Source organism: Manihot esculenta, chromosome 9, assembly GCF_001659605.2.
Source record: "Manihot esculenta cultivar AM560-2 chromosome 9, M.esculenta_v8, whole genome shotgun sequence".
Taxonomy (NCBI): domain Eukaryota; kingdom Viridiplantae; phylum Streptophyta; class Magnoliopsida; order Malpighiales; family Euphorbiaceae; genus Manihot; species Manihot esculenta.
This window is the reverse complement of record NC_035169.2, coordinates 5,081,427-5,153,515: the sequence shown is the minus strand read 5'-3', so window position 1 is coordinate 5,153,515 and position 72,089 is coordinate 5,081,427. Positions and strand designations below refer to the sequence as shown.

At 34.1% G+C, this 72,089-nt stretch overlaps 5 protein-coding genes across 15 annotated transcripts; all 5 read right to left on the bottom strand.

The window, feature by feature from the left end:
* Nucleotides 1-8,111: 8,111 nt before the first annotated feature.
* Nucleotides 8,112-11,679, bottom strand: LOC110607581 (putative disease resistance protein RGA1). 7 transcript variants are annotated; one of them, XM_043959465.1, is made up of 4 exons: nucleotides 11,260-11,485; nucleotides 9,132-11,119; nucleotides 8,634-8,712; nucleotides 8,112-8,313 (listed from the first exon to the last, which is right to left on the bottom strand). In XM_043959465.1, the coding sequence occupies exons 1-3, from the start codon at nucleotides 11,340-11,342 to the stop codon at nucleotides 8,681-8,683; spliced, it is 2,103 nt and encodes a 700-aa protein (XP_043815400.1). In that variant the 5' UTR covers nucleotides 11,343-11,485; the 3' UTR covers nucleotides 8,112-8,313; nucleotides 8,634-8,680. The 7 variants fall into 7 exon arrangements, 5 of the variants coding, with proteins under 5 accessions (XP_043815400.1, XP_043815397.1, XP_043815396.1 ...); XR_006351863.1 differs by having other exon boundaries at nucleotides 9,184-11,678; XR_006351864.1 differs by having other exon boundaries at nucleotides 8,634-8,709; nucleotides 9,184-11,678.
* Nucleotides 11,680-18,228: 6,549 nt separating this feature from the next.
* On the bottom strand, nucleotides 18,229-21,635 carry LOC110607579 (putative disease resistance protein RGA1). Of its 2 annotated transcripts, none has more exons than XM_021746722.2 (3): nucleotides 19,046-21,635; nucleotides 18,585-18,663; nucleotides 18,229-18,489 (listed from the first exon to the last, which is right to left on the bottom strand). In XM_021746722.2, the coding sequence occupies exons 1-2, from the start codon at nucleotides 21,471-21,473 to the stop codon at nucleotides 18,632-18,634; spliced, it is 2,460 nt and encodes an 819-aa protein (XP_021602414.1). In that variant the 5' UTR covers nucleotides 21,474-21,635; the 3' UTR covers nucleotides 18,229-18,489; nucleotides 18,585-18,631. The 2 variants fall into 2 exon arrangements, with proteins under 2 accessions (XP_021602414.1, XP_021602415.1); XM_021746723.2 differs by having other exon boundaries at nucleotides 18,585-18,660.
* Nucleotides 21,636-38,284: 16,649 nt separating this feature from the next.
* Nucleotides 38,285-41,745, bottom strand: LOC110607580 (putative disease resistance protein RGA1). 4 transcript variants are annotated; one of them, XR_002486747.2, is made up of 4 exons: nucleotides 39,173-41,745; nucleotides 38,765-38,834; nucleotides 38,584-38,639; nucleotides 38,285-38,471 (listed from the first exon to the last, which is right to left on the bottom strand). XR_002486747.2 is itself a non-coding variant. In XM_021746725.2 (3 exons), exons 1-2 carry the CDS (start codon nucleotides 41,598-41,600, stop codon nucleotides 38,803-38,805), a joined length of 2,457 nt encoding a protein of 818 aa, XP_021602417.1. In that variant the 5' UTR covers nucleotides 41,601-41,745; the 3' UTR covers nucleotides 38,285-38,471; nucleotides 38,765-38,802. The 4 variants fall into 4 exon arrangements, 2 of the variants coding, with proteins under 2 accessions (XP_021602417.1, XP_021602416.1); XR_002486748.2 differs by having other exon boundaries at nucleotides 38,765-38,831; XM_021746725.2 differs by lacking the exon at nucleotides 38,584-38,639 and having other exon boundaries at nucleotides 38,765-38,831.
* A 9,781-nt stretch (nucleotides 41,746-51,526) lies between these two features.
* On the bottom strand, nucleotides 51,527-53,430 carry LOC110607583 (disease resistance protein TAO1-like). The gene is made up of 2 exons (XM_021746729.2): nucleotides 52,923-53,430; nucleotides 51,527-52,529 (listed from the first exon to the last, which is right to left on the bottom strand). The coding sequence occupies exons 1-2, from the start codon at nucleotides 53,428-53,430 to the stop codon at nucleotides 52,498-52,500; spliced, it is 540 nt and encodes a 179-aa protein (XP_021602421.1). The 3' UTR covers nucleotides 51,527-52,497.
* Nucleotides 53,431-53,511: 81 nt separating this feature from the next.
* On the bottom strand, nucleotides 53,512-55,353 carry LOC110607584 (putative disease resistance protein RGA3). The gene is made up of 2 exons (XM_021746730.1): nucleotides 54,363-55,353; nucleotides 53,512-54,296 (listed from the first exon to the last, which is right to left on the bottom strand). The coding sequence occupies exons 1-2, from the start codon at nucleotides 55,351-55,353 to the stop codon at nucleotides 53,512-53,514; spliced, it is 1,776 nt and encodes a 591-aa protein (XP_021602422.1).
* Between the last annotated feature and the right edge of the window lie 16,736 nt (nucleotides 55,354-72,089).

Below are 72,089 nucleotides of genomic sequence, written 5' to 3'. Positions count from 1 at the left end.
CGTCTCCATTCGTGCCACAGGTACAAATACTTCATTGTAATCTACTCTGTGTTGTTGGGCATAGCCTTTCACGACGAGTCTGGCCTTGTATTTATTCACTTCTCCATTTTCATAAAATTTTGTCTTATAGACCCATTTAACCCCAATTGTTTTTGCTCCCTTCGGTAAATCTATTAATTCCCACGTATCATTCCTTTTAATTGCTGCCATTTCTGCATCCATAGCTTGTTTCCAATTCTCATTTTGTACAACATCATCAAAATGGATTGGGTCAATGCTATTGGAACTTGTAAACATGACCATATCAGGTTCTCCTTTAGAAAGTCCTTCACCCGTTTCATAATCTCTCATCCAGACTGGTGGGACCCTTGTTCTTGCTTGATCTGAATCAGAGAGAAGATCTGCTTCATTAGGATCAGATTCACTTCCTTCTGCAGTGCTGAAAATAGTATCAGCTTATGTGTCATCATTGAGCTCCTCTTCATCAACACCCCATTCCAAATCACGTACAGCAATTTCTTCATTTTTCTTATTCCATTCCCAGCTTTTGTCTTCTTCAAACACAACATCACGGCTTACAATGATCTTATTTGAAGTAGGATCATAAAGGCGGTAAGCCTTTGATTCTTCACTTACACCCAACAAAACGCAAGGCAAACTCTTGCTGTCCAGCTTAGTTCTTTTATTATCTGCAACATGAACATGTGAAATGCAACCAAAAACTCTAAAATACTCAATTGAAGGTTTCACCCCACTCCATGCTTCCTCGAGTGTTTGATCTTTCACTGCTAAGGTTGGACTCCGGTTTAAAACATGTGCTGCCCAATTAACAGCTTCAGGCCAAAAGGTCTTTGGAATATCCTTTCCTGAAAGCATACTGCGAACCATGTTCATGATGGTCCTATTCTTTCGTTCAGCGACTCCGTTTTGTTGCGGCAAGTATGCAGCTGTCAATTGTCTATTTATACCATTTACATCACAAAAATTAGTGAAATCTTGTGATGTAAATTCCCCACCACAGTCAGTGCGCAAGCCTTGAAGAAACTAATTTGTTTCTTTTTCAACCTTAGCTTTAAATTTCTTAAAAACATCAAGAGCTTCTGACTTTTCAATCAAAAAATACACCCATAATTTTCTGCTGAAATCATCAATAAAAGTGAGCAAATACCTCTTGTTGCTGTTGGAAATTGGGTGATTGGCCCACAAATATCAGCATGGACTAGCTGTAGAATTCGGGAAGCTCTCCAATTGCTCCTTTTCGGAAATGGATCTCTGTGTTGCTTGCTGATCAAGCACAATTTAGCCACATTTTTATTATCCCTTTTATTGCTTATTTACACATTTTCTAGCTTAATTTATGGTTTTTATCTTGTTTTTACAGAAAAGGAAGAATCTGGAAAATGGGAGAAAAAGTGCAGAAAATTTGCAAAAGGATGATTTGCCCAGTGATTTGCCCAAAAATCTGCTCCAATCACTGCCCAGATCAAGCTAAAACAGATACCCAGAGGCAACAGACAGCAGTGACATGGGCAAGCGATTTGACCAAGACAATCGAGGATCACTGGCCAAATCACTCGCAGAGGCATAGAGGACTGACTCACAGAGAAGCGATTTGCCCAGTGATTTGCCCAAGAAACTGGTCAAATCGCCGGGCAAATCACTTTGACAGCAGAAAATTACAGCAGAGCGGGAAAATGGACAGCAAACAGAAATCCGAATTTTCAGAAGTCCAAATCCAATCCAATCACTTCCAGCACTTATCCAAGAGCCACGAAAGAGCTTCTCATCCAAGGAAATCCAATTGCAATTAAATTCAACATCAAAAGAGGAGTCCAACACCAAATCAAAGAGGGATTTCAAAACCCTAGATGGATAAAATTCTGCAACTATAAAAGGAGAGCCTCCAAGCCAGCAAAGGCATCTCCTGATCAGCCTCATCCAGCATCTCTCCCTCGCCAGAAACTCTGCAGTTGTTCTTCTTTATTTTCTTTTCATCTTTTTGTGTATTTAGTCCACCATGAGTGGCTAAGTTCCTTGTTTCTAGTTGAAGTTGTGAATATTCAGAATTGTGATGAATTGGGAGGTTTAATACTCCATTGTTGAACTCTTGTTTGTTTCAATATTTATGCAATCTGATCTCTTCTATAAATATTACTTGCTTTTAGAATCAATAAGGGCCCATTGCTTTTAATTTGCTTAAGTAATATTGTTTGAATGATTTAGGTCCGTAATTGCTTAGGTTGTTCAAATACACATTTAATCAGGTTGCATAATCTAAACTTGACCACGCGGTTGGCAAGGATAGAATTGGGTTTCTCTAAGTCTTAATGCAATCAACAGTTGTTCGATGCTATAATGCCCCAAGGACGTTCCTTGGCAACTTGTTGATTAGTGTTTGATTAGCGAACGTTTCCTAATCAAACTAGAACTAAGGAGGAATTTGGATTGTGAGAAGCGTCTTCCACAACCAAAACTAATTTATTGAAATCAAATAGGAGTCTTTAATAATCAATGATCAATTCTGAACAAACTGAATTAGACTCACACTTCAGCTAGAATCTCTTTCTCATTGAAATTTCTTTTCAAGTAAATTATTGTTCTCTTTTGCTTTTAGATTTTAACTCATCAAACTCAAACCCCCCTCTTTTAATTATTTGTTATTTACTCATCTTGGTTATTATTAGGAAGATCTTTAGTGTCAATTCCCTGTGGTTCGACCCTATTGCCACTATCTACAAGTTTATTGTTGATTGTTTAATAGGTTTATTTTTGACGGCTTCGACAACCGCTTATCAAAAATTGGCACCGTTGCCGGGGAGTTGATTTAAACTAACGTATTTTCCTTTTATGACCAGGGCTGATTTACAAGCATGGCTACGGTAAGTATGTCTTTTCTCTCTTCTCAAATTTCTGAACTAACCTCTATGGTGAGAAATTATGGTCAAGCTCGACAAGTTCAACAACTTCAACAAGCACATGCATTTGAAGGATTCTATGGCCAGCCAAGACATAATCCCTACCTTGACACATACAATACAAGTTGGGGAGACAATATGAGCTATGGCTATTCAAGGACAGACCACTACCATGACTACCAAAGAGATCTGCAATACAATCCATGTTGGGGGGACAATCCGAACTATGGCTATGCCAGGGCTGACTACTACCAAAACTATCAAGCCCAAGCAACACCTCAAATCTCCCATATGGAACTTGAAGAGATGGTGAGAAAATTAGAAATTTCTGGGAAAATTCTCCAACAGCAAGTGGATCAAGCGGTCAACTCAGTGGACGCATACATATTAAGAAGAGAGGAAGAGCTTCAAGATCTATGGGACGATGACGAAGAAACAGACCGAGCTGTAGAGTCTGCTGCACAAATCACCACTACACTTGTTGCTGAACCAGCTGAATCAGAAATATACACTGCAGGAACAGCACCTGCTGTCCAAAAATCAGCAACCTCAGAAATTGCCCCAACTGAACCAGCAGATTTTTCTGCACCTGCAGATTTTGTTGCTGCACCAGCAAATTCATCCACTGCCACGCCTGCCACTGCTGGACAGCTTAGTTCCTTGTTAAAGAAGTTTCCCTATTGCCACTAGACAATCTTTGTATAGCCTTAAAGGAGTTTTGAGCTGTGGTAAGCCATGAACCATGTCTTTTTGTTAAAGAAGATTCAAGCTTTGAAAGCTTAGGTGCCCATATCGATGATGCCAAAGTTGTGTTGTATCCTCTGTAATTGTGTTGCAACAAGCAGGGTCTATAGGTTGAGAGACTGCATTCAAAAGAAACATTCGATTGGAGCACATTGTTGTGTCCATAATTAGGCCTTTTTCAGAGTGATAAACCTTGCATTTGTTATGTTGAAATAGAATGGCAAGACCCTTCTCTTGTAGTTTTCCAATGCTCAGCAGATTATTTTTCAGTTCAGGAACAAAAAACACACTTGTGATGATTTGTGCTATTCCATGCATTACTAACCGTATGTTACCCTTGCCTTTGACAAGCAAGCTGGAATTGTTGCCAAGTTTCACAGAATCTCTGAAATTTGCATCAAAATCAAAGAAATATTCTTTCTTCCCACACATGTGATTACTGCATCCGAAGTCAAGAAACCATATATCTTCATTGTTGGCAATACTTGTAGGTGTATATGCCATCAACAACAATTCTTCTTGTCCCTCGGCAAAATTAGCTTCCTTCTGCAAACATTCCCATTGAAAATGTCCAAGCTTGTGACACCGGAAGCATTCTACTGTTGACTTGTCAAAATTTTGCAGGCCTCGTCCTCTTCCGCGACCACCTAGTCTACTACCGCGACCTCGTCCTCCATATTAATCTCCATGAGAAATTTTTAAGGCATGTTCCTCTTCAATTTGCGTGCTCATACGCTGTTCATGTACAAGCAAGCTACTTTGCAGCTCATCAATGGTTAATTTGCTTGTATCATTGGACTCTTCAATGGAACAAACAACATAATTAAATTTAGGAGTCATGGACCTTAAAATTTTCTCAACCACAGCAACATCTCCCTTGTCTTTGCCATTTGCTTTCATTTTATTAGCAATGGAAAGAGTTCGAGCAATGTATTCATTTACTGTTTCTCCACTTTTCATTTGGAGAACTTCAAACTCTTTGCGAAAAGCTTGCAACTGTGCTCGCTTAACCCGAGTTGTACCTTGATATTTCTGCTTTATTGAGTCCCATATGTCATTTGCTGTATCCTTTTCCAGAATTGTTTCCAGAACAGAACGATCAAGTGCTTGAAACAGAAAATTCTTTGCCTTCAAATCTTTCAACTTTTGATCATCGATGGACTTCTTTTGTACATCTGTCAGAGTCTCTCCTTCTGCTGCTGTAGGGACTCCATTCTCCACCAAACTCTAGTACTCCTTTGAGCGCAGAAAATTCTCCATGAGCATTGACCAGTGATCATAATGCCCATCAAATTTTGGAATGGCTGGTTGGACAAAAGAAGAGGATTCCGTCATGTTGAAAGAAAAAATAAAATCTCAGAAGATTACTAATTCTAACTTCTCAAGGAGGCTCTGATACCAAATGTTAAAGAACAAAGAAAAGAAATATAGAAAACAGATGAGAGAAAAAGATATATTATTGAATTGCAGTAGCTGGCTTTATATAGCCTTACAAAAACAGCAACAGCCAGGGGCGGAGGGAGGGTACGGCAAGGGGGGGCACGTGCCGTACCGGCGACCGGAATAATTTAGATGGGTATTCTGAAATTTTACCAAGTGAAAAATTTAAAACTTAATAAAATATTCTTATAGAATATAAAATTAAATCAATTTTAAATCTTTATCAAATTCAAATATTAATATTTTGATATGATTTGGTAATTAATATTAATGGCGTCAAATCTACAAAAAGTAATCTATCCAAATCTAATGAATACTAAAAGCTTTCCCCCAATAACTACGCAAATAAATAAAGAAATAAAAAGGGGACTTTGATAAAAATAAAACTAAAGGAGATATTAAAAGAGTAAAGAAATCAATAACAAGTAAAAAATTAAATAATTAACTTGAGAGAAAATAATATAAATAAATTTTAGTTAAAAATTAGATTTATTTTATTTGTGAGAATTAATCATTGAAATAAAAATAAACTTTTATTAATTTCAATAAATTGATTCTAATTATGAAAAACTCTCCTTATAATCAATCTCTATTTATATGTATATTAATTAGAAAACATTCACTGATTAATTATAACCAATAAATAATTTAAAAAATATCTATTTAATTTAATTTATTAATTATATTAAAAATTAGAGAGACCTAATAAATCTAATCACGTGATTTATTTAAATTAAATTATATAATTTCTTAATGGGTAAAAATTAACATGTTTAATAAGTATTTCTCAAATTCTTTAATATGCAAAAAGTAATTAAATATATTATGCATCATAGTTATAAAATATATTTTACAATAAAAAATATAATAATAATAATAAATAATCATATATTATCTCTTGTACATTTAGCAGCAAGATGTGATTGATGACTGACGGAGAATGATTTTAAAAAAATTTAAAAAAATGGCAGCAAAAAGGAGTTTTTCTAGACAGCTTGGCAAAAAATACCTCATTTGACAAATATTTTTGAATCTCACTCCTTTATTATTATTTTTTTTTCAACACAATTTAGATAAAAATCCTTTTAAGTTAAGGCTTTGATGAGAATGCACAATGCTAATAGGAAGATGTCTACGGGCTTTTGAGCTATCGTTGCTTCTTGAACTATAATGGTGAGGATTAATACCAATCAGTAAGATAAGAAAGATAGAGGCTGCAACTATGAATTGATTCGGGAGAATATTTTCTATGAAATATATTTTTTATAGAAAATATTTTCTGCAGAAATTATTTTATATAGATGATATTTTTTAAATAAAAATTATTTTTTAAAAAATAATAAAAACTAAAAGAAAATACACAATCAATGCAGTGTTATAGCATATGACAATATATTAATAAAAAAACATATAGATGGAGACAATAAATTATTTAAAGAAAACAAACAGAAGCGATTCACAATGGAACGCTTCCTCTTATAACCTGCAAAAGGAAAAAAATTATTTAAAGAAAACAAATCACTACTTCCACCCAAAAAGAATAAACAAAAAGAAAAGGATTAACAATTTCTTCCGTTGAAATTAAAAGGTATTCTCTCTTCTTTTACCGTATTCAAATAATTAATTACAGATTCTATGGGTGGAAAGAAATTTTGATGAGTTACAAAAACTCACAATTTTTTTTTCATTTAATTTTTTGATTTTACTGTATTTTGATATAAATATTTAATTTAAATTTAAATTTTATTTTGGACAGTTTATAAATAGAAATTGAGAAAAGAAAAAAAAAATGCTGAATTAAAAGATTTTTTATACTGAGAGCTGCAACCTTGACCAAACCTGTAATCCAAGGCTAGATTTTGCCACCTAAGTAAGGATAAAATCAGCTTCAAAGATGAATCAAACTCAATCTGATTAGGATAGAGATAAGATAAAAATAATATATTTTATTTTAAATTATTAAGTTTTATCTTTTTTGTACCTATATAAAGGTTCATAACATTAAACCGATAATTATATTCTACCTCTTGCTCTCATTTCCTCTCTTGCTGCCCCCCACTCTCTTCTCCATTTTTTCTCTTCTTCTCCTTTTGCTTAATTTTTATAATTTTATTATGGCCATGAGTGACTACACAATTTATTTTCAGTTGAAAGTTAAGTTAAATTGAGATTTGTTCAAGTTGTGAGGTTATGCACTCTAACTATATTCATTTTATTTTTATTTTTTGTCAATTTTTGATTTCAAGGAACATCACCTCTATTGTTGTTTTCTTGAGAATTCAAGAGGCCTATCGAATCTCTTGGAAAAACAACTTATAGCTAATTAATCTAATTAAGTCTGTAATTGTTTAATTGTGTTAATAAAAAGTACTAATTAACTTATTAGTTTATATTAAGAAATTGACAGATTTGATTTAAATAAAACGCGTATTTTTATTGATCAAGTTTGGATTCTTCTCTCTTAACGCAGTTTACTAATTAAATCTACACGCGTATTGGGGTTGTTAGTTAACTAGGAATTAATTTAAGCGCGAAACGAATTAATTTATTCATAAGGAAGAATTGGTGGGATTCGCGTATTTGACCACTATTCTAACCAATGATCATCTGCAAAACACCTCAATTTGATTACCTTCAGCTGAAAATTTTAATTAAAACAAAAAACTATGTTCTTCTCACTTTTTCATATTAAACTATTTATCTATTTTAATTTGGTCATTTAAATTAAACAAAATTGAGGTCTCTGTGGGATTGATACTCACTCACCCTATCTACAAGTTCTTACCAGTTAAGAAAAAGAAAGTAAATTTTAAATTGACGAATTCTGATACTCGTCAAATTTGAAACTAAAATTTTCGATTTTAAAAATATAAAAAATGTATCTATAAAATTTCAAAGTCTAATTTACCCAATAATAAAGTAACGGTCTATTGTCTATAGAAATCCATAATCAAGTGCAACATACAGTAATATATAATTGAGGGAGCAAAGCTCAACCTCTAAATCCACTCGTAAATACAATAATAATTTTATAATATTTGAGAATCTTAAATCAATTCTTAAACTGTCATCCCAACAATATTTTACAATTAAAAGAAAATACAGAATTCTAGGAGATGATAATATATTAATTAAAAAAACAGAGATTAAGATAACAAATCATTCAAGAAATATAAGTAGAAGCCATACACACTGAATCGTCTTTTTCTATCACCTGCGAAAAAAAAAAAACTTAAAGAAAAGGGATAGCAATGCAAAGCTTTGTACTATTTCCCTTCAAAAGATTTGTTATATATAGTTTTCCTTCCATACAAGAAATGAAAATATTTCTAAGTTGGCTTAGTGTTGATTTTGCTCCTGAGTCTCCATTTTTTTGCATTATTTATTGGAAAAAATCTTGATCAAAGAATTGTAATATTTTCAGTGAATGAAAAAAAAAAAAAAGAAGAAGAAGTTGCAGTATATCAATGCATATATACAAGTGTAAATATTTATGCTGATTGAATTTTTAAATATTTTAGGAGAAAACCTCACCAGTAAATGTTCTAATTTCATAAATGTCCAAATGCAAGCTGAAATGCTCAACTCAGGGATGTGCTTCGACCAGCCTCTTCTGACCAGAGATATAAGAGAAATATCAAATTACCATAAGAGCAAATAATAACTAATTAGGATAATCATTTTTCCTTGAAAAAAAAAACATAATTTAAATTGCTATATGATAAAATTATAACATTACCCTTAAATTTTTTTTAAGATAATTTAAATTATAACATTATTTGACTATATTTATAATACAATCAAATATTGTAAATAAAAGAAAAAGAAAGTGAATTAACGAAGTTTCCGTGACAAAAATAAAATAAAAAAAAAAGTGGCAGACTTTATAAATTAAATCATTCATAAAAGTGAATTTAAAAACACTTTTTGAACGTAAGGAAACAGAATATTTATCCACTTGGATTAAAAATAAAATATAACACAAACAGTTAGAAGAAATTTTGACTCATAGTTCTATATATTAACACTCACCTGCTTTTTGTAAAGGATTATTGTTTAACTTCGGACATCGAATGATTCGAACCTCTGGATGTGACGCCATGTTCTGTAGGCAATTTGGCAATTCTTTGAGGTTGTTGCATTCTTGAACTTTCAACACTTTTAAACTATTGGTAGATCTTCGAATAAGCCACTCTGGAAAGTCCACAATTTTTGGCAACCGTCTTAACTCTAATCTTTGGAGGCTGAATTGCGTTTCTTCTCCTTCCTTCATTCTCAAATCCAGGTTTTCACAATCATCAATACAAATAGTATCTAATGTTGCTAGGCATTTTATACTTTGTGGCAAAGAGATCAAACTTTCACAACCAAAGATGACCAATCTTCGAAGCTTTTTCAGACCTTGCATGTCTTCAAACAAATATTCCAGATTTCCACATTCAGTAATAAAAAGAAATCGAAGAGACTTCAAACAACCTATTCCACCCGTTGGAAAATACTTTTGCTCTGTAGTAATCCAAAGAAATCTGAGGTTAATCATGCTCCTTATATCTTTGGGCAACTCTTGAAGATTCCAACATCGACAGAGAAGTAGAGTCTGCAAGCTTTGTAACTTACATATTGAATTAGGAAGTCTTTTGATGTTAAAGTGCCTCCATAAACTAAGATATTTCAAATGCTTCAAATTGCCTATACTTGCTGGCAGCTCCTCAAAGCTTGAATAACTCAAATCCAAGACTCTCAAGTACTGAAATCTTGAGCAACATGTCTTAATGAACATTTCACTGCTTATTCTCTCTCTTCTTTCATTTATAAAGCAAATGGTCCGCATGCATTCCAAGTTTTGTAAGGATTTAGGAACATCTTTCGGAAGTGATTCAGGATGGGGAAAAGATACATGTCGTACACTCTTGGCAATCTGTTGAGTGCTGTCAAGAAACATTGAGCATTCATTTTGTGTAATGGATAATGCTAGATCATGTATTAGATCATGCATTTTACACTTAACATTACCAAACTCTTCAGAAAAATCTTGGAAGAAACACCTAGAACACAACTCTTTAAAGTAGCGAAAGCCAACATCTTCTAACTCTTGATTCTCATTGGAAGATTGAACAAGTCCATTTGCCATCCACAAATAAACCAATTCAATATCATCCAATTGATAATCCTTGGGAAAAATTGAACAATATGCAAAGCATCTTTTTAAGTAAGATGGCAAGTGTTCATAGCTCAATCTTAAAGCAGGCAAAATATCATTTTCCTTCTGCTTTAATTCCCATATCTTACTATCTCTTATAAATTCCCACTCACGTTCATCAGTTACAGAGTAAAGCAACGACCCTAAAGTTATGACTGCTAGCGGAACTCCTTTGCATTTTCTCACTATTTCTTCCCCAATTGTTGTCAAATTTGGATTTTGTTGTACTTCATATTCTTTAAATGCACATTTGAAGAACAATGACAAACAATCTCGATGTGGAAGAAGACTCAAATTTTGGGGAGAGACTGTGCCCATGATTTCAGCAACACGACTGCTACGAGTGGTGACTACAATTTTACTTCCATTAGCACCTCCCATTAACAAAGTTTTGAGTTCAAGCCATTTTCTAGGGTCCTCACTCCACACATCATCTAGGATGAATAAATATTTCCTTCCATTCAAAGCCTCTCGCAAGGATCTTTGCAGCTGCTCTATACCCATATCCATAAATTTTTTCCCGGGATCTGCACAAGTAAGAATTTTAATAATCACCTTGTCTAATTCAAAGACATCTGAAACACAAACCCATAATGTCAACTCAAAATGATTAGCTACCCTTGGATCATTATACACCAACTTAGCAAGTGTGGTCTTCCCAAGACCTCCAATTCCAACAATTGGAATAATGGAGACATTTTCACCGTCAGAAGATTGCACCAACGTCTCCATGATTGTATCTCTAGCTTGATCCCTCCCAATGACATCAGAAGCATATACAAAGGAGTGGGTCATCTCCCTCTCCCTATGAATGACAGGCCTATCAAAAATTCGCTCAGTAAGACTAAATTTGGACTTAAGAGCTGCGATTTCATCTACCCTCTCTCTAATCTGCTTGAGTTTATGTCCCATTCTAAATCGGAACGCAAGTGGATTAGAGCTAGAAAGGAATCGGCGTACCTTTCGAGTGGTGTTCCCAGACTTGACCACTTTCCTTCGCAAAGCTTCACATTTAAACTCATCCACCACATCTTCTGCATCATATAGGACTTGTTTGAGATTCTCCAGCCAAATCTCTATCCGTGGATTCTGCGACAACTGCTGCTCTGCATCCGAAAGCACGGCTTTGATGACCTTCAAGTTCTCCTTAATCTTCTCAAGATCGCTTTCAAGTCCCCATGCCAAGAAGAATTCTTCCAGAGTAAGAGAGCCCAACTTCCCAAGAACACTTTCTGCAATGCTGAGGAGAAAAGAGTCCGCCATTGATTTTTGTAGTTTGGATTAGGAAGAGAAGAAATGATGAAATGATTAGTCCAATGAGAAAGCAAAGCTAAGAAATTGGTAGATTCTCCATGTGAGTGGACTTGTTCAAGTACTGTGGAAGGAGAAATTATTGAGCCATTGAGACTCTTTTTCCAATGTAGGCCCAATTACTTCTCAGTTCTGTTAAGTATTATTTTAATTCTGATTTGGAAAAAACAAATACAGAGATATTGTTACAGCTTAGCCCGATGGTAAGTGCATCCGGTTAAACCTGATAGATCTCCCCCATTTCAAAAAAAAAAAAAAAAATTGTTACATATTAATTTTACCTAATAAATAAATAAATAATATTTAAGAATTTTTATTAAATGTCTATGAAGAGGAGTGGTTTTTATGTAATATTTTTAAAGATAGAGGATTTTATGATCATAAATTAAAGATGAAAAACTAAATGTAACAAAACTTCTAAGTTGAAGAATTGTAGATATAAATTATTTAATTTATTAATTTTTTTATTTTGACAGCGAGATAATTCAATTAACATTAAGTTAATTCAACTTAATTTTATTTAAAAAACTCCTTCAACTTTAATTTAAATATCATTCAACTCCCTCTAACATGTTATTGCAGGTCTTTAAGTTAATTCAATTAACATATAATTTCTCTCTCCTTACATCTCATGTAAGTTCATGTTTCTAATTAAAATTTTAAATATTTACAATTTTAAATACTTACACTAACCATATCATATAAAATTCCCTTTTTTTTATTATGTTTTAGCTATTAAATGGAAAAATATAAACTTTTTAATTTTTTTAAATAGAATTAGAATTTTTTTACTCTTATAATTCGTTTACTTTTTTATAAATTAAATATTCAATATTAACTAAATTAAAATAATTCATATATTTGTAAATATTATTATGAATATTATTAATTTTAACTTTAATTATATTTTGTTAAATGTTAATTTTATTTTCTTATTATAATTATTCTAAGCTGCCATTATTAAACATAATTTAAATATTTTGTCTAGTTAAACTATTTATTTATTTATTGTTGAAATTTAAAAAGAAAATAAATAATATAAATAATGAATAATAAAAAATAACTAGTACAGTTTCCCAGTTATTAGAAAAGAGGATATTATTAAAATTTAAATATTTTTTAGTATATTTAAATAATTAATTATGGACATTTAATTTAGATATTAAATTTAAGACTAAGAAATTAAAAATGAAAATAAGAGCCAAGAAGCAATATTATTTTTTCAGATTTATTAGATGTAAAATGTTAAAATTTTATATTTAATTATGATAACAGTTAAATTTTTAATTTTAAATAATAAGATATTAGCTTTTAAATTTATTATAATATAATTAATTTTTAAAATAATTTATTCAATTAAATATAAAATTTAAATTTTTTTATTTAAATAAAAATATAAACAGTGACGAATTTAGAAATTTTATTTAAGAGGTTCGATTTTAATAAAAAATATAAAATATATAAAATAAATATATATTACAAAATTTATAAAAAAATTAATAATAAATTATAATTTATCTATTTTTTATTAATTAAAATATATTAATAACACTCTTATTTTCAATATTTATAAATATATCTTTCAATATAAATAAAAAATAAATGGATAAATAACTTATCTCTTATTCTATTATGAAATCAAATTTTAATAATATTTATTATAAAAAAAAAAAAAACTATTTCTACTATAGTGGTAATATGCAAACTCATAAAAGAATAATTCTGTTAAAGTATCATAACTATTTAATATAATATTTATTATAAAATTTGTTTATTAAATTATCTAATCCATTAGTTATGGAAATAATATTTTTATTTTATTTTTTTAAATTTAAATAATCTAACCTATTACCTATGGAAATAATATTTGATTTATATTTAAATATTTTTAAATTTAAATTATTTAATTTATTATCCATTAAATTTATATTTTTAAAATTAAATTATTTTTTAAATTTAAATAGTCTATGAAACTCTTAATTAATAAAACATTATTCATAAAATACTTTTATTTATAAAAATTTAAAATTAATTTCTCCAAATTTAAATAGTTTAACAAATAATTTCAATTATATAAATAGATTAGAAATTAAATGAAATAATTACTTCTTAATAATTAAAATAGCGTATAGAATTAAATTATGCAATGATAAATTTACATATTGGAGTTGAAATTTTAAAAATGAAAAATAAATTTTTTGATTAAAAAAAATAGAAAATGAGAGGAATAAAATAAAATAGACAATTAAAATTAAATGAATTAAACAGTAAGTGAATGAGAATTTATTTAATAAAAAAATAAAAAATTAATTTTATAAAATATAAAATATTTTAATTAAATAATTTTAAAATAAAGACTAATTAATAAATTTTTTAAATATGACTTAATAATAATTTTTTCTACTATATATAAAACTATATAAATATAAAATTTAAAAATTTCCAGAGATCTATGGTTCCGAGGCCTCTCCCTAAATCTTATAAACAAAAAGTCATAGGTAAATTTTAAGTACTTTAATAATTATTTTTTAAAATAAATTAAATATTGCTGTCGAAAAATTTGCATGGTAAAATAAATTAATAAATAAAAATAAAAATTTGAGTGTTTAAATATTTAAATTTTAGTATAATTAATGAATCGATTTTTATATTTTAAAATCGAACACTTAAATATTTTAATAATGAGTTTTATATTTTTATATTTTTATATTTTTATATTTTTAAAATTGATTTTTATATTCTATTAACTGTTGATTAATTGTTTTCAGGGTTAGATTATGGGAGCCTTAATTGGTACGAGCGTTTGAGAATACATGAATTGATATGAGCCTGAATTAAAAAAAAATTAACAGCTTAAATGGGTAATTGAAAATTACCCTTGTGCATCAAAATATACCAATTGGGTGTCATTTAAAAATCCATTTTTGCTGCAATCTATATTGTTATACTGTTATGATTCTGATAACATGTGTATGCAACTTTTTGATTGGTCCTTCATGCATCATCTAGTAGCCAATGTGCTTTTCATGTTACCCTTGCATATTTTTTAGGTCACAAGAATGGATTAAAGATTGGCTAGTTGTATTGCTGCTGTTGATAATGGAATTTCTCTGTACAATATGATTGCGCAATTAATTTGGTATAAAGAAGAGGGACTTGCTTGTGGATTTTACCTAGTATATAGTGGCTGTCACCAATTCTTTTGGCAATCTCATCACTTGGTGTTAAAGGATTTTACCTTACTTGAATTATTTCCATGGCTGTGTTGAGATTTGGGTGCCTTTCTTTGCCATTTCTTTTAATTTGCTGATAAAATTTTGGTATTGCTAATTAAGTTAAATAAATATTTTTATTGCCATATATACCATTTTAAGCAAAACATAACTACAAACACATAAATAAATCTATAAGCTACAATCACATCCATCAGCTCACTCTGATGTTCAAGAGGTTAATGCTAGGTTTAGAGTTGCTAAGCTTTGAAATCAAAAAGTAGCAAACAATTATAGAGAAATGATGTTCAATTTTAAGTAAAAAAGAGAAAGACCTATTTTCATCACTGAGGTCAGTTTTACAATTAAAATCTACAATCTACAATCTGTTGCAAGTCTAACCTCCATAGTGCAACATGCAATAAAATATAATTGAGGGAGCTAAGCTCAACCTCCAAATCAATACATAAATACAACAATAATTGTATAATATTTCGGGGAGTTCAGGTCGATCCTTAGTTAGACAGTCATCCGAAAAACATTTTACAATTAAAAGGAAATTCAGAATTAAAATAGACTCCAGACTCCTAGGAGATGACAATAATTAAATTAGGATATAATCGATTTTGTTATTTGGAGAAAAAAATAATAAATATAATTCAAATTGCTGAATGATAAAATTATGATATTACCCTTAACATTTGTGTTTTTTTTTTTTGTAAAAAAAATTATATTAAAACAAAAATGTGAAATTCATCTCAAATGTGCTTCCTCTTTTCATTTTCAAACATTTTAAAACTAAGAAATTGAAAAATCTGATTTTCATTTCTAAGTTTTTTATTTTCTTTCATTTAAATAAAAGTAAAGAAAAATATATATAAAGGAAAAATTTTAAAATACAATCACATAATGACCAATTAAATATTAACTCTCACCTGATTTATGTAAAGGAATATTGTTTAGCTCCGGACAATCTATGATTCGAACCTCTGGATGTGATGCCATGTTCTGTAGGCAATTTGCCAATTCTCCGAGGCTGTTGCATTGTTCAACTTCCAACACTTCTAAACTATTGGTAGATCCTCGAATAAGACATTCTGGAAAGTCCAAAATTTTTGGCAACCATCTTAACTCTAATCTTTGGAGGCTGAATTGCATTTCTTCTCCTTCCTCCATTCTCAAATCCAGGTTTTCACAACCATCAATACAAAGAGTATTTAATGTTAGGCATTTTATACTTTGTGGCAAAGAGATCAATCTTCTACAATCAACATAAGAGCGTAAGAGCGTCCTTATACGACATAAAAGCGCTTTTTCAAACGATCAATTGCTTATTTAGACAACGTAAGATCGCCCTTAGATGATGTAAAGACGCCCTTAGATAATATAAGAGCGTCCTTAGGTGGTGTAAGAGCGTCCTTCAGGCAATCAATTGCGCCCTTTAAGCGATCTGCACACCTTCATCAATAACTGATACCCATGTAGTTTCTCATGATAGCAGCACCAGATTTCATCAATGTCAAACTATCAATGAGATAGAAACATAAGTCAGGTAATATTTATTTAATCATATAAGTTCATATGTTGAAATACTTATATTTTAGTTATATATTGGTAACTTTAGTCTTCTCATCTGGATTAAAATGCACCCATAAAATATCATTATCCAAAACAAATAGCAAAGAAACTAAGGCCTTCAAGGTTAAAACATAAGACGCAAGTTCGTCAAGGGAAAAAGCAATGCAATCACCAAAGTGATTTGTCACCAAATTCCCATGAGGCAACAAGTATCGAACCTAAAGATTAGATCATTGTAGGAGGGACTACTGATTAAATTAATATTAAAATATATTAAATACGGGTCTCAATAATCCAAATCAAGTCAATTACTCAGATACTTTATAACACTTAATAAAGTGATAGAATCCTAATCATAATAGGACATTACCCATATCATAATATTATCTTTATCTGAAAAGATTTCATATCCTATCTTATTTTGAATTTCATATTACATCCAAATTCTATCTAATATACATTATATATCGAGTTGACAACCTCCATAATCATGTAAGTTATTCTCTCCAACAGTCAATTTCATAATTTACTTATCACATGTACTGATTTAAGTATCGAAAAGGTTGTCGAGGTAATCTATTTGATATTGTCTTCTATCTTGCAGGTTCATACCAAAGAATTATGGTGTGAACAATATCAATTATATTAACTTTGCTGAAGCGGTATATGTCCTGTACATTAATTTATTTAGATGCGCATTATGAAATTTTACCAAGCCAAAAAAGTGAAACTTAATAAAATATTCTTATAAAATATAAAATTAAATCAATTTTAAATCTTTATCAAATTCAAATATTAATATTCTGATATGATTTAGTAATTAATGTTGATGGGTCAAATGCACAAAAGATAATCCATCCAAATCTAATAAGAAATAATTGTATATAGAGTAAATAGCATCTTATCAACAACCTTAAAACCTTTCCATTAATAATTACGTAAAGAAATAAAAAAAAAAAGACTTTGATAAAAATAAAACTAAAGGAGATATCAAAAGAGTGAAGAAAGTAATAACAAGTAAAAAAATCAAATAATTAACTGGAGAAAAAATCAATATAAATAAATTTCACTTAAAGATGGGATCTATTTTAATTGTTAGAATAGATCATTGAAGTAAAAATAAATTCTTATTAATTTCAATAAATTGATTCCAGTTATAAAAAACACTCCTCACAATCAATATTTACTTACGTGTAAATTAATTAGAAAATATTTACTAATTAATTCTAGCCAATAAATAACTTAAAGAACGTCTGTTGAATTTAATTTATTAATTATATTAAAAATTAGGAAGACTTAGCAAATCCAACCGTGTGATTTGTTTAAGTTAAATTATGCAATTTCATAGTGAGTTATGCTAATTGATACTATGGAAACCAACAAATCTAAAACCAAAAAACAAAAAATAACTCTAAGGCTAATTCCAAGCCAAATAATAACTTATAGAAACCCTTTGCTGAACAATAGCAATGAATAGTATTGAAGGAATACTATCGGTGAGCAATACGATGAATGGTATCTGAAATCCCAAAGAATCATACAAACAGAAGCTTAAGAATAACAAGTGTGAATAGTGGCAGAATGGTAATCAAAGCAAAATCACCTCCATAAGTTACCCAAATTGAAAACCAACCATAGAACTGAAGAGAGGATCAATGTGTGACACTAGCGAGAAGAAGTAGAGCAGCCCTTCACCGTGGGTGAGTGGGAGACGTCAAAAACTTTCTCCAGTGCATGAGGCACACTCACCAGTTAGACGTCAAAAACTTCGAAATCTAATTTACCAATTGATGAAGCAACTGTCTATCGTCTATAGAAATCCACAATCAAATGCAACATACAATAATGTATAATTGAGGGAGCAAAGCTCAACCTCTAAATCCATACGTAAATACAACAATAATTCTATAATATTTGGGAATCTTAGGTCAATCCTTAAACAATCATACCAACAATCTTTTACAATTAAAAGAAAATACAAAATTCTAGAAGATGACAATATATTTATTAAAAAATACAGATTAAGACAACAAATCATTCAAGGAATATAAGTAGAAGCCATGCACGCTGAAATGTCTTTTTCTATCACCTGCAAAAAAAAAAGTTTCAGTATATCAATGCATATATACAAGTATAAATATTTATGCTGATTGAATTTTTAAATATTTTAGGAGGAAACCTCACCAGTAAATGTTCTAATTTAAAAAATGTCCAAATGCAAGCTGAAATGCTCAACTCAGTGATGTACTTGGACCAGCCTCTTCTGACCAGAGATATAAGAGAAATATCAAATTACCATAAGTGCACATAGAACCATAAGAGCAGATAATAGCTAATTAGGATAATCATTTTTCCTTGGAAAAAAAAAATTTAAATTGCTATATGATAAAATTATAACATTACCCTTAAATATTTTTTTTTTTTGAAGATAATCTAAATTATAACATTATTTGACTATATTTATAATACAATCAAATATTCTAAATAAAAAAAAAAGAAAGTGAATTAATGAAGCTTCCGTGACAAAAATAAAATAAAAAAAAAAGTGGCAGACTTTATAAATTAAATCACTTGGATTAAAAATAAAGTATAACACAAACAGTTAGAAGAAATTTTGAATCATACTTCTATATATTAACTCTCACCTCCTTTTTGTAAAGGATTATTATTTAGCTTCGGACAATCTATGATTTGAACCTCTGGATGTGACGCCATGTTCTGTAGGCAATTTGGCAATTCTCTGAGGTTGTTGCAGCGTTCAACTTCCAACACTTTTAAACTATTGGTAGATCCTCGAATAAGCCATTCTGGAAAGTCCACAATTTTTGGCAACCATCTTAACGCTAATCTTACGAGGCTGAATTGCGTTTCTTCTCCTTCCTCCATTCTCAAATCCAGGTTTCTACAATCATCAATACAAAGAGTATCTAATGTTGTTAGGCATTTTATACTTTGTGGCAAAGAGATCAAACTTTCACAACCAAAGATGACCAGTCTTCGAAGTTTTTTGAGACCTTGCATGTCTTCAAACAAATATTTCAGACTGTGACATTCAGTGATGTAAAGAAATCGAAGAGACTTCAAGCAACCTATTCCACCCGTTGGAAAATACATTTGACGCGTAGTTATCCAAAGATACCTGAGGTTAATCATGCACCTTATATCTTCGGGCAACTCTTGAAGATTCCAACATTCATAGAGAAGTAGAGTCTGCAAGCTTTGTAACTTACATATTGAATTAGGGAGTCTTTTGATGTTAGAGTTACTCCATAAACTAAGATATTTCAAATGCTTCAAATTGCCTATACTTGCTGGCAGCTCCTCAAAGCTTGAATAACTCAAATCCAAGACTCTCAAGTACTGAAATCTTGAGCAACATGTCTTAATGAACATTTCACTGCTTATTCCCTCTCTTCTTTCATTTATAAAGCAAATGGTCCGCATGCATTCCAAGTTTTGTAAGGATTTAGGAACATCTTTCGGAAGTGATTCAGGATGGGGAAAAGATACATGTCGAACACTCTTGGCAATCTGTTGAGTGCTGTCGAGAAACATTGAACATTCATTTTGTGTAATGGATAATGCTAGATCATGTATTAGATCATGCATTTTACACGTAGCACGACCATAGTCAGAAAAATCTTGGAAGAAACACCTAGAACACAACTCTTTAAAGTAGCGAAAGCCAACATCTTCTAACTCTTGATTCTCATTGGAAGATTGAACAAGTCCATTTGCCATCCACAAATAAACCAATTCAGTATCGAGCAATTGATAATCCTTGGGAAAAATTGAACAATATGCAAAGCATCTTTTTAAGTAAGATGGCAAATGTTCATAGCTCAATCTTAAAGCAGGCAAAATATCATTTTCCTTCTGCTTTAATTCCCATATCTCACTATCTCTTATAAATTCCCACTCACGTTCATCAGTTACAGAGTAAAGTAACGACCCTAAAGTTATGACTGCTAGCGGAACTCCTTTGCATTTTCTCACTATTTCTTCCCCAATTGTTGTCAAATTTGGATTTTGTTTTACTTCATATTCTTTAAATGCACATTTAAAGAACAAAGACAAACAATCTCGATGTGGAAGAAGACTCAAATTTTGGGGAGAGACTGTACCCATGATTTCAGCAACACGATTGCTACGAGTGGTGACTACAATTTTACTTCCATTAGCACCTCCCATTAACAAAGTTTTCAGTTCAAGCCATTTTCTAGGGTCCTCACTCCACACATCATCTAGGATGAGTAAATATTTCCTTCCATTCAAAGCCTCTCGCAAGGATCTTTGCAGCTGCTCTATACCCATATCCAAATATTTCTTATCAGGAGATGCAGAGTTAAGAATTTTAATAATCACCTTATCTAATTCAAAGACATCTGAAACACAGACCCATAATTTCAACTCAAAAAGAGTAGCTACCCTTTGATCATTATACACCAATTTAGCAAGTGTGGTCTTCCCAAGACCTCCAATTCCAACAATTGGAATAATGGAGACATTTTCACCGTCAGAAGATTGCACCAACGTCTCCATGATTGTATCTCTAGCTTGATCCCTCCCAATGACATCAGAAGCATCTACAAAGGAGTGGGTCATCTCCCTCTCCCTATGAATGACAGGCCTATCAAAAATTCGCTCAGTAAGACCAAACTTGGACTTAAGAGCTGCGATTTCATCTACCCTCTCTCTAATCTGCTTGAGTTTATGTCCCATTCTAAATCGGAACGCAAGTGGATTAGAGCTAGAAAAGAATCGGCGTACCTTTCGAGTGGTGTTCCCAGACTTGACCACTTTCCTTCGCAAAGCTTCACATTTAAACTCTTCCACCACATCTTCTGCATCATATAGGACTTGTTTGAGATTCTCCAGCCAAATCTCTATCCGTGGATTCAGCGACAACTGCTGCTCTGCATCCAAAAGCACGGCTTTGATGACCTTCAAGTTCTCCTTAATCTTCTCAAGATCGCTTTCAAGTCCCCACGCCAAGAAGAATTCTTCGAGAGCAAGAGAGCCCAACTTCCCAAGAACACTTTCTGCAATGCTGAGGAGAAAAGAGTCGGCCATTGATTTTTCTAATTTGGATTAGGAAGAGAAGAAATGGTGAAATGATCATTTCCAATGGCTTCTTTTAATGGAGATCTATGTGAGAACCTCACTTTAGGAAAAAGATTCTTTTCCGCTGGACTCGCTTTAATAAAGATTCTTTTCTCCTTCTCCGCTATAATTTGATGAGCTTGTCCAATAATTTAAATGCCAAAAGAATAATACAAACTTATCAAGACTTAGGTCTTGTTTGTTTTGGAGGAAATTAGCCCAACTTCCCAAGAAATAGATTAATTTGAACCAAACAAGATCTTAATTTATACGGCATCCAAGACATAAATGATTGGATTCTTCAATAAAAAAAAATTAATATACTGCAACTTCTTTTTTCATTGAATGTAAATATTTCTCTTCTTTGATCAAAATTTGTCCAATAAATAATTATGGGAAGCACAATCTTCATTGCTTGGCAGCATTTGGGTTGACGCAGTGGTCCTTTGTTGCGTTGTAGTATGAATCCATGGAGATTTGGGTCCCTGTTTTGATCAGTGTTTTGCTGGTTTGTTGCACTGGTTCTTGTCTTAGATCTTACAATCTTAGCCAACTTCAAAATTGAAGGAGAAATTAAATTACTTAAGGATGAATTTAAGTTTTTTTGATAAAAATCAGAGGTTAATTTATGCATTCATCAATTGGGATTGCTGCAAGCTATGCACTACAATCCCTTTCTTTTCGGATGAGACTTTAGAAAATTATGTTTTGTTTTATATTCTAATTTCCATGTAATGGTCTTTACTTTCTCAAAAATTATTGACATCAGCTGTATTTTTCTTTTAAAATGGAAATTGAAATTTGAGAGAGAAGAACATCACACACTTAAATTTACTCGAATGCATTTATCTTTAAATTAAATCTGTAAATGTGATAATAATTATTGTTATGTTAATATATAACCCAATAGTATATTGACATTTAACATATATAACCCAATAGTATATTGACATTTAACAACACTAAAGTTGTGGTTAGAAACGATTAACTTTCGTAGACCCTATGATTCGTAGACCCTATGATTTTTTATTCTTTTGAAAACTTTTCACTTTTCTTCTTTTTATTAAATTAAGCGGGATTCACTATTTATTTCTCTTTTAAAATTTTAATATTTTTTTAAATTATTAAATTAAAAGCAAAAATCACGTTTACCCTAATTTTATTTTATTTTTTTTAATATAGAGGAGAGCATTCATTTAAAAAAATAATTAGTCTTAAATTTTAGTTTTATCAAAAGACAACAAGCCAATAATATTGGCATGCAAAACATTTAGAATATTAACGCCATTGAAAAGTTCTTGTGCCAAACGAGTTAATCAATTCGCAGCCTTATCAGTTTCTCTGACAATGTATTAATTAGATTATATAATAATAAAATATAATTCGATCAAATTAAAAGTAAAATAAATTAAAATAATTATAATTATTTAAAAAATATTATTAAATTAAATTATATAATTTTAGTTATTATGTAGTTTTATTTTAATTTATGTAATTTTATTATAAAATAAATAAATAAAACTAAATATATTTCTAACACAGTAGAGAAATAATAAAAATTCAAAATTTATTTCTTGTAAAAATATTACAATAAAATTTTTGGAAGCTCTATTATAAATTTTTATCTTTTTTTTTAAGAGTTTTGAAAATTATAATAGATAAACTATATTATATTTATTTATTTAGTTTCTTCATATGTTTTAGATAGAAATTTTATATAATATTGTGAATATTTGATATTATTTTGAAATTAAAATATAAGGTTTGTTAGATTCTAAAAATTTTAACTAATATCATTTGATTAAGGTGAAATTCAGAAAATAAAATGTTAAAAATAAAAAAAATTTATTAAATTCTCAAAAATTGAAAAGTATCTCAAACAGTTAAAAAAAAAATGCTTAATGCAAAAATTTATGAAAAAATTTAAAAAATAATTAAAATGTAAAATTGATTTCCATAGAATTTTGGTCTTGACCTTTACGACAAACTTGTGGATCTTGTCACACTTTTAAAAGTCGTCCGTCTCGAAATTCACTTTTCAAAAGATTTGTAGGAGTGTTCTTACCGAAAAATATACTGGATTTGTGATAATTTATCTTTTGACCTGAAGCAGCACTATATTTTGCAAGGATTGAGAGAATATTGTGTGCTTCCATTCTAGATGCCTTGCCAAATAAGAGGATGTCATCAGCAAACAAAATATTTGTAATAGCAGGAGAGAACCGAGAGAGCTTCATTCCTTGTAAACACCTTCTTTTTTTGCTTTATTTATAAGATAGGAGAGAGCTTGAGATATCAGAATAAACAGATATGGAGACAAAGAATCTCCTTGACGAAGGCCTCACGATGGATGAAAGGGGGGAGAAGGATTACCATTCACCAGGATTGAGAAATTGACCGTTGTTATGCATTGCATAATAAGATTATCCAAGCAACATAAAATCCCATTTGACAAAAACCCCAAAATTTTCTAACTCGGAGCATTGTTCACTTATCTACTTTTGTTTCTTGCGAGAATGGCAAAAGACAGGGAAGAAGGCTGTCTTGTAGTGAATACTGCTGGCCAAAAGAGCCGCAACAAACAAGGATTGTCGAGGCATCCAAGAATGTGAGACACGATCGTCTCTTGCTTATTATTGAAGATGAAGTTGAGTCGGAGCCCCAAGATCCCACTGCTTGGCTGTAAGATGAAATCTTTCAAGGTATACCCTCCCCCCCACCCCCCCAAGTTGCTATTTTTGGATTTTCGAAGTAGGTTGAGAAATTGTCTGGATCAACTACTCTGTTACCATTGCCAAACAATTAAGAACCATTAACTAGCAGACATAGTGGCAAAAAGATTCTCACTATCCAGAGATCAAGATTGTTATGATCTGGAATAAAATAATGACCTGATGATTTGAGCTATTCCTTGAACCGTGAAGCTGTGGAAGTTAACAAGATGATCTAAGAGCTTCATGGCATACTGAAACAGCCACAGGCACGTCTTGCTAAGCAAAGGGTAAGGGAGTTGCCGTAAAAAATGCCAAGCTTCAGGAGACTTTTGAAGTGCACGACAAAATAAGTGGCAACATTCCACTAGCAACTTCTGAAAGAACAGGCGAAAAAAGAGGCACTAGAGCCAAGGAGACAACTCTAAAAGTGCAGGTAGCTGGCCTAACCCAAGAGAGAAAAAAAAGCTATAGCAAAAGGTGGAAGCTTGGGAGGAGCGTCTGGCAGACACTTATTTTGAGCTGCACTCTGCCATCATCTGGCGTCTGAAAGCAAATGCCCCTTAAGAACTTTGTCGGGATAAACAACATTCTTCTCGATGAAGTGAAAATGAGATCTTGTGGGAGACGATGTATCCAAGGATGGAGTTGTGACACCCCCAAAATCAGTGGCGGATCCAAGATTTAATTTCATGGGGGCAATTTTTTAAAATTTATTTACTTAAACTACTCACGCGGATATTAATTTTTATAAATGTATTTTTAATATTTTTAATAGTATTTAATTTTTATAAAATTATTTAATGTTTATTTAATTTTTATAAATATATTTTTAATATTTTATTTATTATTAAAATAAAAAATATAATAAAATTTTTATTGTAATATTAATAATAAAATATATTAAAAATAGTAAGATATTAAACCACAATAAATATAATAAAATTGTATTTATTATATTAGAAAATAATAGAAAATTAAAAGATTATATATTAATAGTTATTAAAAAATAATATATTTATTACACATACATTAATTTTTATTTTATATAAAAATAAAATTAAAAATATATAAAAAATCATAAATATAGTTTTACCATATATCATTAAATATTTAATTTATTTTAAAATTCAATTATATATATAAATGAAAATAAATTTATTAATGATAAAAATATAATTAAAAAGACGAGTTATAAGTTTAAATATATATTTTTTTCAATTTTTATAATTAGAAATATATATTTTAAAAAAGTAAAATAACTAATTGCATTAATAAAATTTTATCAAATAAAGATGATATCATTCCAAATAAAAACTATTATGCTTAATAGATTCTCTATCATTTCAAATAGAGAGACGATTATACCTAATAGATTTTTTAATTAAAATATATGAGCAGTTACAGTAGTATTACGACGAATCCATCTAACATAAATATCAGTTCTAGAGTTTAATAAAAATTTATAATTATTTAAAATCAAATCCCTACATAAAATAATTTGACAAAAACACTCCTCAATGTAAAATATTATTAACTTTTAGATTTAAATTTTTTTAAATTATAAATTAATATTTTACACTCACACATTTAGCTTAATGGTAAATGTTCTACTCCTCCGATCTCCAATTTTTCATTAAAAAAAAATAATATATTATATTAAAGATATTATAAAAAAATTTATAAAAATATATATATTATATTATTTATATAAAAAAAATTTATAAAAATATATATATTATATAAAAATATACGGGGGACAGGGGAGGCAACTGCCTCCCATTTAATTTATAATAAAAAGATTTTTATATTTTCATGTCATTAGTAAAAAAAATTCTTTGGACTTAAATATCAACGTATATTGTATTAATTTTTTTTTAATTTTTATTTTATTATTTTATTATTAAATATAAGATAATAAAATTTAATAAACATGAAAATTAATTTATAAAAAATACAAATACTGATTTATAAATAATTATAATATTTAGGATAAATTTATAAAAATATAAGATGAATTATAATTAAAATAATTATTTTATTAATAAATTATAATTAAAAAATCATTTTATTAATAAAACAAAATTTTATAATTAAATTTAAAAATATATAAACTAGCTAAATTATATATTTTATTAAAATGTAATTTAATTTAATTAAAGATATTTTTAATTGATCTTGAAAAAACTCATAAACATATATTAATAGCATTATAAAGAAAAGTTTCACTTACGGTGAATCTATATAATTTTACTTAAATACACTTATCATCATATTATCGTGCAATTAAAAATTATTAATAGCTAAGATATAATGAAAGTAAAATATATATAATTTTTACTATTTATTTGTGAAATGGCGAATAAAAATATATATATTATATTATTTATTTATTATTAAAATATATATGTAATTAATGGGTTATTATGATATATTTTATTATTAATTGAAATATTCAAAATATTGAATTTCTTGATGGGAAAAAAAATTTAAAAATAAAATTAATTGAAAATGTAGCAATAAGAGTTTACCAAATAAATAAAATAGTATATAAAAGAGTATTAGCTATCAATTGAGTGACAAGGTTAAATCCAACGTACTCTAAATTGATAATAATTAGGTGTTGAAGTGTTTACGAGAAAGTTTATTATGGTGGGAATTGAAAAAAAAAAAAAAGAAAATATTTAAATTAAAAATGGCATTAAAGTTCATTCAAGCTACCACAATAATTGATGTCGAGCTAAATTCTACAAGCCAAAATCCCATGCAGCTGCCCACTTTCATTCTCGAACTTCGCTTCCACTCCAATTACTGAATATTGCTCAGAAACCTTGAAGGAGACTTGATCGAAATTGAAGCCTACCCAATTGCTCCAACCTCCTTTTTCCTCCACCAAATTCATCCCCATCACCTATTTGCACAGCCACTCTGCCAAAACCATCTTGATTTTCTTTTCTCTTCCGTCATTCTTGAGGACCCACTACGAGAGTCCTTGGCTGATCGCATTGCTTCCTTCCTTTTTCGTAGCCAACAAGCAACCTTCCTTGGGGTTTTATGTGGCCGCTGACTTGGAATTTACCCATGTAGACTTGATTGAAGAGCGCCAAACAGTGGTTTGCAGAGGTGCATCGAGTTCCGCATTAAACAAGTTGAAGCAGCAGAGGTTTTTTGCGAAGAAGGGCGATGATGATGGTCGATTATCGGACGACTGTGTGATCTGTTTAGAGGGATTATCTAATAAATAACTTTGAATAGCTATTAACAAATTTATAAAATAGTAATAATTTATTCTTCTTATATATAATTAACCATTGTTAATTGAAACTATAGTAATAAATTTATTTATTTATATAAATATATATATGTATTTATCATTTTAGTTATAAATATATTAATTATTTTATAATTTTTAATTATATGAGTGAATTACGTAATAGTATTATTTTCAGCAAATTAAGGCGGCAAGAGAATAACTTATTTATTTAAAAAATATTTTTCATAAAAAATATTTCCTTATAAAAAATATTTTTCGTTAATATTTTTTAATGAAATAATTTATTTTTTATTATTTAATTTTAATTTAAAAAATAAAATTTATTAATAAATTTATATAAAAAAGTCTTTATTTTTCTTAAAATAATTTATTTTTTTATGAAAAATTATTTTCCGTTAAATAAATTTTCTTAGTGTCTAAACATTAGAGAATATAAAAACTATTTTTTTAATAAATATTTTTTTAAAACAAACCTAACTTAAATATAAGCCGAAGTTATTATAAATACAGAGGACTTTTTAAAACATTGTATTTGGAAAAAGAAAATTAATAAATTAGAATTTACAATAATAGAATTTGATATACTACGAATTTATGCACACAATAAATATAGTAAGAGAAAGGGAAGCTATTTGTGGTGGAGGTACATCCTTCTTTCCCATTAGGGAAGAGTACCCTATAATTCACTATTACAAAATGCATTTAAGGCTATGGCTAAAAATATAGGCCTGTTTGAGTGCTTAAGAATTGTTGAATCTGTTTCGAGTTTATTTATGGTTGGATTTAAACCGTAAACTAAATTAAAATTGAACCAATCAAATCTAAAATCAAATTAGTCAGTTGATTTCGATTCTTGAATTGGATTTCGATTCTTGAATTGGATTTCGATTCTTGAACTGAATTAAATCTAAAATCTTGTATAGTAGGTAAGGAAGAACCCATATGAATACTAAAAGAATGATAGGGATTGGAAATATAGGATAATGATATAGCTTTCACTCAATGGTTAGCTAGCTCATATGGAATAGGTCAGTAGCGAGAAGTTGCCTAACCTTGCTATTGGTTTTCAACCTTTATACCTCATTGGTTTTCAACTACCTTGATTTATTTGTTAATTATCTCCTGTGGTTTCATACTTGAACAAATCACATAAAAAATTTTCAGATGGTGATGTGGGTTTTTATTCTCCAACCCTTGAAATTTTGGTAACATATAAATCATACATATTTGTAATCTAGAGGTGCATTCAACACTGGGTATGTGATGCAAAGTGGTTGCTCCTCGGTAGCAACTGCAATCATCATTTCTCTTTTGTTGGGCTCAACTGGGTGTTTGGGTGGTCTTGGGGATGTGGGGTCTTCGGCGTTCCCATGCATAGGTGATCAGGCAGGCAGTTGAGAGGCTCTCGAATTACTCTATTTTTGCAACTTGGTTGCTTTTCTTAACCGTTTTGCAGTTTTTTTAATTTGTACATTGATGATCACTGGATTTCTTCACCCCGGTTTAAAAGGCCAGGCCCATGAAAACAGTCCATGATCCAAAGGCTTCAAAATTCCCTTCGAGAGCCAGGCCCAGCCCACTCAGTCACAGGACCGGACTCCGCCTAGACTCCTCAATCAAGCCGGCCCAAACCTCTCGGCCCAGTAATCAGGCCCTCACCAGGCTCAACTTCAGCCCTACCATTCAACCCAGCCCGGAAAGGGGAAAATGACCAAGATGCCCCGCTGGTAGGTCCTTCCGCATGCGTATCAGAGGAGAATCATACGTATCAGAGGAGAATTAATGGCCGTTACGCATGGAGCAGGCGCCTGACACATCCGTACATACGGAGCTAGGCGACAGAAGACAGCTAGCATTGTGACAGAGAGACAAATATATATATCACGGTAGAGGCTACGCAAAGGGGGACACTCTCTTCTTCCTTTTCCTTCCTGGACACCATTTTTATTCTTTCTGTAACCCTTGCCTAAATATACTACTCTGAGCCATAAAATCTGACTTGAGCGTCGGAGGGCCTCTGCCGGGGCACCCCCGGTAGACCCCTGACCATTCTTTCTTATTTTACAGGCCCTTTCACCAGGAAGAACATTGAGAGATCCACCAGGGAGCCCAGCAAGAAGGGACCCAGAAGAAAACCAGATATATCATGGACCAGGAAGAGGAAAATATTTATCAAATGGCGCCGTCTGTGGGAAACGAAGGAGATCTTTTCATCATCGGAGTTTTCACTTTCAAAACCCACTGAGATCCACAATGGCAAACCACCAAGAAAATAACCTTAACGTCATTCCAAATAATCTGAGCTCTGCCCAAGAGGGGCAGCGGTTCTTATTTTCCAGTCCTACAACTCCAAACAACCAACCACCCATTCCTTTTAACCCCTCGCCGAGCTTGGCCGGGAATGTGCCCTCCACGAAAGAGATTTTACTATCTCAAAAGTTTTCAGATCCACCCATTGAGATCCACATGGAGGTATGAAAGCTTATACGAAAAAGAAAGCTGGAGATTTACAGTAACCCAGCTGAAAACTCAGCTGAAAAGAAAGGTTCATTGTGCTAAAGAATATTTTGATGGTCTTCCAGATAATTTATTTTAATATTTATTAGATTTTACTAAGGCTGATTTTTTCTTTGAAGTCTGGTGAATATTTTCTGTAAAAGGAAAAATGAATATATGTATTTGTTGGAATTCTGAGGTCTGCTGTAAAAAAAAAAAAAAAAAAAAAAAAAAAAAAAGAAAAGAAAAGAAAAGAAAAGAGAAAGAGAAGAAGGAGGCGAGAGAAAGAGAAGAGGAGTCCGTAAAAAAAAAAAAAAAAAAAAAAAAAAAAAAGTTGGTTGGTCGGAATAGCAAGACAGAAGGAACTTGGCAAATCCGACGACCACAACGTTAGATTACTTGTTGAGGTCGGATCCGTGCTCGAGCTTAGATCTGTGATCAAGGTCGGAACTCGGTGCGTCGTCCAACTTGAAGACGAGGTCAGTGAGGTTACGAGGTCGGCAATTTTTCAACCTCTTATTAACAGACCTGCTCTAGTACCAGGACGCTTGATCGAGGCATCGAGGAATCTGTATAGTTAAGACCGTAGGTCGGAAAAGCAAGAGTAAAAATTGGGAATCTGCTGCTTTGGGTTCATGAAAACAGTGACTTCATATCTGGTGAACGGCGTCGGGACAACCGGCGCGGGAAGGTGATGATCCAATGTCGCGTCCAGTCATGGGTGTCACCGGCGAAGCCCGAAACCGTGCGTTGCAACAGCAGAGAAAGCTTGGTCACCTCGAGGACGGGGAAGACAACCCAGCTGAAAAGAAAGACCCGGCTGGTTCAAGAATATTTTGATAATCTTTTAGATAATTTATTTTAATGTTTATTAAATTTTATTACTACTAATCTTTTCTTTGAGATTTAACAAAGTGAAATTTCAGATGATGAATATCTTTGTTAAAAACTGTGAGATCAACAATACACATATGTAGAGATTGGATGGGCAGATCTATTGTGAAGTCCCAGGTAACAGGTTAGATAAGAGGAGTCCGCGAGGAAAAAGCAGGTCGGATGGTTGGAACAGCAAGAGTGGAAGGAGCTCGAATTGCTAAAGACGCGCCAACCTGAGGAAGAAGTGGCTGACTTGGTCGAGCTCCAACAGGTGAGGTTGGCGAAACCTTACAGCAATCCGACCATGTAGGTCCGCGCGGAAACGAATGAGATCGGTTATGGTCGGAGCAGAAATAAACAAGGTCGGTGCTGCCTATTTCGTCGCCATCAATCTTGAGGTGACCGGCGTCACCAACGCTCCATGGCGCGGGTCCTTCTAATTCGATGTCAGGAGCATTACTCCCTCATCACCACCCATCTCCTCTCTGAGCAGCCACCCATCTCCTCTCTGGTTGGTCGGAATAGCAAGACAGAAAGGAGTTCGGCAAATCCGACGACCACAGCGTTAGATTACTCCTTAAGGTCGGATCCGTGCTCGAGCTTAGATCTGTGATCGAGGTCGGATCCGTGTTTGAAGCGTTACCTTTCTTCCTGGGTTTTGGCTTCTGGAATCAGTGTTCTGCAGAGAAATATTTCTGGGTTTGGTTCTTTTCCATTCAATGCGCTTTTGCTTGTTTAGGGAGATCCTGTACATGCTGAGAAGATAAGCCGCGCTTGTTTCACTGGGCTAATATTCGAGCAGGGATTGCTAGAGGAACTCAAACTTAAAGAAGATGAGTTGCAAGCCAGATGGCAAAAGCAGCTGCAGGAGATGGAGAAAACCAGTGAATCTCCTTCTCAACAAGAAAGCACTAGGAAATCCACTCCCTAAAACTTCATAGAAGTGACCCCTTGCCTGGAACCCGCAATGTGTTGTGGAAGTAACCTCGAATCCGTAATCTAGTTGCACGACCTGGATGCCAGCAGTGATTTGAAAGACTTTAATATGTCACTGTGAGTTTCTCTGCCACAGAGCTTGGAAATAGGGAATCTCAAGTAAAATTTCAATTTTCAATTAATGTGTGGACCTTTCATGTCTTTTCTTAGAGAAATTTGAGACCTGTAGTCTTTTCATGATTTTATTCATTGAAGTATGGGAATATATTCAAAAAAAAAAAAAAAAAAAAAAAAAGAGAAAGGAGATTCACGAGGAAAAATCAAGCAGGTGGGATAAATTAGACAGCTCTGAACAGCAAATAGACGAGGTCGGACCGCACCACAAATGATGAAAAATAAGTCGATGGAAGAACTTGAAATAAAGGTCGATGGAAAACTGCAGAAGAACACGAGTGAGGAGTTCGGACTACACCAGCTCGGCCAAACACCAAAATTATCAATTTTTCAAGATTGAATTTGGTGGGATCAGAGTAAAGTAACACGCCCATACAATCCATGCAAAAGTGGTCGGCGTGGCTCTTGATCACTGGGAGGTAAGTACCCAAATACTTTATAAATATTACAGCAATGCCATTATAAATGATTTATTAAAATTAGCTTATGCACAATCCACAACTACTGCAAGCAATTAATTATTTATCATCACCACCACCAGACAAACCTCAAAATCAAGAGCCCTTTACACTACCTTCATTTATTGTTTTACAGATTACAGAATTATAAAGTGTAAATAATACTTACACTGTTCACAATATTTTACATGTTCGAGCATAGTATTTTATAAATTAAAAACGGAAATATAAAGCTAAAGTGTCTGGGGCAACATATTATTGATTGATGAATATCATTGAATTAACAACGAGCACCCTCGTTATATGTGCTCTGTGCAAGTTCTTATTTTGCAGAAAAATCCTGAATCTTTCAGAAGACTCTGAGACATAGAGACCTCAGAGGTACAAGGCTGGCACAAAAGCAACCGGCGGGGCCCCGAGGTCACCCCGGAACAAAAAGACCAGGATCCCGTAAGAACCTCCTGGCACAAAAGCAACCAGCGGGGCCCCGAGGTCACCCCGGAACAAAAAGACCAGGATCCCGTAAGAACCTCCTGGCACAAAAGCAACCGGCGGGGCCCCGAGGTCACCCCGGAACAAAAAGACCAGGATCCCGTAAGAACCTCCTGGCACAAAAGCAACCGGCGGGGCCCCGAGGTCACCCCGGAACAAAAAGACCAGGATCCCGTAAGAACCTCCTGGCACAAAAGCAACCGGCGGAGCCCCGAGGTCACCCCGGAACAAAAAGACCAGGATCCTGTAAGAACCTCCTGGCACAAAGGCAACCGGCGGGGCACCGAGGTCACCCCGGAACGGCCGGTGAGGATCTTAAAAGACCTCCCGGAGCAAGAAGACCGGGATCCCCTAGAACTCCCGGGAAAACAAAATAAAAACGGCCGGTGAGGATCTTAAAAGACCTCCCGGAGCATGAAGACCGGGATCCCCTAGAACTCCCGGAAAAATGAAGAAGACCGGGATCCCCGAGAACTCCTGGGAAAACAAAATAAAAACAGCCGGTGAGGATCTTAAAAGACCTCCCGGAGCATGAAGACCAGGGTCCCCAAGATCTCCTGGAAAGAGAAGACCTCAATAAGGTCTTGACAAGAGAAGACCTCAATAAGGTCTTGACAAGAGAAGACCTCAATAAGGTCTTGACAAGAGAAGACCTCACTGAGGTCCCACCAAGAGAAGACCTCACTAAGGTCTTGACAAAGGAAGACCTCAATAAGGTCTTGACAAGAGAAGACCTCACTAAGGTCTTGACAAAGGAAGACCTCAATAAGGTCTTGACAAGAGAAGACCTCACTGAGGTCCCACCAAGAGAAGACCTCAATAAGGTCTTGACAAGAGAAGACCTCACTAAGGTCTTGACAAAGGAAGACCTCAATAAGGTCTTGACAAGAGAAGACCTCACTAAGGTCTTGACAAAGGAAGATCTCACTAAGGTCTTGACAAAGGAAGACCTCAAATAAGGTCTTGACAAGAGAAGACCTCACTAAGGTCTTAACAAAGGAAGACCTCAAAGAGGCAGAAGACCTCAAATGAGGCAGAAGACCTCAATGAGGCAGAAGACCTCAACGAGGCAGAAGACCTCAAAGAGGCAGAAGACCTCAAATGAGGCAGAAGACCTCAACGGGGCAGAAGACCTCAATGAGGCAAAAGACCTCCCTGAGGCAGAAGACCTCAAAGAGGCAGAAGACCTCAAATGAGGCAGAAGACCTCAATGAGGCAGAAGACCTCAATAAGGCAGAAGACCTCACTGAGGCAGAAGACCTCACTGAGGCAGAAGACCTCAGAAAAGTAGAAGACCTCTCGGAGAGGTAGAAGACCTCTCGGAGAGGTAGAAGACCTCTCGGAGAGGTAGAAGACCTCTCGGAGAGGTAGAAGACCTCATTAAGGTAGAAGACCTCACTAAGGTAGAAGGCCGGCGAAGATCTCAAAGATCTCCCGGAGCAAAAAATGGCCGGAATCCCCAAGATCATCCGGTGCTACAAGCAAAAACAACTCATAAGAACACAGTTCTGATCTCACATAAAAGATTGGGGCACGGAACCATAAAAAGCTAAACTCCGACCTCCCAAAGGACCTCGAGTCATCAGGTAGAGAGACTTTGATCTCACACAACAGCCAAAAGTACCAAAGCACCATGCCAATCTCAAGAAAACGAGCGCAGTATTGGTAAAACCAATAGGCAGACCGAATTAAGGCAAGGCGATTCTTAAGCAAACTGCATACCAAAATACAAAGCCAAACAGAGAATCAGGGGCAATCATAAGAGGCACCGACCTCGAGAATTGACCACTCACACCAAACCAACTCAGCTGACCTAGAAAAAGGTCCAGGCAACAAAGAGCCCGCAAAACGCTCGAGAGAAGATAACCCATAAATACTCAAGGGCAAAAAACATACACGAGAGTCCGACGCTCAGACAAAAATAATAATAAAAAGGCAAGAAAGGGATACCTTCGACAAGAACAGTTCTCAGACCACACGGTCATAAATAGAGTTTAAAGATTTATCCCCTCACCAGTCATGGAATAACTGCTGAGGAGATAAAGGGGCAATTGATGATCACTGGATTTCTTCACCCCGGTTTAAAAGGCCAGGCCCATGAAAACAGTCCATGATCCAAAGGCTTCAAAATTCCCTTCGAGAGCCAGGCCCAGCCCACTCAGTCACAGGACCGGACTCCGCCTAGACTCCTCAATCAAGCCGGCCCAAACCTCTCGGCCCAGTAATCAGGCCCTCACCAGGCTCAACTTCAGCCCTACCATTCAACCCAGCCCGGAAAGGGGAAAATGACCAAGATGCCCCGCTGGTAGGTCCTTCCGCATGCGTATCAGAGGAGAATCATACGTATCAGAGGAGAATTAATGGCCGTTACGCATGGAGCAGGCGCCTGACACATCCGTACATACGGAGCTAGGCGACAGAAGACAGCTAGCATTGTGACAGAGAGACAAATATATATATCACGGTAGAGGCTACGCAAAGGGGGGACACTCTCTTCTTCCTTTTCCTTCCTGGACACCATTTTTATTCTTTCTGTAACCCTTGCCTAAATATACTACTCTGAGCCATAAAATCTGACTTGAGCGTCGGAGGGCCTCTGCCGGGGCACCCCCGGTAGACCCCTGACCATTCTTTCTTATTTTACAGGCCCTTTCACCAGGAAGAACATTGAGAGATCCACCAGGGAGCCCAGCAAGAAGGGACCCAGAAGAAAACCAGATATATCATGGACCAGGAAGAGGAAAATATTTATCATACATCGAACTAAATTCTATTGTTTTCAGATCAGTCATAAAAATAAAAACAAATTGTTAGAGGTACCCGACAACGGTGCCAAAATTTGACGGGCGTCGAATCCATCAATTTAAAATTGATTTTCTTTTTCTTGATTTGAAATATTTTGCAAATAAGGTAAATGAGTGTCGACACTACAAATAGGATAAGTTCATGTGCTGAAACACTTATATTTAAGTTACATATTGGTAACTTTAGTACTCCCATCTGGATTAAAATGCACCCATAAAACATCGTTACCACAAAACAAGTAGCAAAGAAACTAAGGCCTCCAAGGTCAAAACACAAGGCGACAAGTTCGTCAAGGGAAAAATCAATACAGTCACTAAAGTGATTTGTCACCAAATTCTCGTAAGGTGATTTGTCAGCAAATTCCTAGAAGACGACAAGTTTGTCATTGAAAATAATCTAGTATCGAATCTAAAAATTCGACCACTATAGGAGGGACTACTGATTATATCAATATTAAAATATATTAAATATGAATCTCAATAATTCAAATCACATCAATTATTCAAATACTCTATAACTCTTAATAAAATAGTAGAATTCTAATTACAATAGGACATTATCTATATCATAATATTACTTTATATGATAGGATTTCATATCGTATTTTATCTAGAATTTCATATCATATCCAAATTCTATCTAATATATACTATACAAAGAACTAACAACCTCCAATAATAAGGTACATTATTTTCTCCAACAGTCAATTCTATACTTTACTCATCATATATACTTATTTAAGTATCGGAGAGGGGAAACTGTTCTCTCTTATCTTGCTGAAAAGGTATATTTGCCATACATTTATTTATTTAGATGAGTATTTTGAAATTTTACCAAGTGAAAAAAGTGAAACTTAATAAAATATTCTTATAGAATATAAAATTAAATCAATTTTAAATTTTTATCAAATTCAAATATTAATATTTTGATATGATTTGGTAATTAATATTGATGGCATCAAATTTAAAAAAATAATCTATCCAAATCTAATAAAAAATAATTGCATATAGAATAGGATTTTATCCACAATATTAAAAGTTTTCCATCAATAACTATGTAAATAAACAAAGAAATAAAAAGGGGACTTTGATAAAAATAAAACTAAAGGAGACATCAAAAGAGTAAAGAAATCAATAACAGGTGAAATAAAAATAAATCCTTATTAATTTCAATAAATTGATTCTAGTTTTGAAAAATGCTCCTCCCAACCAATCTCTACTTATATTTAAATTAATTAGAAAATATTCACTAATTAATTTTAGCCAACAAGCAACTCAAAAAATGTCTATTGAATTTAACTTATCAATTGCATTAAGAATTAGAGTGGGATGACTTCAAAAATTTTCTCCAGCGCATGAGGTGCACTTGTGACTTAGATGATAGTCGAATCTCTTGGACAAGGTCGTTAGACCTCCAACTTCCTTATGTGAAAACCAAATATCACTCTCTAAAGGTTATCTAAAGAACACGGTAACAAATAGACTCCTGAGTCTCCAAATAGAAAAATATATATATATTTTTATTGCTCTAATACCATATGAAAGTTTTAATTTGTGTGTATTTTGATATAAAAGATAATACAAATTTATATACAAGAGTCCTAATCAAAGAAGAAATACTAATGTCCTAGATTAAGCCTAAAAATAAAGCTATTAATTTTAAGATCAAACCTAAAAATATATTTTACAATAAAAAATATAATAATAATAATAAATAATCATGTCTTACCTCTTGTACACTAAGCAGCAAGACGTGATTGATGACATGGAAAATGATTTTAAAAAGATTTAAAAAATTGGCAGCAAAAAGAGTTTTTCTAGACAGCTTGGCAAAAAATACCTCATTTGACAAATAATTTTGAATCTCACTCCTTTATTATTATTATTATTTTCAACACAATTTAGATAAAAATCCTTTTAAGTTAAGGCTTTGACGAGAATGCACATGTCGAGCAAGTGCATTGCAAGATGACGTTGCTTTCACAAAGCTAATAGGAAGATGTCTATGGGCTTTTGAGCTATCGTTGCTTCTTGAATTATAGTGGTGAGGGTTAATACCAATTAGTAGGTTAAGGAAGATAGAGGCTACAATTATGAATTGATTCGGGAGAATATTTTCTACGGAATATATTTTTTATAGAAATTATTTTCTGCAGAAATTATTTTACATGGATAATATTTTTTAAAGAAAAATTATTTTTTTTTAAATAAATAAAGACTAAAGAAAATACACAGTCAATGCAGTGTTATAGCATATGACAATATATTAATAAAAAGAAATAGATGGAGACAATAAATTAATGTCAAACAATTTCTCCAGTTGAAATTAAAAGATATTCTCACTTTTTTTACCATATCCAAATAATTAATTAACAAATTTTATGGGTAAAAATGAAAATTGAAACTAAAATTTTCGATTTTAAAAATATAAAAAATGTATCTATAAAACTTTAAAGTCTAATTTACCCAATGATAAAGCAACTGTTTGTCGTTTATAGAAATTCACAATCAAGTGCAGCATACAATAATATATAATTGAGAGAGCAAAACTCAATCCATACGTAAATACAACAATAATTCTATAATATTTGGAAACTTTAGGTCAATCCTTAAAGAGTCATCCCAACAATCTTTTACACTTAAAAGAAAATACAGAGTTCTAGGAGATGACAATATAAATTAAGACAACAAATCATTCAAGGAATGTAAGTAGAAGTCATGCACGCTGAAATGTCTTTTTCTATTGCCTGCAAAAAAAAAAAGAAAAAAACTTAAAAGAAAGGGCGAAGCTTTCTACCATTTCCTTTCAAAAGAATTTTAATATATAGTTTTCCTTCCATAAAAGAAATGGTGCTTTACCTCGGTGGTTTCTGAGCCGTCTTAGTATCGATTTTGAATTATTTATTGGAAAAAATCTTGATAAGAGAATTGTAATATTTTCAGTGAATGAAAAAAAAAAGTTGCAGCATATCAATGCATATATACAAGTATAAATATTTATGCTGATTGAATTTTTAAATATTTTAGGAGGAAACCTCACCAGTAAATGTTCTAATTTCAAAATGGAAGGTGAAATGCTCAACTCAGGGATGTGCTTGGACCAGCCTCTTCTGACCAGAGATATAAGAGAAATATCAAATTACCATAAGTGCACATAGAACCATATGAGCAGATATTTCCTTGGCAAAAAAAAACATTATCCTTAAAATTTATAATACAATCAAATATTCTAAATAAAAAAAAGAAAGTGAATTAATGAAGTTTCAATAATAAAAATAAAATAAAAAAAAGTGGCAGACTTTATAAATTAAATCATTCATGAAAGTGAATTTAAAAACACTTTTTGAACTTAAGAAAACAGAGTACGTATCCACTTGGATTAAAAATAAAGTATAACACAAACAGTTAGAAGATATTTTGAATCATAGTTCTATATATTAACTCTCACCTGCTTTTTGTAAAGGATTATTGTTTAGCTTCGGACATCGTATGATTTGAATCTCTGGATGTGACGCCATGTTCTGTAGGCAATTTGGCAATTCTCTAAGGTTGTTGCATTCTTCAACTTTCAACACTTTTAAACTATTGGTAGATCCTCGAATAAGCCATTCGGGAAAGTCCACAATTTTTGGCAACCATCCTAACTCTAATCTTTGGAGGCTGAATTGCGTTTCTTCTCCTTCCTCCATTCTCAATTCCAGGTTATCACAACCAGCAATACAAAGAGTATCTAATGTTGTTAGGCATTTTATACTTTGTGGCAAAGAGATCAAACTTTCACAATCCGAGATGGCCAGTCTTCGAAGCTTTTTGAGACCTTGCATGTCTTCAAACAAATATTCCAGATTGTAACATTCAGTGATGAAAAGAAATCGAAGAGACTTCAAGCAACCTATTCCACCCGTTGATAAATACTTCCGACTCATAGTTATCCCAAGAAATCTGAGGTTAATCATGCACCTTATATCTTTGGGCAACTCTTGAAGATTCAAACATCGATTGAGAAGTAGAATCTGCAAGCTTTGTAACTTACATATTGAATTAGGGAGTCTTTTGATGTTATAGTTCATCCATAAACTAAGATATTTCAAATGCTTCAAATTGCCTATACTTGCTGGCAGCTCCTCAAAGCTTGAATAAGTCAAATCCAAGACTCTCAAGTACTGAAATCTTGAGCAACATGTCTTAATGAACATTTCACTGCTTATTCCCTCTCTTCTTTCATTTACAAAGCAAATGGTCCGCATGCATTCCAAGTTTTGTAAGGATTTAGGAACATCTTTCGGAAGTGATTCAGGATGGGGAAAAGATACATGTCGAACACTCTTGGCAATCTGTTGAGTGCTGTCGAGAAACATTGAGCATTCATTTTGTGTAATGGATAATGCTAGATCATGTATTAGATCATGCATTTTACAAAAAACATTACCATAATGTTCAGAAAAATCTTGGAAGAAACACCTAGAACACAACTCTTTTAAGTAGCGAAAGCCAACATCTTCTAACTCTTGATTCTCATTGGAAGATTGAACAAGTCCATTTGCCATCCACAAATAAACCAATTCAATATCGTTCAATTCATAATCCTTGGGAAAAATTGAACAATATGCAAAGCATCTTTTTAAGTAAGATGGCAAATGTTCATAGCTCAATCTTAAAGCAGGCAAAATATCATTTTCCTTCTGCTTTAATTCCCATATCTCACTATCTCTTATAAATTCCCACTCACGTTCATCAGTTACAGAGTAGAGCAACGACCCTAAAGTTATGACTGCTAGCGGAACTCCTTTGCATTTTCTCACTATTTCTTCCCCAATTGTTGTCAAATTTGGATTTTGTTTTACTTCATGTTCTTTAAATGCAAATTTAAAGAACAAAGACAAACAATCTCCATGTGGAAGAAGACTCAAATTTTGGGGAGAGACTGTGCCCATGATTTCAGCAACACGATTGCTACGAGTGGTGACTACAATTTTACTTCCATTAGCACCTCCCATTAACAAAGTTTTCAGTTCATGCCATTTTCTAGGGTCCTCACTCCACACATCATCTAGGATGAGTAAATATTTCCTTCCCTTCAAAGCCTCTCGCAAGGATCTTTGCAGCTGCTCTATACCCATATCCAAATATTTCTTATCAGGAGATGCAGAGTTAAGAATTTTAATAATCACCTTATCTAATTCAAAGACATCTGAAACACAGACCCATAATTTCAACTCAAAAAGAGTAGCTACCCTTTGATCATTATACACCAATTTAGCAAGTGTGGTCTTCCCAAGACCTCCAATTCCAACAATTGGAATAATGGAGACTTTTTCACCATCAACATGTTGCAAAAGTTCAATAATGTTATCTCTAGCTTGATCCCTCCCAATGACATCAGAAGCATCTACAAAGGAGTGGGTCATCTCCCTCTCCCTATGAATGACAGGCCTATCAAAAATTCGCTCAGTAAGACCAAATTTGGACTTAAGAGCTGCGATTTCATCTACCCTCTCTCTAATCTGCTTGAGTTTATGTCCCATTCTAAATCGGAACGCAAGTGGATTAGAGCTAGAAAAGAATCGGCGTACCTTTCGAGTGGTGTTCCCAGACTTGACCACTTTCCTTCGCAAAGCTTCACACTCAAACTCATCCACCACATCTTCTGCATCATATAGGACTTGTTTGAGATTCTCCAGCCAAATCTCTATCCGTGAATTCAGTGACAGCTGCTGCTCTGCATCCAAAAGCACGGCTTTGATGACCTTCAAGTTCTCCTTGATCTTTTCAAGATCACTTTCAAGTCCCCATGCCAAGAAGAATTCTTCCAGAGCAAGAGAGCCCAATTTCCCAAGAACACTTTCTGCAATGCTGAGGAGAAAAGAGTCGGCCATTGATTTTTCGCGTTTGGATTAGGAAGAGAAGAAATGATGAAATGATCATTTCCAATGGCTTCTTTTAATAGAGATCTATGTGAGAACCTCACTTTAGGAAAAAGAAAATTCCAAGTTCTGTTTCATATTCTAATTTCCATGTTGTGGTCTTTACTTTCTGTCAAATTATTGACAACAACTGTTGTCATGTCAATATATAACCCAATCGTATATTGACATCTAACAACACTAAAGTTGTGGTTAGAAACAATCAACTTTCGTAGACCCTATGATTTTCTATTCTTTTGGAAACTTTTCATTTTCCTTTTTATTATTAAATTAAGCGGGATCCACTATTTATTTCTCTTTTAAAATTTTAATCATTTTTTAAATTATTAAATTACAAGCAAAGATCACGTTTACCCTAATTTTATTTTTTTAATAAAGAGGTGAGCATTAATTTAAAAAACAAAAACTAATCCTAAATTTCAGTTTTATAAAAAATAACAAGTCAATGATATGAACGCCAGAGAAAAGTTTTGAGCCAAGTGAGTTAGTTCGCGGCTTTATTAGCTTCTTTAAAAATATGTTAACTAAATTATATAATAATAAAATATAATTTGATAAAATTAAAAATAAATTAAATTAAATTAATTATAACTATTTAAAAAATATTATTAAATTAAACTATATAATTTTAAATATTATGTAATTTTATTTTAATTTATGTAATTTTTTATAAAATAAATAAATAAATAAAATTAAATAAAACTAAATATATTTCTAATATATTAGAGGAATAATAAAAATTCATTTAGTTGGAATTTATTTCTTCGTGAAAATATTACAATAAAATTTTTGGAAGTTTGGTTAGTAATTTTAATCATTTTTTCTTTTTAAGAGTTTGAAAATTGTAATAGAAAAATTATATTATATTTAGTTATTTAGTGTATTCATATATTTTAGATGGAAATTTTATATAATATTATAGATATTTGATATTATTTTAAAGTTAAAATGCGAAAATTATTAGTTTTGATATAAATAATATTAGTATTATCTTATAAATATTTAATTATTTCATTTAAATTTAAATTTTATTATAAAAACTAAAAATTGTATCGAAAAAGAACCGATATTAGAACTGAATCGGAATCGAAACATAGAATCTTAGTGAAACTAATTGAAATTTAGTTCTGATTTTGATTTTAAAAAATTCAAAGAACTAACTGACTTTCAGTTATGTTTTCAAGAGTTTCGCTTCCTTGCAAGAACCGTTTCGGGAACTGCACACCTGGTTAAGCTCAGTCCAAGTTTAGTCAGCAGTAGAAATTGAATCCGATCTAAATTTTTCATAAAATTCAAAACTAATTGTTCTTTGTTTTAGACTCTGTCAGGAATTTAAATCAATATCGTTTGATTAAGACGAAATTCAAAAAATAAAATGTTAGAAACCAAAATTTTTTATTAAATTTTAAAAAATTGAAAAGTGTTTCAAATAGTCAAGAAAAGTGATATTTATAATAACAAAAATCTTAATAAAAAAATTTATGAAAAATTTTAAAAAAATAATTAAAATGCAAAATTGACCCATAAACAATAGAATTTGAATCCCGAATTTCATGACAGACATGTAAATCTTGTCATACTTTAGAAAGTCGTCTGTTTCGAAATTTTCTTTTTAAAAAACTATTATTGGCCGTCAACAAACGTCGCAGCAGAAGAAGTTAAGTCTGTTCTAAATCTTTTATAAAATTCAATATTAATTGCTTTACATAGTTCGATTGAAATATGACTATTTAGACTTCATTAGAGTTTTAACCAATATCATTTAATTAAGATAAAATTCAAAAAATATAATGTTAAAAGTTGAAATTTTTTATTAAATTTTCGAAAATTTAAAAATATCTCAAATAGTTAAAAAAATGGCTATTTATAATAATAAAAATCTTAATACAGAAATTTATGAAAAAATTTTAAAAAATAACTAAAATATAAAATTAACCCTTAAATGATAGAATTTGAATTTCGAATTTTGTGATAAGCTTGCGGTTTCGTTACACTTTTGAAAAGCTAATTGTTGGCCTCCAACGTCGGCAGTAGCAATTAAATCGGTCTAAATTTTTTATAAACTTCAAGACTAATTGCTATTCCACTGAAATATGATTGTTTAAACTCCATCGGGAATTTTAACCAATATCATTTGATTAAAACGAAATTCAAAAAATAAAATATTAGAAGCTAAAATTTTTTATTGAATTCTCAAAAATTGAAAAATATCTCATACATACAAGAAAATAATTATTTAAATAACAAAATCTTTAATGCAAAAACGAAAAAATCTAAAAAAATAATTAAAATATAAAATTAACTTCTAAAACCATAGAATTTGAATCTCGAACTTTGTGAGTTTTCGTCACATTTTTTAAAATAGTCCATTTCGAAATACTCTTCCTAAAGCGTTACTGTACACTTCCAACGAAAGTTTGCAACAAAAATTAAGTTTGGTCCAAATCTTCCGTAAGGAAATCCACCCGTTTTGAAAGGATTCAAAACCAATAGGTTTTAGGTTTGGTTTGTATGCACATGGACTAGAAAGCCAGGTTGCTCTGGCGTGATTACACCAAAAGAGGGCATGTTAAACTGATTCTATACCTTCTCCACAGATTTAGTCGTGTATGCTCCCATCCGCTCATAACTCCACAATTGACTGGGCTATTGGCCTTTGAAAGAGGGCAAACATCAAATCTGTTTTCCATTCAAGCCTGTCATGGTTGATTAAAACTGCCACCAGATTAATATTTAGGGGGCAAACTTCTGGTGGGGGGACCGAATAACCTAGTACATTAGGAATCCATGGCTCATTCCAAATGAGGGTACTCATTCTATCACCTATTCTTATCCGACAACCCTCTTTCAAAACCTCTCTTCCTGCCAAGAGACCACTCCAGATCCAAGAGTTATTGTGTCATTTAAAGCCTGCCAAAAAGAAGTTCTAGGAAAATGAAGACCTTTTATAACTTTTGCCCAAAGAGCATATGGATTATGCAATAACCTCCAACTCTGCTTTGCTAAGCATGCTAAGTTAAACTTTTCTAATTCTCGGAAGCCCATTCCACCATGAAATTTAGATCTCCAAGCCTTCATTCAAATCATCCAAACCATACTCTTACCTTCTTGTTTGTTTCCCCACCGAAAAGAAGATAACATTGCATTTAACTGAGCACAGAAACTTTTTGGATACTTTCGAATTATCATCGAGTATGCTGGAATAGCACTCAACACAGACTTGATAAGAACCTCTCTCCCTGCTTGTGAAAGGAGTTTTTGTCTCCACGCCTGTGTCTTACTCACGATTCTCTCCTTTATGAAATCAAGCGCTTGACATTTTGATTTTCCCCAGATATCTGGAAGGCCCAAATATTTCTCCTTCATGCCCATTGATAGGGCCAAATTTAGACCCATTTTCTATATTGTTATTTATGTTAATTTACACATTTTCTACCTAATTTTGTGGTTTTGATCTTATTTTGCAGAAAATGGAGTAAAAAGGTAATTTGGCAAAAATGGCCTTAAATCTGCCCAAAAGGGAGCAAAACTTCACAACTATGGGTTGCCCAACTTGTTTGCCCAAACCAAAGTAAAGCTGGAATGAAGAGGAAAAGTGATAGCTGACTGACCAAGACTGTTTGCCCAAGACTGTTTGGGCAAACAACGGAGCAAGGCAGAGACAACACCAGGCACGCAGACGCCAGGCATGACAGACAGCCTGTTTGCCCAAACAACATCGGGCAAACAGCACTAGCAACCAGAAAACCAGCAAATTTGCCAAAATTGAAGACCAGGTCAACACGAGTCTTTTTGCACTCCAATCACGTGGGACAGCTCAGCAACACATAATTCCACCTCAGCACTTTCTCCTACCTATTTGGGAAGCCAAAAATAAAAAAGACATAAATGCCCTCCAAGAATTCAAGTCCAAAGAGGAAAAGGAGTCCCATCCTAAATAGGAACCCTAGGACAGCCACTCCAGCCTATAAAAGGACCAGCAAACCAGCAGAAGAGGCAACTTTCAAATCTTTGACATCTGGGGATCAATTCTCCTTTGGCAGAAGCACCACAGCAACTGCGCCTCTTGCGCCAGCCTTTTTTCCCCTTTTTCTTGTTTTCTTTCTTTTCTTTTATGTTAGTTTCAGCCATGAGTGGCTGAAACCCTAATTTCTAGTTGAAGAATAAGGTGAAACTTTAGTTGATTATGGATTGAGAGATCTAAACCTATATGTTCTTCTTTTATTTATCAATATTTATGCAATTTCATGCTTAAAGTCATTGTTACTTGGTTATTCTAGATCAATAGGGCCCATTGAATCTTGATTGTAAGGTAATAATTTGTTAGTTTGGATAGTTTTTAGTCCGTAATTGCTGGAATTATTCAAACACAAGAACACTTGGTGTAAAAACTAAGGAAATTGCATAATCTAGCAATATCGCCAAGCTTTTGGGTAGCTAGAATTAAGTCTCTCTATCTCTTAATGCAATTGACAGTTGTTTGTTGCCTATGGCCCAAGGACGTTCCTTGGCAACTTGTTGATTAGTGATTAATTAGAAGACGTTTCCTAATTAATCTAAGCTTAAGGAGGGATTTGGTTGGTGAGAAGCGCATTCCACCTCCATAACTAATTTATTGAATCTAATAAAAGAATTTTTGTGTCAATGATTAATCCCAACAACTAAAGTGAATCCAATTCTTCAACTAGGCTTTTCTCATTATTGATTTCTCTTTACTTTATTATTTGCTTTACTTGCTTGCTTTCAATTTTAGTTTAACTCAACAATCTCAAAACCCCCTTTTTATTTTATTGTTTGTTTATTTACTTGGTCTTGACAAGAAAAATAAGTAAGTATCGATTCCCTGTGGATACGATCCTTTTGCCACTATCTACAGTTGTAAAATTATTGATAACCAAAAAGGTTATTTTTGACCGGCCTCGACAACCGCAAGTCACCCATGCTCCTTAGAATCTCAGACTTAAGATTTTGAGGAGTGTTCTTACTGAAAAATATACTGGATTTGTGATAATTTATCTTTTGACCTAAAGCAGCACTATATTTTGCAAAGGATTGAGAGAACATTGCGTGCTTCCATTCTAGATGCCTTGCCAAATAAGAGGATGCCATCAACAAACAAAATATTTGTAATAGCAGGAGAGAACCGAGAGAGCTTCATTCATTGTAAACACCTTCTTCTTTTGCTTTATTTATAAGATAGGAGAGAGCTTGAGATATCAGAATAAACAGATATGGAGACAAAGAGTCTCCTTGACGAAGGCCTCACGATGGATGAAAGGGGGGAGAAGGATTACCATTCACCAGGATTGAGAAATTGACCATTGTTATTCATTGCATAATAAGATTTATCCAAGCAACATAAAAACCAAAACTATGTAAAACTTGGTACAAGAAATCCCATTTGACAAAAATCCCAAAATTTTCTAACTCGGAGCATTGTTCACTTATCTACTTTTGTTTCTTGCGAGAATGGCAAAAGACGGGAAGAAGGCTGTCTTGTAGTGAATACTGCTGGCCAAAAGAGCCGCAACAAACAAGGATTGTCGAGGCATCCAAGAATGTGAGACACGATCGTCTATTGCTTATTATTGAAGATGAAGTTGAGTCGGAGCCCCAAGATCCCACTGCTAGGCTGTAAGATGAAATCTTTCAAGGTATACCCTCCCCCCCCCCCCCCCCACCCCCCCAAGTTACTATTTTTGGATTTTCGAAGTAGGTTGAGAAATTGTCTGGATCAACTACTCTGTTACCATTGCCAAACAATTAAGAACCATTAACTAGCAGACATAGTGGCAAAAAGATTCTCACTATCCAGAGATCAAGATTGTTATGATCTGGAATAAAATAATGACCTGATGATTTGAGCTATTCCTTGAACCGTGAAGGTGTGGAAGTGAACAAGATGATCTAAGAGCTTCATGGCATACTGAAACAGCCACAGGCACGTCTTGCTAAGCAAAGCGTAAGGGAGTTGCCGTAAAAAATGCCAAGCTTCAGGAGACTTTTGAAGTGCTCGACAAAATAAGTGGCAACATTCCACTAGCAACTTCTGAAAGAACAGGCGAAAAAAGAGGCACTAGAGCCAAGGAGACAACTCTAAAAGTGCAGGTAGCTGGCCTAACCCAAGAGAAAAAAAAAAAGCTATAGCAAAAGGTGGAAGCTTGGGAGGAGCGTCTGGCAGACACTTATTTTGAGCTGCACTCTGCCATCATCTGGCGTCTGAAAGCAAATGCCCCTTAAGAACTTTGTCGGGATAAACAACATTCTTCTCGATGAAGTGAAAATGAGGTCTTGTGGGAGACGATGTATCCAAGGATGGAGTTGTGACACCCCCAAAATCAGTGGCGGATCCAAGATTTAATTTCATGGGGGCAATTTTTTAAAATTTATTTACTTAAACTACTCACGCGGATATTAATTTTTATAAATATATTTTTAATATTTTATTTATTATTAAAATAAAAAGTATAATAAAATTTTTATTGTAATATTAATAATAAAATATATTAAAAATAGTAGGATATCAAACCACAATAAATATAATAAAACTGTATTTATTATATTAAAAAATAATAGAAAAATTAAAAGATTATATATTAATAGTGATTAAAAAATAATATATTTATTATACGTTCATTAATTTTTATTTTATATAAAAATAAAGTTAAAAAAATATAAAAAATCATTAATATATTTTTACCATATATATCATTAAATATTTAATTGTGTCATTTATCAATCCCTTATCAATTTATTTTAAAATTCAATTATATATATAAATAGAAATAAATTTATTAATAATAGAAATATAATTAAAAAGTAATTAGAAAAATATTTTTGTTACTATATCATTTTTTACCTTTTATAATTAGAAAAATATTTTTGTTAAAAAGTAAAACTACTTATTATATTAATAAAATTTTATCAAACAAAAAAAATATCATACTAAATAGAGAGACGATTATACCTAATAAATTTTCTAGTCAAAATATAAGCAGTTAGAGTAGAATTACGACAAAGTCATCTAACATAAATATCAGTTCTAGAGTCTAATAAAAATTCACAATCATTTAAAATTAAACTACTGCATAAAATAATTTGGCAAAAATATTCCTATCTCTGTATAAAGATATTATTAATTTTTAATTTTAGATTTTTTAAATTATAAATTAATATATTGCACTCACATGCTTTACTCACTTAATCTCTAATTTTCAATAATATATTATATTAAAAATATTATAAAAAAATAAAAAATCATATACCAATAATAATGTTAAAAAATTTAAAAATTATATATAAATTATAATAACAAAATAATAAATTACATTTATCATAGACATATTAATTAGTAACATTATTAAATATGAAAATATAATTTAAAAATAAAAATAAAAAACATTAATTATGCTGTTAAATACAAATATATAAATTTAGATGTGCCATTTAGTATAAATAAAAATATAATTTAAAAATAAAAATAAAAATAAAATATATTAAATAGATGTGCGATACATAAATTTAAACATTGCCGCTTTGTCAAGTTTTTTATAATTTATTTTAATTCCAGTTTTATATATATATAAAAGTAAAATAAGTAATATTGTTAAAAAAATTACTAATTTATTTAGAGTATAATAAATGAGACTTAAATATATTATCGGAACAAAATTATTAATAAAATTTATATATAGTTATAATATAAATTTTGGACATATGAGGCAAAAATTTATTTTTTAATGAAAGTTATGGGTACATAATGCAAATTATGGGGGACAGGGGAGGCAACTGCCTCCCATTTAATTTATAATAAAAAGATTTTTATATTTTCATGTCATTAGCAAAAAAAATTTCTCTCTCAAACATCCTTAAATATTATTAATAAATTATAATTTACTTTTTAATAATATTTTTAATTTTAATTCTTAAAATTTTATTTAATTATTAAAATAATCTTTTAATTTAAAATTTAAAATTTAAAATAAAAATTCATCTCAATATTTTTATAACTTGGTCCTTAAAAATTATAATTATTAATAAGTTTATAAATTAATATATTTGTTTGTTAAATTTTAATATCTTATATATAAAAAATAATAAATAGTAATTAAATAAAAAATTTATCACTTTCCTTTTTATCTAATTATGCTGAAAGATAAAATTATCGCAAAAGAAAAAGTTCGATAAAAAAAATTCTTTGGACTTAAATATCAATTAAAATTTTTTATTATATTTTTATTTTATTATTTTATTATTAAATATAAGATAATAAAATTTAATAAACATAAAAATTAATTTATAAAAAATACAAATACTGATTTATAAATAATTATAATATTTAAGATAAATTTATAAAAATATAAATTAATTTTCTCAATTTCATACTGATAAAATTTAAATAGTCCTTTGTCCCAATTTCATAATTTACTCGTATACTGATTTAAGTATCGAAAATATCAAAAATGTTGTTGAGGTCATCCATCCGACATTGTCTTTTATCTTGTAGGTTTATATCCAAAGAATTATAATATGAATAATATAAATTATATTAACTTTGCTGAAGCAGTATATTTCCCCGTACATTAATTTATTTAGATGGACATTATGAAATTTTACCGATTGACAAAAGTGAAACTTAATAAAATATTCTTATAAAATATTAATATAAAATATAAAATTAAATCAATTTTATATTTTTATCAAATTAAAATATTAATATTCTACACTCGCAGGTTTAATTTGGTGGTAAGTAAATCTGTGAGATTTCAAATTCTGCTCTCCAATTCTCAATTTCTGATTTAAAAAAAATATTAATATTTTGATATGATTCGTCAAATTCACAAAAGATAATCCAACTAAATCCAATAAAAAAATAATTGAACATAGAGTAAATAGGAGCTTATCCACAACCCTAAAAGCTTTCCATTAATAACTACGTAAAGAAATAAATAAAAAGGAGACTTTGATAAAAATAAAAGTAAAGGAGATATCAAAAGAGTGAAGAAATTAATAAGGAGTGAAAATCAAATAATTAAATTGAGAAAAATTAATATAAATAAATTTTAGTTAAAGATTTGATGTACTTTAATTTTGAAAATTTATCACTGAAATAAAAATAAATCTTTATTAATTTCAATAAATTGATTCCAATTATGAAAAGTGCAATTTTTATTTACGTGCACTAATTAATTTTAACCAATAAATAACTAAAAAATGTCTATCGAATTTAATTTATTAATTGCATTAAAAATTAAAGAGATCTAATAAATTCAACCACGTGATTTGCGTAAGTTAAATTATGCAATTAGTAAGTTATGTTAATTGATACGGTAGAAATCAAAAAAATTAAAAATAAAAAATAGCTCTATGGCTAATTCCAAACCAAATGATAACTTATAGAAACCCTTTGTTGAACAATAGCAATGAATAGTATCGAATGAGTAGTATGGGTGAGCAATACGGATGAACAGTATATGAAACCCCAAAGAATAACACAAACAGAAGATTAAGAATAACAAGTGTGAATAGGGGCAGAATGGTAATCAAAGCAAAATCACCTTCATAAGTTATTCGAATTGAAAACCAATCATAATACTGAAAAGAGGATCAATATGTAACGTCAGACGTGCCTTCACTCTCGGTGAGTGGGATGACGTCAAAAACTTTATCCAATGCATGAGGCGCACTCACCAGTTAGACGTGAAAAACTTTAAAGTCTAATTTACCAATTAATTCTTAAACAGTCATCTCAATAATCTTTTACAATTAAAATAAAATACAGAATTTAAGGAGATAACAATATATTAATTAAAAAATATAAATTAAAACAATAAATCATTCGAGGAATATAAGTAGAAGCTATGCACGCTGAAATATTTTTTTTTATTACCTGAAAAAAAAAAAAAAACTTAAAAGGGATAATAATGCAAAACTTTCTACATTTTCCTTCAAAAGATATTTTATATATATTTTTCCTTCCATAAAAGAAATGGTGCTTGACCTCGAGTGGTTTCTAAGCCAGCTTACTATTGGTTTTGTTCCTGAGTCTCTATTTTTTTATTATTTATTAGAAAAAATCTTGATCAGAAAATTACAATGTTTTCAGTGAATGAAAAAAAAAGTTGCAGTATATCAATGTGATGACCGTCGGACTTCCTCTGCCCTGGGCGAGATCGGGTCCAAGAGGAGAATAATGGCTCAAAGCCCATCAAGCCCTCCTTAGGTTGACCAACTCAGCATCTCAGGTCTCAACCCAGACACGTCGGGCCGGATGGATTACCCGCTAGCCCAGACCTAGCCGGAATAAGCCCAGTCCGGTGATGTGATGTGAGGGAGAGGAGCCAGTCCAGTCACTTCGCAGCTCTGCCCGCACGCACGCCGGGAGAATTAAATGGTCGTCACGTCCATACGTATGGGTCTGAGTGACATAGACAGATAGCACAATAGCAAATGAGTAGATAAAAAGGGAGGGGAGTTTCTTTTTCCCCCTCTCAGGAGGGGCTCCATATTTTTTTTTATTTTATTATTCTTTTCAACTCTCGTCTATCGATACTATATTAATTCATGAATATGACTTAAATGTCGGAGGGTCTCCACAGGGGCATCCCCAGTAGATTCCTGACCATCTTTCCTTATTTTGCAGATCTTTTCATCAAATCGAATATTGAGAGACCCATATGAAGCAACAAGAAAATCAGATTCATTATAGAGTAAGAGGAAAACCATATTTATTACAATGCATATGTACAAGTATAAATATTTATGCAGATTGAATTTTTAAATATTTTAGGAGGAAATCTTACCAGTAAATGTTCTAATTTAAAAAATGTCCAAATGCAAGCTCAACTGCTCAACTCAGAGATGTACTTGGACCAGCCTCTTCTGACCAGAGATATAAGAGAAATATCAAATTACCATAAGTGCACATAGAACTATATGAGCAGATAATAATTAATTAGGATAATAATTTTTCCTGGAAAAGAAAAAACATAATTTAAATTGCTATATGATAAAATTATAACATTACCCTTAAAATTTATAATACAATAAAATATTATAAATAAAAAAAAAGAAAGTGAATTAATGAAACTTTCGTAACAAAAATATAATAAAAAAAAGTGGCAGACTTTATAAATTAAATCATTTATGAAAGTGAATTTAAAAACACTTTTTGAACTTAAGGAAAGAGTATTTATCCACTTGGATTAAAAATAAAGTATAACACAAACAGTTAGAAGAAATTTTGTATCATTAGTTCTATATATTAACTCTCACCTGCTTTTTGTAAAGGATCATTGTTTAGCTCCGGACAATCTATGATTCGAACCTCTGGATGTGACGCCATGTTCTGTAGGCAATTTGGCAATTCTCTGAGGTTGTCGCAGCGTTTAACTTCCAACACTTTTAAACTATTGGTAGATCCTCGAATAAGCCATTCTGAAAAGTCCACAATTTTTGGCAACCATCTTAACTCTAATCTTTGGAGGCTGAATTGCGTTTCTTCTCCTTCCTCCATTCTCAATTCCAGGTTATCACAACCAGCAATAGAAAGAGTATCTAATGTTGTTAGGCATTTTATACTTTGTGGCAAAGAGATCAAACTTTCACAATCCCAAACGACCAGTCTTCGAAGTTTTTTGAGACCTTGCATATCTTCAAACAAATATTCCAGATTGTAACATCCAGTGATGAAAAGAAATCGAAGAGACTTTAAGCAACCAATTCCACCCGTTGGAAAATACTTCTGACGCGTAGTTATCCAAAGAAATCTGAGGTTAATCATGCACCTTATATCTTTGGGCAACTCTTGAAGATTCCTACATCGATAGAGAAGTAGAATCTGCAAGCTTTGTAACTTACATATTCAATTAGGGAGTCTTTTGATGTTAGAGTTCATCCATAAACTAAGATATTTCAAATGCTTCAAATTGCCTATACTTGCTGGCAGCTCCTCAAAGCTTGAATAACTCAAATCCAAGGCTCTCAAGTACTGAAATCTGGAGCAACATGTCTTAATGAACATTTCACTGCTTATTCCCTCTTCTCTTTCATTTACAAAGCAATAAATGGTCTGCATGCATTCCAAGTTTTGTAAGGATTTAGGAACATCTTTCGGAAGTGATTCAGGATTGGGAAAAGATACATGTCGAACACTCTTGGCAATCTGTTGAGTGCTGTCGAGAAACATTGAGCATTCATTTTGTGTAATGGATAATGCTAGATCATGTATTAGATCATGCATTTTACACTTAACAATACCATAATATTCAGAAAAATCTTGGAAGAAACACCTAGAACACAACTCTTTAAAGTAGCGAAAGCCAACATCTTCTAACTCTTGATTCTCATTGGAAGATTGAACAAGTCCATTTGCCATCCACAAATAAACCAATTCAATATCGTTCAATACATAATCCTTGGGAAAAATTGAACAATATGCAAAGCATCTTTTTAAGTAAGATGGCAAATGTTCATAGCTCAATCTTAAAGCAGGCAAAATATCATTTTCCTTCTGCTTTAATTCCCATATCTCACTATCTCTTATAAATTCCCACTCACGTTCATCAGTTACAGAGTAGAGCAACGACCCTAAAGTTATGACTGCTAGCGGAACTCCTTTGCATTTTCTCACTATTTCTTCCCCAATTGCTGTCAAATTTGGATTTTGTTTTACTTAATATTCTTTAAATGCACATTTGAAGAACAATGACAAACAATCTCTATGTGGAAGAAGACTCAAATTTTGGGGAGAGACTGTGCCCATAATTTCAGCAACACGATTGCTACGAGTGGTGACTACAATTTTACTTCCATTAGCACCTCCCATTAACAAAGTTTTCAGTTCATGCCATTTTCTAGGGTCCTCACTCCACACATCATCTAGGATGAGTAAATATTTCCATCCATTCAAAGCCTCTCGCAAGGATCTCTGCAGCTGGTCTATACCCATATCCAAATATTTCTTATCTGGAGATGCAGAGTTAAGAATTTTAATAATCACCTTATCTAATTCAAAGACATCTGAAACACAGACCCATAGTTTCAACTCAAAAAGAGTAGCTACCCTTTGATCATTATACACCAATTTAGCAAGTGTGGTCTTCCCAAGACCTCCAATTCCAACAATTGGAATAATGGAGACATTTTCACCATCAACATGTTGCAACATTTCAATAATGTTATCTCTAGATTGATCCCTCCCAATGACATCAGAAGCATCTACAAAGGAGTGGGTCATCTCCCTCTCCCTATGAATGACAGGCCTATCAAAAATTCGCTCAGTAAGACCAAATTTGGACTTAAGAGCTGCGATTTCATCTACCCTCTCTCTAATCTGCTTGAGTTTATGTCCCATTCTAAATCGGAACGCAAGTGGATTAGAGCTAGAAAAGAATCGCCGTACCTTTCGAGTGGTGTTCCCAGACTTGACCACTTTCCTTCGCAAAGCTTCACACTCAAACTCATCCACCACGTCTTCTGCATCATATAGGACTTGTTTGAGTTTCTCCAGCCAAATCTCTATCCGTGGATTCAGTGACAGCTGCTGCTCTGCATCCAAAAGCACAGCTTTGATGACCTTCAAGTTCTCCTTGATCTTTTCAAGATCACTTTCAAGTCCCCATGCCAAGAAGAATTCTTCAAGAGCAAGAGAGCCCAACTTCCCAACAACACTTTCGGCAATGCTGAGGAGAAAAGAGTCGGCCATTGATTTTTCGCGTTTGGATTAGGAAGAGAAGAAATGATGAAATGATAATTTCCAATGGCTTCTTTTAATGGAGATCTATGTGAGAACCTGACTTTAGGAAAAAGAAAATTCCAAGTCCTGCTATGTCTGTCTTTAACAAAGAATCTTTTCTTCTCCGCTATAATTTGGTGAGCTTGTTCAATAATTTAAATGCCAAAAGAATAATACAAACTTATCAAGACTTAGGTCTTGTTTGTTTTGGAGGAAGTTAGCTCAACTTCCTAAGAAATAGATTAATTTGAACCATAGGAGATCTTAATTTATAAGGCATCCAAGACATAAATGATTGAATTTTTCAATAAAAAAACAAAAATAAATCCATTCTCTTGCGACTTGAATCTATGCTTTACTGAATTTAAAGTACTCAAGCAAAGAAGCATTTGAGTTTGCATTTGTACATCTTTATAATCAAAATATTTACTGGTGAATTTAAGCTTGGGATTTTGTTGTGTACTACAATCCCTTTCTTTTCGAATGAGACTTTAGAAAATTATGTTTTGTTTTTTATTCTAATTTCCATGTTGTGGTCTTTACTTCCTCAGAAATTATTGACAACAACTGTCGTCATGTCAATATATAACCCAATGATATACTGACATCTAACAACTATTTATTTCTCTTTTAAAATTTTAATTATTTTTTAAATTATTAAATTAAAAGCAAAGTTCACGTTTACCCTAATTTTATTTTATTTTTTTTAATATAGAGGAGAGCATTAATTTGGAAAAAAAAAAAATTAGTCCCAAATTTTAATTTTATGAACGCCAGAGAAAAGTTCTTGGGCCAAGCGAGTTAGTTAGTCTGCAGCTTTATTAGTTTTTCTGAAAATATATTAATTAGATTATATAATAATAAAATTAAAATAATTATAATTATTTAAAAAATATTATTAAATTAAACTATATAATATCTAATATTATGTAGTTTTATTTTAATTTACATAATTTTATTATAAAATAAAATAAATAAAACTAAATATATTTTTAATATATTAGAGAAATAATAAAAAAAACATTTAGTTGGAATTTATTTTTTGCAGAAATATTACAACAAAATTTTAAATATTACAATTAAATTTTTGAAAATTTTATCAAATATTTTTTTCCTTTTAAGAGTTTGAAAATTATAATAAAAAATTATATTATATTTATTATTTAGTGTTTTTATATATTTTAAATAAAAATTTTGTATAATATTATAAATATTTGATATTATTTTAAATTAAAATATGAGATTCGTTAATTTTAAAATAAATAATGTTAGTATTATATTATAAGTATTTAATTATATCGTTCAAATTTAAATTTTATTATAAAAATTAAAGATTATAGCGAAAAAAAAACCGACACTGTAACTAAATTGAAATTGAAAATCCATACAACCGTATTGAAATCATACTGAAATTTAATTTTGATTTTGATTTTAAAAAATTCAAAGAATCGACTTTTGGTTTTGTTTTTGGGAGTTTCGGTTCCTCAAGAAATCGTTCCAAAACCGCACACCTAATTAAGCTCGATCCAAGTCTAGTTTCGGATGTCAACAGCATTTAAATCGGTCTAAATCTTACATAAAATTCAAAATTAATTGTTTCACATCGTTCCACTGAAATATGATTGTTTAGACTCCATCAGAAATTTTAATCAATTTTTTTTATTAAGATAAAATACAGAAACAAAATGCTTAAAATTAAAATTTTTTATTAAATTCTCACAAATTGAAAAGTGTATCAAATAGTTGAAAAATGCCATTTATAACAACAAAAAGCTTAAAAAGAAAATGATATGGAGCAGTTAGCTTTGGACTTTACAGCAAACTTGGACCGGACCTAACTTTTGTATTTTAATTATTATTTTTGAATATTTTGGGTATTTTCATAATTTTGCACATTAGGATTTTGTTTCTATTATAAATAGTCTCCCTTGACTATTAGAAAGACACTTTTCAATATTTGAAAATTTTCAATAAGACTTTTAGTCTTTTAACTTATCTTTTCTCTTATTTCGTCTTAATCAAACGATATTAGTTAAAACTCCTGACAAAGTCTAAATAGTCCTATATCAGATTGGTATCAGAGCAAATTTCGACCATGGCAGATAACCAAGAGGCGCGACTTGCTGCGATTGAGGCATCTTTAGCAGAATTGAGGGAGATGATCGGACAATTGACCCTACAGCAGGGAATCCACCAACCCGCCGTCGCCGCACATCCCCATGTGGCCGCCAATCCTGTGGCCGCCATCCCTGTAGCCGCCAATCCTGTGGTCGTCAATCTTATGCCTGCAAATCCCCAACAGAACTATCAGGAAGGTTACAGGATCAAGGTAGACCTTCAAAACTTTTCTAGTTCGTTAGATGTTGAATATGTTCTTGATTGGCTGGCAGAGGTTGAACGCTTCTTTGAAATTATGAACGTGGAAGAGGAGCGCAAGGTTCCAATTGTAGCCTATAAGTTGAAAGGGGGTGCAGCAGCCTGGTGGAATTCGATTCAAAACGAACGCTATCGGAAGAGGCTGGAGCCCATACAAAACTGGGTGCTGATGAAGCAGATGTTTGAACAACGGTTCTTACCTAGCGATCACGCTCAGGTCTTATATAACCGGTATCATGACTGTGTATAAGGGAACCGAAGGGTGGATGAGTATACCGAGGAGTTTTTAAGGCTGCAGGCGAGATGTGAAAACTGTGAGAACGAGGCCCAACAGGTTGCTCATTATCAGAGGGGGCTGAATCACGAAATTCATTGTATGATGGGAGTAGCAGCGATTTTCACCTTGGCAGATGCTATTGAGATGACAAAAAGGGTAGAAGAGTGTGTTGATTGGCAGCCACGACAGTAGCAGTACAACCAGAATTTCAATTACAGAAATTCTGGTTCAATAGGGATGCAGCAATATAGAGGCAACTACAGCGGGCAGCCTTCTAAGGTTGTAAACTCTGACAACCCTCCGAATACCATGGAAGAAAGGAGAGACAATAAGGGCAAGGCAGTCACTACTACAACAGACAAAGGAGGCAGGACCAATCCTTATCAGAAGCCAACAGGAGACATATGTTATCGGTGCAGGCAATCTGGTCATCGATCGAATAATTGTCCAGAACGTAGAGGAGTTAATACTGACCGCCGGCAGGTTAATATTATAACGACCCGAAAATCGGACTGCTACCAGTGCTAGGATCCAGATCAACTTAAGGTCACTGGGACCCGTAGCAAGCCTGTTATACTCTCTGTGTACCTGTAAAATCTCATACATGATCAAACATAACCTGTAAACCTCTGCCATCTCATACCATGGTTCAACCTGTGCATGCACTAACTCTGTACACAGACTCCTCTTGCCAGAGCACTCATCAAAGCTCTAACTAAGTCCACACAGTATATGTTAAACTTGGTCATGCATACTCATCAACTAGACATAAACATAACCGACCATGTAAACAAAAAGGGATTTACATTACATATGGGTCAAGCACAATACTATACAAAACCATTACATCTCTTTACATCATTACTTTTCTTTACATCATTACATGTCCACACTAGGCTATTACACATCTCTTACTCTTTCTCTTCCTGTACCCTGCTAGACTCCCCTGCACACTGAACCTGCAAAACTAGGTTAGGGGAGAGGGGTGAGCTATAAAGCCCAGTGAGTAGAAACACTGAAAACAGTTCATTAATTACATGCTCTCATGTAATGCATCACATCACAAACATTCCATATCACGGATGGACATGACCACCAAAACTCCCTCCAGTGTCAGTATGCCTGGCCCGGCCAGGTCTTACAACATCTGTATGCCTGGCCCGGCCAGGTCTTACAACATCTGTATGCCTGGCCTAGCCAGGTCTTACAACATCTCTAGGGCTATTGGGATCGCCTTGGTCCATCCACATCATCAACATTATCATATTATGCAATGCGCCATCTTCGTGAATCTAATGCAATCAACCTACTATAATCATCATGATGCATGAACATGCTTTAGGCATTTGATTTCTTAAAATAAAAGATTAAGTTTAGTTCTACTCACCTCTGGCTAACTCTGAACTGACTCTGTAAACTCTGAAGCAGCTAACACTGCTGATCTCTTCGGTTCCTCTGGTCCGTACCTACACAGGTGAACTCAAATGAGGGACCAAACTAGCTCAAGAACATCTCTATTAACCTCCCCAAAAGCCCCCCTAAACATCCTAAAACAATCACATAAAGCATGCAAAAGAAGGCTGGACAGGGCACCTTCGGCGGCAGGTTCGGCGGCCGATGTAATACCCGGCTAGACTCCGGTATCGAAATTCCTACCGTCCGGTGGAATCTCGGATGTCGGAAACCTCTAGAAGGGTAGAATCATGTTTTATGGAATATTTTTGATGTATTTTATGGTTTTAAGTAAGAAAGAAATTGAGTTTTTGAATGAAAAAGACCAAGGAGGCATCTGCCAGATTCGGCCGCCGAAAGTCAAGTTTGGCTGCCGAACATGGAAAGGTTTTGGGAGCGCTTTCGACCTTCGAAAGCCTTGTTTGAATGGCTCAAGATTCGGCCGCCGAACCTCATGTTCGGCCGCCGAACTTGCATGAGTTTTGGAGGCACGTTAGGCCGCCGAAAGGTGGTAGGGCCAGCCCCTATAAGAGACCCCATGACCGAAACAGGCGAGGTTTTCTCCCCTATTTCGGCCAACGGTGAGTTCATGCTCTCTTATGGTCGATTTTTGATGTTTTCTCAAATCTTTCAAGTTTTAACAAGTTCTATCTTGGTTTTGAAGTGTTTTGAGCAAAGGAACAAGTTTTGAAGCTTGGAGGCCCAAGGAACGGGATTTCCTCCACCTTCGAGTTAGATTGCCTCCCCTCTCGATCTCCAAGAGGTAAGAGTAGATCCTAACCCATTTCATGTTTTTAAACAAGTTTTATGAAGTTTAGGGGGTAGAAAATGCATGATTAGGCTATGGATGGAAATGTTGAGTTTTTGAGCAATGTATGTTGGATATGCATGTTTGATGTGCTGTAGTTGGGGTTTAGGGTAGTTTGAAGCCCCTAGGAGCTTGTATGCTTAAGAATGCATGTTGTAGAATAGGTAAATGCATGATTGAAAGGTTTGGGAGGCTTTGTGCATGTTGGAACCAAGTTTCTTCCCTTTTGGGAGAAACCAGGTTCGGCAGCCGAAGGGATTTTCGGCCGCCGAACCTGCCTGAGGAGGCCAACTTTTGGCTGCCGAACCCTGCCCCCGAAAGTGGACTTTCGGCTCTGGAGGGAACTTTCGGCCACCGAAGGTGCCGCCGAACATGCATGAGTTTTGTCTCTAGAGCTCACTTTCGGCCGCCAAAGGTGCCGCCGAAAGTGGCTGAGTTTCGGCTCTGGAGGGACTTTCGGCCGCCGAACCTGCCGCCGAAAGTGCCTTGTTCAGCCTTCCTTTGCATGTTTTCTATGGTTGTTTTAAGGTGTTTTAGGGGGTTTTGGGGAGTATTTTTAGAGTCATGTTCATGTTGGTTTGGTACCTCATTTGAGTCCACCTGTGTAGGTTCGGACCCGAGGAACCGTAGACCTCAGCAGTGAGTCAGCTGCTCCAGAGTCTTTAGAGCTTCAGCCAGAGGTGTGTGGAATAACTACTTATGTTTTAAAGTAAATAAATAAATCTTAAAGCACGTTCATGCATCACAAATGCCATGTGATATTATAGGTTGTTTGCATTAGAATTCACAAATATGTTGCATTGCATAATTTGATGATGATGTGGATGGATGTTGGATGATCCATAGTCCTCGATAAGTTACGATGTGATGTGATACGGTATGATATGTATGGAAGTCCGGTTGACCCATTCTACGTCTCGGAATATTGGAATGTTATGTTATGTTATGTAAGAGAAAGTCCGGTTGACCCATTCTACGTCCCGACACCTTGGAATGTAGAGGACTACTGGTGACAATACCATCCTTGATGTGAATTGTTTGTGATATGTTGCATTTCATGAAAGCATGAATTGAATATACTATTTTATTATTCTGCTCACTGGGCTCTAGTAGCTCACCCCTCTCCCTTAACCCCCAGGCTTGCAGGTACAGGATAGACCGGGTGGTCGTCAAGAGTAGAAGTCTTGTTTTTGTAATAGCTTGTAGTTGTGGACATGATTTGTAATGAATCTAATGTAATGTAAAGGCAGTTATGAAAGTTTAGAATTGTGCTTGATCATAGTATGTTGTTAATCCCCTTGAGTACATGGTCCATAATGTGTAATGATGATTAATGATGTCTCTGAAATCCAAGCCTCCTTTTTTATGTTATGTTACCCCATTGGAGTATTTGATGAGGACTCCATTGTGAGGTTTATGTTATGTTATGTGCATGCACAGGTTAGGCTTGGTAGAGGAATCAATGAATGAGAAAAGTTTAAAATTTTTATGGTTGTTGTTGATCATGTATGGGATTAAACAGGTTTATAGAAGGTATGTCAGGCTTGCTACGGGTTTCGGCGGCCTTAAGCCGACCCGAATCCTAGCGCCGGTAGCGGTCCGGTTTTCGGATCGTTACAGAGTGGTATCAGAGCCCTAGGTTTATATGGTCGGACCTAGAGTGTCGGGCTCATAGAGGTTATAGAAAGGTCAAGCACAATAGGAAAATCATGTCCACTAGAATAGGATGTAGAGTCCTGTCTTGAATGATTATGTGAAATGCCATGATATTATGCATGTGCATTGATGATATGCTATGTGTGCAATGTATGTGATGCGGGTTCATGTGTTTCCACATGAACCATTCGATGCTAATGTTTTATGTGTTGTGTGCTATTTTTTAGTAAACAGGATGAGGGGAACTCGTCGATCGGCAAGATTGACTGGAGTACCACCAGAGGATGAGGGCATGAGCGCCGGTCCTCCAGCATTGCCGAGGGCAATGTCTAGCAGGTCCCATGGAGAAAGAGCAGTAAGAGACCCTAGAAGGTCTATGGACATGAGCAGAAGTAGGTCAGTAAGGGGTACAGTTCAAGGAAGAATATCAGTTGATGTGGGAGAAGACATGGATGTGGATCAGAGGAGAGATGGCAGTTTGGGAATGAGCATGTCCGAAGAGGGCATGGGTGAGTCTTAGGGAGGCACTCAGGCCTCGGGGTTTGTCCAACCACCCCAGTACCCACCTTTTTCACCATATCCCGGGTATTCGATGGGAGGTACATCGGATTACCCCAGTTATACCCCTTATCCTCCTCATATGCCATACCCACCTTTCTACCCACCATACCCTCAGTACCCTATGTACCCTCCTCCATCCTTCTATCCAGGCACAACAAACCCTACCCCAGGGGATGCTGCACCTCCTCCACCGTCAGCAGAACCAAATGTCCCAGAAACCCAAGTACCTAAACCTAGCTCATCTGGAGGGAGCAAGGTCAAGATGACCGATTACATGAAGTTGGGTGCTCCCCAGTTTGAAACAGGTGATGACCCGTTCGAGTACCTCGGGAGGGTCAAGATGATCACAGATGAGATAGGAGCTGATGATAGTAGAGCCATTCAGATGGCTGGGTTCACACTAAAATGCAAGAAGGCCCGTGACTGGTTCAAGAACTATGTGAACTCGAAGTTGGACAGCCTTTCATGGGAGGAGTTTGCGAATGAGTTCGCAGGATGGGCTTTCCCTGACAGTTCAAGGGAGTTAAAGATGATTGAGTTTGAACAGCTGAGACAGTCAGAGGAGATGAGTGTGGAAGAGTACACAGACAAGTTCTTAGATCTGTTGCCGTTTGCTGGGCAGAATCTGGACACAGATCAGAAAAAGTCAAGGAGGTATATCATGAGGCTTCATTCCAGGTATTCCTCCTTGATTCAGTCAGCCGAGAGGGAGAGTTTCCATGCCATAGTGGATATGGCCCGGAGAATGGAGGCTAGTGCAATAATCGAGGGAAAAGTTAAGCAGTCAGTGGCGCAGCCTTCTGGTTCCAAGACCCCAGGTGGGGGAAGGGTACACCCTTCATCTTTGAGTTCAGGCAGTAAGAGGTGGAGTAATACCACCAGGAAGTCAAAGAAGAACAAGTTCTGGAGCAAGATCAAGTCAGGTCTGGAATTAGGAAGTGGCTCAAGCTCTGGTGCAGATAACGCAGTTTGTGCGAGGTGTGGTAAGCCACAAAAGGGGGTATGCCGGTTTGGGACGACAGCCTGCTACATATGTGGGCAAGAGGGACACATGTCACGAGAGTGTCCTAGAGCAATTCCTATGGCACAGCCCCAGCAGACAGCTTCAGGTAGTGTGGCACAACCAGTAGCTCCAGTCGCGACGCAGGCCAGTGGTAGAGGCAGAGGGAGAGGGGCAGCCTCTTCTTCAGCGGGTTTCAGAGGTGAAGGTCCATCAGCTCCGGCAAGGATCTTCACGATGACACAGCAGGAGGCAAACACGTCTAACACCGTGGTGGCAGGTAATCTCATCATTGGTTGTTCAGATGTTTATGCCTTAATGGACCCGGGTGCATCCCATTCTTTTGTTTCTCCGAGAGCAGTCGAGAGGTTGGGTTTGATGGTCTCTGGGTTAGAGTGTCCCCTATGGGTCAATGGACCCAAGTGTGACCCGTCAGTGGCAGAGTTGGTCTGCCAGTACAGTCCAGTTCTTGTTGAGGGAAGATGTCTTTCAGCCGACCTTGTGGTTCTAGATTTGACAGATTTTGACGTCATTCTAGGGATAGATTGGCTATATACCCATGGTGCTACATTGGACTGCAGGGACAAGGTAGTCAAGTTTAGATGTCAGGATGGGTCAGAGGTTGTCTTTAGAGGAGACAAAAGGGGTACACCTAGAGGTCTGATATCAGCTCTTCAGGCTCGTAGGTTGCTTAATGATAAGCGGTTGTCGAAGCCGTCAAAAATAAACCTATTAAACAATCAACAATTAACTTGTAGATAGTGGCAATAGGGTCGAACCACAGGGATTTGACACTACGGATTTTCCTAACAATGACTAAGGCAAATAAATAACCGATAAAAAGAGGGGGGTTTGATTTGATGAATTAAAACTAAATAGCAAGAGAAAGCAATAATTTAAATAAATGAGAATCTCAATGGGAGAATGATTCTAGTTGAAGTATGGATCTATTTCAGATTGTTTAGAATTGATCATTGATTCTTTAACACTCCTATTTATTTCAATAAATTAGTTTAGGATGTGGAAGACGCTTCTCACAATCCAAATTCCTCCTTAGTTCTAGTTTGATTAGGAAACGTTCGCTAATCAAACACTAGTCAACAAGTTGCCAAGGAACGTCCTTGGGGCATTGTAGCATCGAACAACTGTTAACTGCATTAAGACTTAGAGAAACCTAATTCTAACCTTGCCAACCGTGTGGTCAAGTTTAGATTATGCAACTTGATTAAATGTGTGTTTAAATAATCTAAGCAATTACGGACCTAAATTATTCAAACAATTGTTACTCAAGCAATTAAAAGCAATAGGCCTAAATTGATTCTAAAAGCAAAGCAACAATTATAGAAAGATCAAATTGCATAAATATTGAAAATAAACAGAAGTTTAACAATGGAGATTTAAATCTCCCAATTCATCACAAATCTGAATTTTCCAACTTCAACTAGAAAAGATGGAATTTAGCCACTCATGGTGGACTAAATCACAAAAGAAAAGAAGAAAAGAAAAGAAGAGAAGTTGCTGAATTTTCTGCAGAAATTGCTGAAGAAGAGATTTTCCGAGGATGGCAGATTCTGAAAGGAGATGCTTTGCTGGTTTGGAGACTGCTCTTTTATAGCTGAAGAATTTCATCCTTCTAGGGTTTTGAAATCCCTTTTTGATTTGGCTTGTGATTCCTCTTTTGATGTTGAATTTAATTGCAATTGGAATTCCTTAGGTGAGAAACTCTTTCTTGGCTCTTGGAATTGTGTTGGTAGTGATTGAGTTGGATTTGGACTTCTGAAAATTCGGAATTCGGTTTCCTGCTGTTTTCCCGCCTCTGCTGTCAATTTCTGCTGTCAAGGTGACTTGGGCAGTTTCTGCGAGTGACTTGGGCAAGTCACTTGCCCAATCTGCCCCAATCGATTCAGTCCGGTTTTTGTCTCTGACTCTGCGAATGATTTGGCCAGTTCCTGCGAGTGACTTGGGCAAGTCACTTTGACCCAATCACTTTTCCAGCTTTTTCTTCACTTTTTCTCCAACTTTTCAATTTCTTCCTTTTCTGTAAAAACATAACAAAAACACAAATTAAGCTAGAAAAATGTGTAAATAAACAGTAAGAGATATAATAAAAATGTGGCTAAATTATGCTTGATCAAATACCCCCACACCTAGCTTTTTGCTTGTCCTCAAGCAACAAATAACTTAGTCAATCAAGCTCCTCTTTCTTTTGAGCCTAAGTACCACTTAATCAGCCCCCCTAGACTCCTAAATTGAAGTATCACAGTATAGAGTACATGCACAAAGGTTGTTTCTTCTTTTCCTTGTTTCCCCTCACCTACCATGGTCAAGAAAAAGGTTTTTGATTCAATCATGCATATTCTCTTTATATGAGCTCAATGCAACCTCTAAGAGTGACTTGCCCTTCTTTGAGTATTTTATTTTATTTTATTCAGCAGCACTTTTCATTCTCGCTTGAAAAAGTCACCAACCTTTTTACGCGAAGGTGCATATTGGTGATACTCACCCCCGGTTACTCAGTTAGTAACTTGTTCAAGTGGCTACTAGCTCTGTTCATAGTCTAGACCATTGAAACTTATTTCTGCCTGAAAAAGTCACTAACCTTTTTACGCGATTGTGTACATGGGTGATACACCCCCGGTTACTCAGTCAGTCACTTCTCCAAGTGGCTATTAGGCTCAGTTCATAGTCTTAGACCAGTGGAACAGGTTTAATTTGTGCTTTTGTGCTGGTCTTTTTCTTTTTCTTTTCTTTTCATAATAGTTTGGGCAAATCAGCTCTCAAGGGGCTACATCAACTTTTTATTTGCATGTATTTATATTTTTATTTCCCTTGACCACAGCAAGTTTAAGGATTCAATTCAAGAAAGAACTCCCTAAGTGAAGGTAGCACACTATAATTGATTCAATTAAGGCTTAAAGGGGTGGAAGATTAATGGGGTCATGAGATAAGAAGCTCTTTTAACTTTGTTATCTATGCTGAGTAGAGTAAAAGCTTAGTCAAAATTCTGTGTGTGTGTGTGCAAAAAGTGAAAAAGATGTGTGAAAAAAATTTTGGTGTGTGTTTATGGGGCAAAAAGATGCAAAAGAAACAAAAAGCAAAAAAGATTATGTAAACAATGCAAAAATAACCTAAAGCTACCCCCACACCTACTGCAAACATTGTCCTCAATGTTAAAACATAAATATGAAGAAAATTAATAAGGAGAAGGAAAGGGACTGCCTGGGATGTGGGTGATTTGGGCAAATTGCCCCAGTGATTTGGGCAAATCACCCAGCCAAATCACTGTCTTTGTTGTTCTGTGGGCAGAAAAATGGTCCACCAGCAGCTGCAACAAGTGCTCCATATGCTGCATTCTGTCCTTGATTCTGGTGAGATGAGCCTCCACCAAAGGGTCTTGAGGTGCCTTTTACGTCCTCCAAGGTCCACCCAATTGCTTTCTTGTGTTTCCTTAACATATCAAGGAGCTTTTCCTCTTCTTCTTGGCTGAGCTGGTTGGAAATGATGATTGGGAGTGTATTTCCAGCCCCCAAGTAGGCATATTTGAGATGATCTGGCAGGGGCTTCAGATCTGGTGCACTTTCTGTCTTTGTCTCAGCCTGCTGTCTGCTGGTTGATTGGGGCAGACTTCCTGTTGATTTGGGCAAATCATCTGGTGATCTGGGCAAATCACTTTCTATCATGTCTGTCTGCTCACTGATTTGGGCAGATTGCCTGGGTGATTTGGGCAAGTCACCCGCAGAATCTGCCCACATCACTATCTGGTCTGTCTCTGAGCAGTTTCTGTCCATCTCTTCATATCTGCACAAATCAGCATGGAGTGTTTCCTCTAGATCAAAATCAAAGATTTCTTGGCTCAAGTCATCGATGACATCAAGGCCATAAACAGGAGAAACATCATTGGGGAATTTCATGGCATCATAAACATTGAATTTGATAATCTCCCCTTCAAACTCCATGGTTAATGTGCCATCATGCACATCAATTTTGGTTCTAGCCGTGCTCAAGAATGGTCTCCCAAGTAGGATGTCAGAGGTGATTTTGCCCTTATCCTCCTCCATGTCAATGACATAAAAATCAGCTGGGAAGACTAGTTGGTCCACTTGTACCAACACATCTTCAAGTACTCCCTTGGGGTAGACAACGGATCGGTCAGCCAATTGAATTACAATGCTGGTGCCTTTGAGTGTACCTGCATTCAATAGATTAAATATAGAGAGAGGCATGACATTGATTGAAGCTCCAAGGTCACACATGGCCTTCTTGATCCCCACGTTGCCTATCTTACATGAAACAACGAACATTCCTCTATCCTTGCATTTGACTGGAATTTTTCTTTGAATAACAGCTGAGACACACTCCCCCATACTCACCTTTTCACGTTCAGCAAGTTTCCTTCGGTTGGTGCATAGCTCCTTGAGAAATTTAGCATATCTTGGTATTTATTTGACAGCATCAAGTAGAGGTATGTTGATTTCTACTTTGCGGAATATCTCAAGTATTTCTTTTTCTTCTTTCTCCTTTTGGGACCTTGCAAATCTCTTTGGGAAGGGAGGAGGTACCTTAAATTTCTCCACTGGTTGTTGGTCTGCCTTGGTCTGGTTGGAGCTGGACTCTGCCTGGATGGTTGTTTTGGGCAGATTGAGTTCTGCCTTTTCTGGTGATTTGGGCAGAATTTGGTCAGTGATTTGGGCAGATCGCTTGGTCTGTCTGCCCCAATCACTTTCTGGCAGATTTTCCTCCATGGCCTGTTTTTGCAACTTTTCAACCCTATTGTCTTGCAACTCTTTTCCACTCCTCAATGTGATGGCACTAACATTTTGCCTTGGATTTATTTCAGTTTGGGAGGGTAGCTTCCCTTGTGACTCCCATTTGCTCATTGAAGTGGCCATTTGGCTAACTTGCTTCTCAAGATTTTGCACAGTGTTTGCTAAAGTCTTCACAATTTCTTCAAGAGGTGCATTGGAGTTCTGAGGTGCAGCTTGAGCTGGATTCCATTGCTGGTGACTTGGATATTGATTTCCCCTTGCATAGCTAAAATTTGGATGGTCCCTCCAACCTGGATTATAAGTATTTGCATAGGGATCATACCTCCTTTGCCCATTGAAGCCTCCAACAGCATTGACTTGCTGGTCCTCCTCTTGAAGGGAAGGACATAGATCAGTTGGGTGGTGGTTGGCACATATTCCACATGGCTTGGGCTGCTGAATCTGCTGGACTTGTTGGGTTTGACTCACAACAAGGCTACGGACAGCATTGGTGAGTTCAGAGAGTTGGGATGATAAAATGGAATTACTTACCTCATTTACATTCCTTGTTGGCAGCTCTTGGTCTCCAAATTGTTGAGAAGCTGCTGCCATGGAGGAAATCAAGTCCCTCATCTCTCGAGGTGATTTCTTTTCAATTGTTCCTCCACATGCTGCGTCAATAAATTTTCTCTCTGAGGGTAGCAATCCTCCATAGAAGTATTCAATGAGAGATTGGTCAGAAATATCATGTCGAGGGCAGCTTGTGCACAACTTTTTGAACCTTTCCCAATACTCATACAAGCCTTCAGAGTGCTTTTGCTTTATGCCACTTATCTCTCGACGGATGCCTATGGCTTTTGAGGTTGGAAAGAATTTTCTCAAGAATGCTCTTACCATATCAGCCCATGATGTGATGGATCCGGGTGGCAAGTAGAATAGCCACTCCTTGGCATAGTCTTCAAGGGAAAAAGGGAAGGCTCTAAGCTTGATATCGTCTTCTGGAATGCCTTGGGGTCTCATGGTTGAGCACACAAGGCATTCCAGAAGATGAGGAAAACAGGAAAAATTTGAAAGAAACGGAAGAGACAGCATGCTGCACAGACTGGTCCAGAAGTGATTTGCCCAAATCACCCAGGCAATCTGCCCAAATCAACCAGCAGACAGAAATAACAGAAGGTGATTTGCCCAAATCACCCAGGCAATCTGCCCAAATCAACCAGCAGACAGAAATAACAGAACGTGATTTGCCCAAATCACCCAGGCAATCTGCCCAAATCAACCAGCAGACAGGAATAACAGAAGGTGATTTGCCCAGATCACCGGATGATTTGCCTAAATCACCCAGGCAATCTGCCCAAATCAGTGAGCAGACAAACATGACAGAAGGTGATCAGCCCAAATCATCAGTGCAAGCAGAGTTCAATTTGCCCAAATCACCAATGCAGACAGACACGATAGGCAGTCGATCTGCCCAAATCATCAGCGATGATCTGCCCAAATCAATCAGCAGACAGCAGGCAGAGTCCCAGATAGCAGCTGCACCAGATCTGAAGCCCTTGCCCAGCCACCTCAAATATGCCTACTTGGAAGTTGAAAATACACTTCCAGTAATTATTTCCAACCAACTCAGCAAGGAGGAAGAAGAAAAGCTCCTTGATATGTTAAGGAAACACAAGAAAGCAATTGGGTGGACCTTGGAGGACATAAAAGGCACCTCAAGACCATTCGGTGGAGGCCCAAGACAGGATGCAGCACATGGAAAGCATGTTGCAGCTGCTGGTTCAACACTTTCTGCCCCACCACCATGACAAACAGTGATTTGACCAGTGATTTGCCCAAATCACTGGCCAAATCACCCCCAGGCCAGGAAGTCCCTTTCCCTTTCCTTCTTAAATTTTTTATATATATATGTTTACACATTGAGGACAATGTTTGCAGTAGGTGTGGGGGTACCTTTAGGTTATTTTTGCATTGTTTACATAATCTTTTTTGCTTTCTTTTTGTTTATTTTGCATCTTCTTACCCTATGACACACACCAAATTTTTTTCTTTTCTTTTCACACATTTTGCACACTTTTTTTTTTTCACTTTCAGCACACACTCACAGAATTTTGTTTTAGCTTTTGCTCTACTCAGCATAGATGACTAAGTTAAAAAGCTTCCTATCTCATGACCCCATTGATTTACCACCCCTTTAAGCCTAAATTGAATCAATTATAGTGTGCTACCTTCACTTTGGAAGTTCTTTTCTTGAATTGAATCCTTAAATTTGCTGTGGTCAAGGGAAATAAAAATATAAATACATGCAAATAAAAAGTTAGTGTAACTCTCTAAAAACTGATTTGCCCAAACTATCATGAAAAGAAAAGAAAAAGAAAAAGAAAAACCAGCACAAAAGCACAAATTAAACTTGTTCCACTGGTCTAAGACTATGAACTGAGCCTAATAGCCACTTGGAGAAGTGACTGACTGAGTAACCGGGGGTGTATCACCCATGTACACAATCGCGTAAAAAGGTTAGTGACTTTTTCAGGCAGAAATAAGTTTCAATGGTCTAGACTATGAACAGAGCTAATAGCCACTTGAACAAGTTACTAACTGAGTAACCGGGGGTGGGTATCACCAATATGCACCTTCGCGTAAAAAGGTTGGTGACTTTTTCAGGCAAGAATGAAAAGTGCTGAATAAAATAAAATAAAATACTCAAAGAAGGGCAAGTCACTCTTAGAGGTTGCATTGAGCTCATACAAAGAGAATAAGCATGATTGAACCAAAAACCTTTCTCTTGGCCATGGTAGGTGAAGGGAAACAAGGAAAAGGGAGAACAACTTGGGTGCATGTATTCTATACTGTGATACTTCAATTTGGGAGTCTAGGGGGGGCTGATTAAGTGGTATCTAGGCTCAAAGGAAAAAGGAGCTTGATTGACCAAGTTATTTGTTGCTTGAGGACAAGCAAAAAGCTAGGTGTGGGGGTATTTGATCAAGCATAATTTAGCCACATTTTTATTATATTTATTACTGTTTATTTACACATTTTTCTAGCTTAATTTGTGTTTTTGTTATGTTCTTACAGAAAAGGAAGAAATTGAAAAGTTGGAGAAAAAGTGAAGAAAAAGCTGGAAAAGTGATTGGGTCAAAGTGACTTGCCCAAGTCACTCGCAGGAACTGGCCAAGTCATTCGCAGAGTCAGAGACAAAAACCGGACTGAATCGATTGGGGCAGATTGGGCAAGTGACTTGCCCAAGTCACTCGCAGAAACTGCCCAAATCACCTTGACAGCAGAAATTGACAGCAGAGGCGGGAAAACAGCAGGAAGCCGAATTTCGTATTTTCAGAAGTCCAAATCCAACTCAATCACTACCAACACAATTCCAAGAGCCAAGAAAGAGTTTCTCACCTAAGGAATTCCAATTGCAATTAAATTAAACATCAAAAGAGGAATCACAAGCCAAAACAAAAAGGGATTTCAAAACCCTAGAAGGATGGAATTCTTCAGCTATAAAAGAACAGCCTCCAAACCAGCAAATCATCATCTCTTTTCAGCATCTGCCATCCTCGGAAATTCTCCAGCAACACAGCAGAAACTTTCTTCCTTTCTTTTCTTCTTTATTTTTGTATTTTAGTCACCATGAGTGGCTAAATTCATTATTTTCTAGTTGAAGTTGAGAATATTCAAATTTGTGATGAATTGGGAGGTTTAATACTCCATTGTTGAACTCTTGTTTGTTTCAATATTTATGCAATCTGATATTTTCTATAAATGTTACTTTGCTTTTAGAATCAATAAGGGCCCATTGCTTTTAAATTGCTTGAGTAATATTGTTTGAAT

Bases quoted from the DNA above. Each gene is read 5' to 3' on its own strand.
- LOC110607581 (XM_043959461.1), bottom strand. From the start codon at position 11,562: ATGGCGGACTCTTTTCTCCTCAGCATTGCAGAAAGTGTTCTTGGGAAG. The intron at 8,713-9,131 runs GTGAGTGTTAAT...ATCTCTGGTCAG, and splicing joins TAATCCTTTACAAAAAGCAG to AAGAGGCTGGTCGAAGCACA.
- LOC110607579 (XM_021746722.2), bottom strand. From the start codon at position 21,473: ATGGCCGACTCTTTTCTCCTCAGCATTGCAGAAAGTGTTCTTGGGAAG. The intron at 18,664-19,045 runs GTGAGAGTTAAT...ATCTCTGGTCAG, and splicing joins TAATCCTTTACAAAAAGGAG to AAGAGGCTGGTCCAAGTACA.
- LOC110607580 (XM_021746724.2), bottom strand. From the start codon at position 41,600: ATGGCCGACTCTTTTCTCCTCAGCATTGCAGAAAGTGTTCTTGGGAAA. The intron at 38,835-39,172 runs GTGAGAGTTAAT...ATCTCTGGTCAG, and splicing joins TAATCCTTTACAAAAAGCAG to AAGAGGCTGGTCCAAGCACA.
- LOC110607583 (XM_021746729.2), bottom strand. From the start codon at position 53,430: ATGATTAACCTCAGATTTCTTTGGATAACTACGCGTCAGAAGTATTTT. The intron at 52,530-52,922 runs GTGAGAGTTAAT...ATCTCTGGTCAG, and splicing joins TGATCCTTTACAAAAAGCAG to AAGAGGCTGGTCCAAGTACA.
- LOC110607584 (XM_021746730.1), bottom strand. From the start codon at position 55,353: ATGGCCGACTCTTTTCTCCTCAGCATTGCCGAAAGTGTTGTTGGGAAG. The intron at 54,297-54,362 runs GTTTGTCATTGT...CAAATTTGACAG, and splicing joins TCTTCTTCCACATAGAGATT to CAATTGGGGAAGAAATAGTG.